The 72,089-nt window shown below is 41.8% G+C and overlaps 1 protein-coding gene across 1 annotated transcript; it reads right to left on the reverse strand.

Moving 5' to 3' along the window:
• Positions 1 to 2,683: 2,683 nt before the first annotated feature.
• Positions 2,684 to 41,138, reverse strand: LOC149276133 (paralemmin-1-like). The gene is made up of 7 exons (XM_089503870.1): positions 40,962 to 41,138; positions 36,101 to 36,181; positions 33,981 to 34,108; positions 8,812 to 8,926; positions 6,962 to 6,983; positions 5,257 to 5,355; positions 2,684 to 3,420 (listed from the first exon to the last, which is right to left on the reverse strand). The coding sequence occupies exons 1-7, from the start codon at positions 41,136 to 41,138 to the stop codon at positions 2,684 to 2,686; spliced, it is 1,359 nt and encodes a 452-aa protein (XP_089359996.1).
• Between the last annotated feature and the right edge of the window lie 30,951 nt (positions 41,139 to 72,089).

Below are 72,089 nucleotides of genomic sequence, written 5' to 3' on the forward strand. Positions count from 1 at the left end.
CCTGTCATGTTTGCCACCTATAGTCAAGCAGTGTTACCCAGAAACCCAGGTTTGTTTCCAAGACCTTTTTTCTAATGTTTGTTTTTTTGAGATTGCAACCCATGTTAACATCGTTTAGAGTGGGCTGAATTAGTTTACTGTTTATGATTTTTACATATTGTGTAACAATCCCAAATTGCACCAAGAGATACAATTTCCACTGGGAAAATGAATGGCATGTGTTCATGAGTTATGAATTATGTAACCAAATTCCCTGAAACTACAGATTTTACCTGATAATTTATATAAAAATGACATACAGAGAAAAAAGGGGAAAGGATATAACTCTTTAAACTATAGAAATATTAGGGATTATGGATATTTATACACAGACACCTGGTGTTATTTCTTTGGGGAAAAAAGTAAAAAAAAAAAGGAATTTTTCAATTGTTAGGATGAATGTATCATGTGGCTATTTTTAAATGTTTGCGATGTGAATAACACAGGACTACTGCTTCACGGGTGTTTGATAAAATAATCTTTTAGAAGAATAACAGCAAAAGAATTTCAGGAAAAAAGAACTTGGGGCTTATTTGTACATATTTTCATTAATGTGTACAAAAGTATTTTATGGGGTATAAATAGTGCTGCAAGGGTCTACAAAGCAAATAATAATCTCTGAAACTGCAGCATAACCTAATATAAATACTATTATTGCACTTTGCCAACATTTATTTGTTAGGTATAGAGTTAAGTAGCTAAGATTTAAGTGGTTCAGGAGGGAATCTGGCAATTTATTTAAATCATAGCCAAGTTTAGCCCTCAATAATTTCAATGTGGCTTGGGTGTTCACCTTATGTTTAAGAATTTGGGCGGTGCATTTTCCACTTATCCTTGTGGCTCGAATCTCGATGCAAGGACCACTCATAGAGTTACTGAGCAGTGCACAGGGCCAGTGGGTCAGGGCTATAATTGCCCATTGACATACGCAGTACCCCAAATTATCATGATCTTAAGTGTCTGATTTGCTAGGGTGGTAAATCCATCCCTGTAAACCCTCTCTATAGACTTTAATATGCTCTTGGGGAGCTGTTGGGTTCATAGAACAGAAGACATTTGTGCGTTGTGTCTTTCTGCACAGAACTCACAATAAAAAAGGCCTTGTTGGCACATGTAGATAGCTCATGACTTTGGGGGTACCGAAAAGACAGCCGTAATTAGGTCTCTTGGAGAATTATGTGCATAGGGCATTGCTGCCACGTGGCTCACGTGTACCCTTCAATTTCCAGTGCATTGGGCAGCTGCCCTTCTTGCTTCATTGAATTTACGGCCTTGTTTTATGATTCCTTACGCTGTTTTGCATTTGTTCAAACAAATAGGGTCATTTTGAAAAACACATAATAGTGGCCAGAATGTGGTAATTTTTATTTTAAACTACCCTTTAAGAACCATGCAGGTCCTCCCAACACTGAACCACTCATCAAAAAATTGATGTGGCTTCATTGTACAATGCAAACCATGCACACGTTTCCTATTGTAGACTAGAAATACAAATAGTGTTCCAAAGATTTTTAGGGACAATAAACACAAAAATTGTGAAAAACTGAAAAGACCATGAAAAAATATAGATTTACTAAACCTACTATTTCATCCCTGCAGTAAAAATAAATAATAATTTAGGATGAAACTGAAATGAAAATGAAATGATGATGTAAAAATGTAATACAGTACTTGCTAAAATGGCACTAAAAAGATCCAGTGAACTCTTCATTTTCTATAGAAGTGTTTAGTCAAATCATCAATACACAGGTAGGCTAAAACATATTAAAGATGTAAGATGATGTCCCGCAGTGGGAGTGCAAGAAATACATCAAATTAATTATGTGGATCGACAATTGATGTTCTTGATCTTGGGGACTTTTGCCCAAGTTAGGTTCACATGAATGAAAAAGTAAATGAGGTTCTCTGGACAACACTGTAAACTGGAATATTTAAGGCAAACACATTGTATTCACTCAGTCCTTACCAGGAACCTCAACCTTCCAAAAATGAGAATAAATGCCAAGAATCTTTTTAACCATGTCTATTTAACTTTCCTAAGAAAACTAAACCTTACTCCAGTCTATATTTTTGGTAGAAATGCAACCATTGTAAATAAGTACCCCTGCAGGTCTTACAGTTGCCGATTATAATAATTAAAACATCATTTAAATGGCCTTTAATATTTATTATGAACATTCAAAATTAATTATCTAGGTGAGGAATTCTCATAATTCACATGAAATTCTTAATAGAAATGTCATGGCATCATCTAGAAACAGTTTCAATGTACCTACACAATATCTAACTGAAAATCAGCACCTAAAGAAAATATAATAAATTATAGATATCATTATATATTTAGGTGGTGTAGAGTCAATAAATGGCATGCTGGTGTATCTTCATAAATAATTGTTAGAATGACCACCCAGCATTTACACCATTCAAACTCTTTAATATAATCCTAATAAATTTCCATGTAAACAATCTTAGCTAAGGAAATATGGAGTAAATATAACATCTAGTATAAAAAAATGTAACCAACTTCAAGGCGATACAGATATTAATTTTAGCTTCCAGTTCACAGTATTGTACAGTTTTCACCACAGCAAGTGATAACAAATTGGCAGTGTGTGCGCTGCTTTGATTAAAAGGAGAAACAAAATCACATGACAATACAGCAGTTACAGCGAGCTTTCTTTTCTGTACCTGTTATTGGTTCTGTGACAAGACTCTCTTCTTTACCCTCTGGAGAAGAGGGCTCTGTGGTCTCTGTGAGTAGTTTCCCAGAGACCAGTTCTGCTGCGTTCCCATCCACGGTAGACACATCAGTCACTGTCTTCTCTCTTAAGGACTTTTCATCATCTTCATCAATGAGAACAAGCTCAGCTTTGATGGTGTCATCGTAGCCCAACACTTTCTTAGTCTCTTCTTCATCATCGATATTCTGATATCCCATGAATATCATGGTTACTGGTTGGTCTAATGTGGCATCCCTCATTTCATTTCCACTACTTGCTTTCTCATTCACAGGGTTTGAAAGTGCTTTGTTTGGTCTGTGTACCAACTCTAGCTTTGCTTCCTTGAAGGTCATTTGTTCTTTCCCATGGATGGGGTTCCCTTCAAATATTACAGTTCTTTCTGGTAAAATGTCTTGCCCTCCTACATTTGATTGTGCAGTTTTCTGTATAAGATTATCTACATCCCTTGAACTTAATTTATGGACGCCATTTTCTACCACAGTACCCGCATGATGGACCTCATAAACTACCTTGTTACCATCATCATAGACTTTTACTCCTCTTTGATGGACCCCCTCTGGGTCAATTGGTGTTGTAGAGAGAATCTTGGTCTCTCCTGTCTTTCTGTCTTTCTCCACATTAATTTCCATCGCGTACAATGCTTGAATGGAAACAAGAGAGGAAGTGTATGTTACAACACATAAAGCAAGTGAATGGTTAATTGGCAAACGAACACAATAAAACATGCACTGGTCTAACAAGACAATTACAAAAAAGCATCATGTGTTAGAGTTTGCACAACTGGACCAAGGATTTGTTATAAGTGAACCGAGGAATATTATAAGTGAACCAACTTCAGACAGACATTGGCTGGTGTTGACACAAATCAAATAACAAACCTGGATGGTAAGCAGTGTGGTATTGCCACGTGATATGTAGTAAGGTGAACTATGTGATTTCATGTGACATGCATATCTGTAGGTCTAGTACAAGAACGTGAACACCGAAAAGACACACCTATGAACTGTACCTCATTATATCCCTCTTATACCAAAAAATATAGAGTACTTCAAAGAACAACCCACAAATTTTTATAAACTTTTTATAAAGAACTAGTAAGAAACAGACCCTTCTCTTTTTCTGAGCTGAAAATTCAATTTCATATGGATGACATTGTAACTTTAGATTGATATTAGAAGTTTCCCCTGTTCTTAATGTTCCGTATGTTTTATTCCAAATGGCTAACATGAGTTTAGCTGGATGAGGTGAGTGTAGTCACAGGAGACGGTACATATTGTCATGTGCGTGGCAATACATACATATTTCAACCTATATACACAAAAAAAGATGCAAATACAATCCCTTGTGTATTAAAAATATTTTCAGATTGTATAAACGATAACAATGTGAGGTAGCAATGTTTTTTTGTTCATACAAGCTTTTCATTCCATGGATTTTCACAGAGGCACTATCATGCCAATAAAAAGTACCTTTTGTGAAACAGGCAATGGTCCATATTGTGATGGTCATCAGAACTGTTTTGTGGAATTGTACATGGTAATTTTAAGTGATACTTAGATTGTCAATTGTGTGAGGAGTAGGCAATAGGTAACACTTTCTGGAGGAATAAAGCCTCCGGTTCTCAAGTAACACAGCACAAGGTGGAGAGCAGCTGATGGGCTGCCCATTGAAGTCAGTTTTGCCATCTATTTAGTACACTTAAAATCAATTAATTCCCAACCCCTATCCATTCATCTATCAGCCATCCACCCATCCTTGCTGAGTACTTCAGGCACCCTGTGAATACCGATTTCAGAACTCGATTTGCAGTGAAGATTTATTCAAATGGCATCTCAAGACATATTAATATGCTTAGCTGCATACTTGCTTTACAGTGTGGCAAATTGTAGTAAAACTCTAGTGGAAGCTTTGAAAGAGCTGAAAATATATTCAGAGTGAGATGCATGAAATGTTGACCTGATAATCAAAAATGGTTAAGGTAATATGCATCTAACATTTAATACTGAAGCAGCAATTTTCCATTCTGCCTCTTAAAATAGATACCCAGTATGTGTATCTGTATGCGCAATAGTCCTGACAAAACCCATTTTACATTACACCGTAAGTACCTTGTTTGTCCAAAAAATACAAATCCTTGAGTTTCTTCTATCAGGTTTGTGGCAGTCTCAAAGAGTTTAACCAGGTAATTCTACAATACTATACAATAAAATTAAATGTGATTTAAATTACTATACAAGTAGCAGAACATGTCAAAACTGAGTTTCAGCAATTAGAGCACAACGTAGTAAACTTATAGCAGAAATCAAAACAGTTTGACGTGGCCTAAAAAAAAGCGCAGAGATATTTCCTGTGAAAAGTACTGTTATTTATATTTACAATTCTAGCAAGCAATATATGCTCTCAATATGAAACGTTTGAATTATCTTATTAAATTTCAGATTTTTGTTTGATTGTGTCCTGTATGCGTTATACTTACTAGCTACCCTTGTTCTGTCACTAACAGGAGGCGTCTCTGGTTGATGGGAGTAGAAGTTTGTGAGGTCTGGGATCTGTGAGTAGATGTAGTTCACCGCATCTGGTTGAGAGGAAAGCAAGCAGAGTTAGGTTATGGGGATTGTACAGGCCACCAGTGCTTAGGCAGCACAGAGCTAACTTACCACCCAGCACAATGGGCAGCAGAGCTTTCAACTGAATCACTGGATCAAACTAAACAAAGTGCAGATTCGCAGCTTTGTGATTGGAGTTCAATAGACTAGCTGAGGTAGGAGGGAACAGGTCCAGATCACTCAAGCTACATAATAGATCTATCTATTTTGGGGAAATTCTGGATTTTATGAAGTGTATGACCTCAAACCAATCTAAAATATTGTTGGCTAATTAGTATTAAGAAAATACTTACATGATCTGGATATTATAAACCTGCATATTTCTAAACTTTTGCGATTCACAGAAATGTCAATTACAGAAATATAGACATTGCATTTGGTGAACGATATCATTTAAGTTATAGTAAGCACATTCATTTTAGAAAAACAAGGAAAAATAAAATGATGCTTTATTTTCCACTGATTTAGAGGCTTTATGTAATGTGCAGAGTAAGAAAGCAGCTCTTCATCTCTAGATTGTAAGCTCATTTGAGCAGGGCTCTCCAGACCTGTTGTCTCTGTAAGTCAATTTGTTATGTTACATACTACTTGTTATGTCCTGTCTACCCATTGTACAGCGCTACGGAATTTGATGGCGCTATATAAAACAATGAATAATAATAATAATATGGAGTCTCAGGGCAAAACCCAGACACTTCCCAGGTATTCTACATGGACAAACGTATTGGGACACCTGATAATTGCACCAACAGGGACTTTCATGACATTCCATTCTAAATATATAGACATGAATATGTAGTTGTTCCCCCTTTGCAGCCATCAAAGTTTTGACTCTTCTGTGAAGGCTTTCCACAAGCTCTTGGGAGTGTTTCTGTGGGAATGTTTGCCCATTCATGCTCAGAAGATCATTTGTTGGACGAGAAGGCCTGGCCCGCAATCTCCGTTCCAGTTCATCCCAAAGGTGTTCGACAGGGTTGAGGTCAGGGCTCTGAGCAGGCGAGTCAATTTCTTACACACCAAACTCATCCAACAATGTCTTTATAGACCTTCTGCACTGGGGTACAGTCATGATGGAATAGAAAAGGGCTTTCCCCAAACTGTCCCCACAAAGTCGGAAGCATAGCACTGTCTTAGTATGCTGAACCATTAAGATTTCCCTTCACTGGAAAAAAGGGGACCAAACACTGAAAAACACCCCCATACCATTATCCCTCATCCACCAAAATGTACAGTTGGCACAGTGAAGTCAGGCAGGTAACATTCTCCTGGCATTCGCCAAACCCATGTACTGTCTCATTATTTGTTTCTTGTGTTCATTTTTATTGACCAGTTTACTGCTAAACTGGTTTGGCCATGCAACTCTCAGACAACATTCCATTTCTTTATGGTCAATTACTTTGTGAGCTTGCATTTATTCCTGACATTATAATTAATGATGGTAGACCTAGTAAAGCCTGGGGTGTAAGGTTTTAGGACTCAAGCTTAAAAATTAAGTGGATCATAGATAATGACTGTTGTGGGCCATTACTGCACTTAAAGTTGTTTTCTGGAAAAATAAATATATCTGAAACTTACCCTTTTCCTGATTTGACAAACTCTGTGGAAAGAAAAAAAATATAATTTTCAAAACCATTCACCCTTGGTAAATAAATGTGTGCAAGTAAATAAATTAAGTGCAAGAATGTAAGTATGAATGCCAACTGTGCTTTTAGTACCTTTCACTTATATCTCATCCTTGGTGTTTTACCAAGCACAATGGTTTAATGGAAAACACTTGCCACCCTGCATACTGTATTGAGAAGTCCTCTTTTCATTTGTGTATTTTGCTGACCCATAGAAGTAGCCGGCTATGTTCCACTCCTGTATGAGATATATGCCATGGCCATACCTGGGGACATCCAGGCTGCAGCTACTGTACCTGGAGCCCTCACTCTTTGGAATGCGGGTGAGTGGGTCCAGTGATATCAGTGGACACAGCAGTTGCCGTCAATGGGCACCGCTTTACCCAGAGTCGCCAGATGAAACCGGGAGAGCTCTCAGGTATGGTTATGACCTTGCCATTCACTCACACACATTAAATCACTCTCTTCTGCTATATCGGCTGCAAATATAAATATCTATATACACAGGAGGACCCAGGAGGCAGGAGGACCCTGGGATTTTGTTTTACATGACAGTCTACATCAGACCTGGGCAAAGCACGGCCCGCGGGCCACATCCGGCCCGCTGAATAGCTCGGACCGGCCCGCAAAGAGTGTCCTGGTGACTCACCAATGAGTCCGGTGTCCCCCCCCGCCCCGGTCACTTACCTTAAACTCCTGTGTTGGAAGCGTTTGTCTCGGGTGCCGGCGCTTTACGCTGGGCGCCGGCATATGACGTCAGACGCCGGCGATCAGCAGTGAAGCGCCGGCACCCGAGACAAACGCCTCACGCTTCCAACACAGGAGTTTAAGGTAAGTGACCGGGGCGGGGGGGGAGATCCTGAGAAGGGGGGGTTAGGGAGTTAGAGGGGAGATACTGAGAAGGGGGGGTTAGGGAGTTAGAGGGGAGATACTGAGAAGGGGGGTTAGGGAGGGAGGTCTTACTGTGTGTGTGTGTCTTACTGTGTTTGTGTGTGTGTGTGTCTTACTGTGTTTGTGTGTGTCTTACTGTGTCTGTGTGTGTCTCACTGTGTCTGTGTGTGTCTTACTGTGTCTGTGTGTGTCTCACTGTGTCTGTGTGTGTCTTACTGTGTCTGTGTGTGTCTTACTGTGTCTGTGTGTGTCTTACTGTGTCTGTGTGTGTCTCACTGTGTCTGTGTGTGTCTTACTGTGTCTGTGTGTGTCTTACTGTGTCTGTGTGTGTCTCACTGTGTCTGTGTGTGTCTTACTGTGTCTGTGTGTGTCTTACTGCGTGTGTCTTACTGTGTTCATAGCTTATTCAGTTATTGTAATAAATATTTTAGCCCATTTTTTAGCTCAAAATATTTTTTCCTTTTTTTTCTCCTCTAAAATCTAGGTGCGTCTTATCAGCAGGTGCGTCTTATAGAGCGAAAAATACGGTATGCACTCCGAAGCCTTGTTCATTTTGTTCACTTCTGTGCTGTGCTAATAGTTATTCAGGCCTTACTTATTCAAGCACCTCTACCAATGACGTAGGCTTGAATAACTTTATTAAACAGCACATAAGTTAACAAAATGGACAAGGCTTCGGAGTTTGTAGTTTGTAGAGGTCTGGCCCTCTAAAACCATTCCAATTTCTCATGTGGCCCCATGGGAAAATTAATTGCCCACCCCTGGTCTACATTGACTGCAAACAGTGGAATAGCTTCTGGGTATGTTGAGTCTTCTTAACAAAGTTGTCTAGAACATTAAAATCTCGAATAGTATATGAATGTACAATGTTGTGACAACTTTACTTTGCCCAATATCTGTGTAATACCTCACCTTTTGCAAGTCTTCAAATGATATTTCAGTCTCCTTTAGTTTTTCTCTGAGGATTTGTTCTTTGGCAGAAATCAGTGACTCTTCACCCTCCAATTGCTCAATATCCTGTTCAAGTCTAAAAAAAAAAAGAATTGAAAGTTGCAAGATCATAAAGAATGTTTACATAGTTTGTAATATTGCTGTTTTTTAACATAGCGAAGCCCAGTAGTACCTACTCCAGACCATTCTTAACCACCGGTGCTGTAGTGAGATGGAAGTGGAGATTTATGCCGCTCCCATCACTTTTCATTAGACACTAAGAGAACCCTTATGGTAGAAAAATAATGTTCATAAAAAACATTTTAAACAGACAGGTGAATTCATATATTCACAAAACCCAAGTATATAATTACTTGCAATATAAATATACATTGAAAAAGTATTGCAGTGCAAAACTGATGTTATTCCAGTTTTATATTCCAAGATTGTAACTATGCATGCCAAAAAACGAGTGTATACATAATATAACAATTATTCTGCATTTCAATATAGTGCTAATAGTTTCAACGAATAAAGAAATACCTGTTTTTCATGCACATTTATACCTATCAACCACACGCACACATCACATATCACCGAAATTACACTTGCTTATAGTAACCAAAACTTTTTTTTTTTACAACTAATACATGTACTAAAGTTGATAGTATGTTAGCATGCAATGTAGTTCATTGACACTTATGATTATACGTTCTCATTATCATGTCCCTAGGACCGAAAACATGTTGTGTGAAACACAATATACCGTATTGGCTCGAATATAGGCCGCACTTTTTTCCTCCACTTTAAGTCTTTAAAGTGGGGGTGCGGCCTATATTCGGGGTCTAGTGCGGTGCAGGGGACCTGCATCCTACTCCCCGATATGCTTAGGCAGCCTCCCCTGCCAGCACTTTCCACGGGGGGGTGCCGGCACGGGAGGTTGTCTAAGCGCATCGTGCGGATGGTCACCGGCTGCAGAGGTTGTTTACCCGCATCGCCGCAGCCGGTGACCGTCCGCACAATGCGTTTTACCTCTGCCCCCAAGACTTACCAGAGGAGACTCCCAGGTGTCTTGCGGGGCCGGCAGGGGACATCTACGCAATACGCGTATACAACTTCCGTTGTGTACGCGTATTGCGTAGATGTCCCCCGCCGGCCCCGCAAGACACCCGGGAGTCTCCTCTGGTAAGTCGGGGGGGGCAGAGTGGCAGCATATCTCGGGGGGGGAGGACAGTGGCAGCATATCTCGGGGGGGGAGGAGGACAGTGGCAGCATATCTCGGGGGGGAGGACAGTGGCAGCATATCTCGGCGGGGAGGACAGTGGCAGCATATCTCGGGGGGGGGGAGACAGAGTGGCAGCATGTTTTTTGGTGCTTTTTTAAAGAAAAAAACGTTTTCTTTAAAAAAGCACCAAACTTTTAGGGTGCGGCCTATATACGGGGGCGGCCTATATCCGAGCCAATACGGTAGATATAAAATCAACTACAATATATTAAGTGGTAAGGTACTTCATGCCTTCCGCCGTCATTGAAATATGAATGTATAAAGTAAGGCACTCATTTTATTTTAGGTTATTTATTTACTTTAAGTACACACAGTTAATGGACCTGACTAATGCCACATGCTCTCTGTAAAATATACAACTGCTAAGTTTGAGCAGTTGTCAATATTTGTAAAGACCTATTCTAAGTACTACATGTGGAATATTCAATTGGTTTCCAGGATTACTGTTAAACTGTTGTCATCCCACAATTGTGCTTTGTAAATAAATACGGCCCAGTGTTTTGTCTAACATCATCTTCCCTATCCGTCATGGATATCAATGTTTTGTCTAAAAAAAGATATAATTAACAAGTTACATTGTTAACTATTGTTGACGTATCCAGTAGAGAGCTGTGATTCTTTCTGTACTAATATACTTAATATGACTTAATTTCCTGTTTAAGTAATGCACATACATCTGAGAGGGGTGCACTAGCCACTGACTTTCACTGATAACTGGGTGAATGCTTTTTCCTGCAGGATGTAATTGATGATGTCATTAAATACGACTTTGCCCTAATCTATCTTGGGAGTAACAGGGTGTATTAATTAAAAAGGAAACACAAAATACTTAATGGAAATTATTATGTAGGGAAAGGTCATCCTATCAAAGCAGGAAACACAAATAGTTTGCCTCAACTTCAGTCCAGAAGAAGAATGATGTAAAGCAGGTTCATATCGTTCCTAAGTACCACACTTATTACAAACAAAATAACCAGCATGGAGAAAAAGGTCTGCCATACTGCTACGTTGCTGTTCCTGGAATCCTGGTAGCCGGAGTCATTCACAGGTATGCTAAGACTGTATCTTATTTGGTTTCTGTTGCCGATTCCTTCTTTGCCTCCTGACTACTCTGGCTTAACAGAATGTGTTGCTGTAAACGTAAATAATTAAATTTAACCTCATCTAAGATGGGGGGTGAAGTAAGAGTAGGTTCTGGCAAATTATAACATACCATCACGTAAAATATTAATTAGTAGTTAAATGAACCAAGTGCAGTACATCTTGAGTGGAACACGGAGGTAAAAGATAGCTTTAATGTTTGGTCTCTGTTTGCTATCGTTGTCTGTTATTTCCTCATTTCATAGGAAAAAATTAATTTTTTGCAAGTGCATTCATATTTTATAGTTGACCATTAATACATAAAAATAATACAATGATCGCAGTTCCATAGTTTACATATCCTTTAAAAATATTATTTTTGCTCATAGTATTAAAACTAGAGGATGATACTAGAAACCAGAAAATATAGACAAGTAATATAAGTAAGTAACTATAATGTAAGTTTCAAAACCCTGATGACAAAGTGTGCCAGCGGTTTCGAATAAATGTTAACCCTTTCTCCCCTGTCTGACCACAGTACATAATCAGTCTGATCACCACAATGCAGTGATAATTTTTTACCTAGTCAATTTTGTAATTGTTAATTTTTTGGCAGATTTCATTAAATGTTTGTTATATATAATAGAATATTAACCCTTTCTTTTGGGCTATTATTGAAGGTTTTCCCTCTATAATTATTAGTCTGTGTGTCCTGCTGACAATTCCAGTTTTAATTCTAATTTCTGTCTAAACATTTAGCGCTGAGAATGCTATTCTGCACTGGACACACCAAGGCTGTTAACAATCAGGTACACAATGCTGATATACTGAGGGTTTTTTATTTAAAAAAAAAGACACATATGTACTCTGCTAACCAGTCTTATGACATTCTGGTGTCAACCTCAGATAGCGAAACACCATATTCCAAATCTGACATATCAAGTTTCACTTCAAATGACACTATTGTATCCTGTGCATGAAAGTTATACATTGGCACCTTCAAAATTGGCCAGCTAACCCCAACTCATTTTATGTAAGAGGCAATTTATGGCAACCTACTAACCTGCTTTTAAATAAAAAAAAACCTTTGCTGTCATGGCCCTCTTGCGCTTTCTACATTTTATCGACAATACAATAAGTCCCCCCAAAAACGACCCACTGTATAATTGTACAAGCTAAGACCCTTGTTGACATATCTGAGGTTTATGCCCCAGAAAAAAAAGTATCGACCAATCGCTAAAGAGATTCAAGGGAAGGCTGTTTTTCAAGTAGTACATGTCAAACAAAAAGCCATATCTTAATATATAATTAAGGTGGGCACAATAAATGTTGAATAGTGAAACCATGATTGAACATGTGGTTAAAATGACAAAAAGGCTCCTGTCCTCAGAGTGTTAAATACACTTCCCTGTCATGAAGGGGTTAATATGACAAAGCGTTAATCATGTTGGTAAAATAACATGGAAGGGAAGAATTGAGAATTTCACACACAGTGCTCCAAAAAAGGAACACAGCATATCTGTCAGTAAAATGCATATTACATGGACTCAAATGCCTTTTACTGCATGCAAATCAGTGTATGCATCCTGTTTATGAGTGTTCAAAAACAAGACTTTTACTAAAGCAGAAAGTACTTAAATACACCTCTCACAGATGGGCTACACCACTTCCATTGAGAGATGTGTGCCAATTAAACCTTGTTGTCTATGTACTTAGTTATTCTATTGCAGAGAATACTTTGCGTATTATATGTATGTTTTTTATGCAGCAAACCTGAAGCCAAAATATAATTACTGCAAATATAATATGCAATTATAAAAAATGTGTATATATTTTATAACAAAATCCTTGAATCACAAGAATACCAGATTTTATTTAGGAGGTCATTCTGTTACTATGTAATGTACTTTTTTTTTGCATTTGCCAAAATAACACAGTGATTTCATGAATTTCCGTTCAATATGTTATATTTGGAAGACGGCAAGTATAAAAATCAAACGTGAGGCCCTGAATTGACAATATAATTTCCAGTATATTTAACTCTGACAAAAGCTCAAACGTGGAAGAGTTAAAGACTTCAGTGATTAACTAGAGATTAATGGAGAGGGATGTGCCATTCCTATGGGACAGATTCAAGGGTAGCTGAAGTGTCTCTGGGAAAATCAAGCTAATCAGGAAGCTCCTTGCATTATGGGACATGTTTGGTTTATGGTTTCCACCCTCACATGTTTCCTGTTATTGTTTTATGTCCACTACTGTGTTGGTACATTCTCAAAAATTTGGCATTCTAATTACAGCCTTTTTGTTTTAGCTGCTAAGTGCTTCAGATTAATATATGACAAGTGAATCTAAAGGGTGTTGCAGTATACCGTAATTCAAGAGAGAGAAAAGAAAGCATTTGAAGAAATAATTGGATTAGTAAAAGGAATTTAGAAAAAGTGAAATTCGACGTGATAGTTGAACCATGCCTAGGTGCTCTCCAGCAAATACTTCTGTTGCCTCTATCATTTGTATACAATGAAACGCGCCCGCAAAATTCCAAGATCTCAGTCTGGTAGTCCCATGGAGAACTGAATGGATGGGCCCTGAATGGACCACAGACCCCTGTGGCCATTCCCCCCTTTAACGGCCTAGGCAGCCAACAAGGGTGCCAAAGTGGTAATCAGGTTCTGTGAGAAAGTAGAGAGAGGAGGTAAACAAAATATGATAGAGACATGAGATGACATAGGGAAAAAGAATTCATGAGACATGTGTCCCTGTGACATGAGAGAGAGACAGAAGAGAAAATGGCATTTATTGAGAACCATGAAGGGTGCATTACTATTCAAAATAAATGTCAGGTTGATAGCAAGGCCCTAGAAACTACTTCAAAAATGACCCTACCACCTCCAACATATATCACCACTTAAATAAAATTACATATCATAGGGTGTGTTGGTGGTCTTCGTCTTCCTACACGTTTTGATACCAGTATAAAACAACAATTATAGTAATTGAAATCGCAATGGCAAATTAAAGTTTTTGGGAGGATGGAGGGGGATGTACTGGTTATAAATCAGAATAAACATTCCAAACTCCTTCACAAGCAGCTGAAACTACTTTGACTCGATGTGGTTGGAATGCTAGAAGTGTTTGTGGAGACACATGCCTTTGTCTATTTCCAATTTCTCAGATGAACATTTGAAGCATGTGGACCACATTGTTGCAGGTGGTGGTGGCTACAGATGAAAAAGCACACTCATGTCTGTTCACATAAAAGGACATGGTGACAGACCCTTGTTTGTTTCATGGAAAATTGGAACAAGATAGTATTTTATGTGGGAACTTGCTGCAAATATCTCAGTTGTTTCTCATCAAGTGAAATTAATGTCGGAAGAGTCACTCTAGCACTTCCTGTTGTAGCTCTGGAATTTACTTTTGCCAAAGTTTTTGTGTTTTACCTACATCCTTCTGAAGTTATTAACTGTACAAAATAATCAATATTGATTAAGTTAAAAATTTACTATTTGCTTCGTGATCTAAACGCATACATATAAATATTAACTGTGTGCAAATATCTTGTTATATAACCCTATTTGTCACCAAGCAGATATATGCAGATATTAAATATAGTTACCAGGTAGAACACAGAAGCTAATTTTGAATGACATCAACCTGAAGGAGGTGAGAGAATTTTGCAAAAGTATTTTATCCTAAGACCTGTACAAATTGGTCAGCGAGCATATCGATCCATTTTAAAGATTATATGGCAACATTAAAAAAAAAGAAATCAACTGAAAACAGAAATTCTAAATTGTTGAGGAGACCTTTAATAATTGTAGGGACCCAAAATGTGCGACTCATTCTGGAAAATATGCAAAGCTGAAAGACCTTTTTGTTTAATATATACATGAGTTCTGCAGTACAGGAGACATATTTTTGTGTTGTAGGACACCTTGTGGCCACAAGCAGTATTTTTGATAATAATTTGAGCTCAAATACAGAAAATGCATGTTTTCTTTTAATTGGATTGTTGGTATCAGTCTGATTCTAGGTCACTGGGTTTTAGCTTCTAGCTTACTTTTAATTAGCTACTACCCAAATTTTCATGTGTGCCTTAATACATAGACTTAAACCTTCTTTAGAGCACATTTAAGAACCTAAACAAAGATCCATTACAAGTATAATATAAGGAACTTGCAGTTTTTTTTCTTTTCTATCATAGGAGCTTCAGAAGAGGTTAGGACCACACATGCATTACAGATGATCATATAACTTTGATATTAGGGCTTTCCTGATGTTTTCTAACACCTGGAATGGACATTTTACCTATTGCTATTAGTGGCTCATTTTTAAAAGGTCAACTTCTTCAACTCATAAAAGGTAAACACAAGTCACAATCATTAAAGCTTCCCAATATGAAACTTATGGCAGCTTAACCTGTTAATGGCATTAGGACACGCTATTAGTCTTCTTTTTGTGAAAGTTGACACTGCTGGAAACACTAATGAGAATCAGAGATACTGCAATAAGGAATGCAGAGGTACAGACAGGGCCGGCCCAAGACAAGAAGTTTAAAATGCCGCCCCCCCCCCCTGCCGACGCCAGGGGTCATTATCTACCCTTCCTCTCCCTCCCTATTATCTACCCTATGCCGCCCCCCCTCCCTTTGTACTTACCTTTCAGCAGTCCTGCGGCGAGTCTCCTTGCTCTGCCACGGTGCACGCTGCTTTACTGTTGAGCGCCGGAAATTACATCATATTCCGGCGCTGAGCATTACAAGCCGGCACCGAGACCGAGCTAGAGGGCTCGCAGAGGAGAGAGAGGGGCGCCCAGCGGGTACTGACAACTTGATAAGCGAAAACCACTTGGCACCCTCTCCTCCGCTTAAAAAAAACAAAAAAAAAACGTTTGGGGCGGCAAAGTGCCGCCTCTTCAAAAGTGCCGCCTGGGGCAATTGACCCACTCTGCTCCATGGTAGGGTCGGCCCTGGCTACAGAGCCCTGAGAATCACAAGGAGAAACAAAGTTCAAAAGCTAATCATAAAATAAATATATATAATTTTTTAATACAAAAAAATAATAAAAATACACTAACAGAAAATGTCACCATGACATCAAGGGAACTGTCAAACTAATAGAAGGGCTCAAACAAGATATCAAGTCAAATGCAGTTTAAAAAAGTAAAAAATCAAAAAAGTGGAAAAAGTGCAAAACCAACTGTATACGTTCTGTCATACCACCTTACTATTTTCAAAATATTAATCATACCCAATGATGAAGATAGCTCTAACAATGAATAGAGGAAGGTTAAAAAGCTGCCCACTCTAAATCTAGATAGAGGAAAGCTAATTATCTAAACAATTTATATACCGTATATATATCATAATTACCGTATTTTAAAAGAACCCGATATCTGTACATTTTGTATAAATTTCTAATTACCACATGGTTTTGCAACACTCATTTTATACAGTGGTTCTCAGCCAAAATGAGCATTTTAACGTCTTCTCCTGCATCCATTAATAAACCATTTACTGGATATGTCAATGCCCATACAAAGGTCACCAACCTCACATAGATAAGATTGTGTACATTATATCATTTCCCTAAAGGTTATAAGTAGAAGAACCACTAAAATATCTATTGTGGCCTAAAATGATTGCCTTTTAGCTCACAATACAATGTGATCGTATTGTTGTCTACCCATTCTTTGCTGCTGGAGTAGCCTAGGTGGACTGATCTATGCTCTATGGGACAGGGACCTCCATTCCTAATGTATTCCTGTCTATTGTACCTAAATCGAGATGTGTGTAGCCTACTGTACTTATTATATGACTGCAACCCCATCGCTCCCATCCATTTCATTATAATATAAACAGATTATTGGTACATGGCTACATCAAAAAGTTCATGTAGGCTCATTAGCATTGCAGGCTAATGTTTGAACATTATGTATAACATATAACCATCTCCAATACTAGATGTACATGGGCTATTAAAAAGGCACTGGAGCAGTAGCGTACCAAAAGGGGGGTGGTTCGCCATGGGTGCTACTCATCAAGGGGATGCCACGACAGCTGCCTAATGCAGGCCCGCAGCTTACCGCCGTGGCGCTCCCCACACTGTGCGAGCAAACGCTTTTCTCGCCCAGGTTCCTGCTCCCCCTGGGCGGGAAAAGAGTTTCCTCACACAGTGCACAGGCGCCAAAGCAGTAAGCTGCGAGCCCGCTTTAGGTTAGGCCTCCGGACCTGTGAAAACTGTAAGAGAGGTAAGGAGGTGCGGGAGAGTGAATGGGTGAATGAATGAAGTGAGTGAGTGTTTAGGGACAGAAATGGGACAGGCAGGATGCTTAGGGGGCAGAGGTGGCACAAGCAGGTTTCTTAAGGGGCAGAGTTGGCACATACAGTGTCACGCTACCAACACCGGAGCACTCACAGCAGAATATCTTCGCCCCGTAAAGCTGCAGCAAGAGGTAGATACCCAAAGGCATAAAACCGGGGCCCCAACAGTGAGGAGGCCCCGGAGAAGGTTAATATAGATAGTAGTCCTAGAGGGGTTTCCCACGAACAGCAAAAAATACCAAACCAATCACCGGATACGTAGAGGATATACATGAGCAGGAAAGTAGACAAGCCGGGTTCATACACAGAGCTGGCAGTCAGACAAGCCGGGTTTATACACGGTACCGGATTCGAGGTACAGATTCGTCACACAAAGGAAGGTCAAAAACTAGCCGAAATCAATATACAGCAAAGTAGCTCCAAACAGGATACACAATAACATAGACCACACCAGGGTATCAGTGGAAAGGACTTCCGGGCTTTTTAATCCAGCGCCTAATTGAGACAGCCCTCCCCTGCCAATCATGTAATGGGAACACACACTCTGGCTGTGTCTGCTGCCTGAAGCCAGAGCCGCGCTGAGAGCGCCTACCTGGCAGCCGGGTCTCAGAAGAAGGATCCTCTGCATGCTGGGCAGAGGTAAGGGATGGATGTCTGAGGGTGCCCAGGACCTGAGGGGCACATGTTACAGGAAGGCTGTTTCAGGGGCAGAGTTGGCACAGGCAGGCTGTTTCAGGGGCAGAGGTGGCACAGGCAGGCTGCTTGAGGGGCAGAGATAGCACAAGCAGGCTGCATGAGGGGCAGAGATAGCACAAGCAGGCTGCTTTAGGGGCAGAAGTGGCACAGGCAGGTTGCTATAGAGGAAGAGTTGGCACAGGCAGGTTGTTTCAGGGGCAGAGTTTGCACAGGCAGGATGTTTCAGGGGCAGAGTTTGCACAGGCAGGCTGTTTCAGGGGCAGAGTTTGCACAGGCAGGCTGCTTGTGGGGCAGAGATAGCACAAGCAGGCTGCTTTAGGGGCTGAGGTTGCACAGGCAGGCTATGTCAGGGGCAGAGTTGGCACAGGCAGGCTGTTTCAGCGGCAGAGGTGGCATAGGCAGGCTGCTTGAGGGGCAGACATAGCACAAGCAGGCTGCATGAGGGGCAGAGGTGGGGCAGGCAGGTTGCTATAGGGGAAGAGTTGGCACAGGCAGGCTGTTTCAGAGGCATAGTTAACACAGACAGGCTGTTTGGGGCAACAATGACACAAGTACGCTGTTTATGGAGAAAATATCGCACAGACATGCTGTTTTGGGGACAAATGTCCTATGCACCCACTTTGGGTGCTGGGCAGGGCTTGTAGATGCAATCCGGGTCCTGGGGCAAAGTCATATGTGCGCAATCTTGGTGCCAGGGCTGGCGTTTTTGGGTGTGTGACCTGTGATCTATGCCTGCAATTTAGGGTTTCCATGCATTATTCATTTGAGCTATACCTTCAGTGCTGAGTTTGCTTCCATGTTTTTTTTTTATTAGTACCTGCAAATACAGGGTTTGCATGTCTTATTCGGATGCTCTTTATCTGAAATGGTATGTTTTATGTGTTATTTATTTAATCTATAACCGCAAATAAAGGGTTTGTATGTCTTATTTAGTTGAGCTATACCTGCAATGCTGTGTTTCCATGTGTTGTTTCTTTGATCTATACCTGAACTGCATGAGGGAGGAAAAAATAGGTATGGTACAGTGAAGAAGGGGACAAAGTGACTCTGGGGGTGATGACAGGGAATGAGTGATGAGAGAGGAGGGCGCACCACAGGGCCCACACAGGGTGCCTGAACACATAAAGCCAGCCCTGATCATGACTTGCACATGTCTTTCAGGGCACTCACCTGGCCGGCACCATTAATTTGCTTTGCGATCGGCATAGTATTGTCACCCTAGGGTCAGAAAAAGGAGACGCTGACTGTCTCCTAATCTCCAGATAGTCAAGTACTTTTTTGTTGTTGGAGTGGGTATGATTGCATGCTAAGGAACGTATGCAGGAGGGCAAGAAAATTGCCCAGGGTCCAATCAATATTAAAGACGGCCCTGGTAATAACAAAAAATGGGGTGCCTTGACATGGCAGCTGAGCTCATGTGCTTTAGCTAAAATACAATACTAACGCCATTTTTATTGAAAGTATGAATTTGGAGGTTTTAATCTGGGGGGTGTGGGGGGGTTTCCCTCTGTTTTCAAATTTGGCCATTTTTAGGTCTTGCTGCCACCCTTAAAATTGGAAATAAGTGCAGACATATTATATCCCTAATGAGTCACACTGGGGGGTTTGGGGGTTTTCCCTCTGTTTTCAAATTTGGCCATTTTTAGGTCTTGCTGCCGCCCTCTAAATTGGAAATAAGTGCAGACATATTATATCCCTAATGAGTCACAAACCTACGGAGAACCAAAACTTGAAATTTGAAGAATGGAATAATGATGGAACTTTTGAAGAAAATAGATAAAAAAAAGGCTCAAAAATATAATAGTAGATGCTGTGCGACTTATGGTGCGGAATCTGCTGCCACGCTGCGGGAGGGTTACTATGGAGACTGTACCTGAGGATAAGGCTTATAAAAAGAAACAATAAAAGGAAAATACTAAATGATAGAGCTGTTTTCTGCAAAATATGCTTAATTAATGAGTTGGTGTTTTTCAATTAATTTTATTTAAGGACTTAATAAATTTAACAATGGTCAAAGAAGCTACATTTATAACTAACTGCAAAAAGATTTTTTTTTACTATGAATACAATACTGTAGACCCTTAGTCATATGAACTAAGAAAAATCTTTGTGTCAGTATAAGCTGAAAGCCTATTTGTAAATAGACTGTGGGCTAATTTTAGTTAGTAATTTTGAGTTAATTAATGTCTTCAAAATGAAGTGAATGTCACGGGCTCATGGCATAACGCTTTGCCGTCTGCATAGCGTTTCCATACCGGAAGTTAATAACTTGGTCCTCTTTAGATTAGTGGCATGTAACATGTAAATGGCTTTGTCCTTTAAAAAAAATCAAACAAATTATTCTTAATAAGAATGTCTGACTCAATAACACAAAATATATGTGACCTACAACAAACATTTGGTTGCGAGCCATTAGGTTTCATTTAAGCAGTCGCTGGCTGACAAACAGTGAGTTGTGCTTTGACATTCGCATTGAATTAACACAAGAAGGCTGCTCTTTATTTTCACTTCGAAAGAGGGGCTGGTATACATTACTGGCATACATCCCTAGAAAAATTAGGAATGAACATGAAAATGATGTAATTGCCTCACAATTAATTCCACCACTCCTTTATACTATAGATGGCCAGCTATGGATTTTCCTATGTTTCCATTGCACGCAAAACAAATTGGTGGCAGCAGTATCGGGAAATTTTTTTCCTCAGAAACAAGACAAATCTATGGCCTAACCATTCAGATCCAAAGCAGTGTCTTTTCGGTCACAACCATATTCCATAGACTGTAATCATATTTATTAAGTGCTTCCCAGGATTGTGTGGTACTTTTGAAACTGCAAATTGAGCCAACTCCCAATTTAACTCACTTAGCTGTTCAATTAGTATATGCTAGGAGGCCAATGTTTCCATGGTAACTGTGAATTCCGCTATAGAAAAAATATTATACTGTAATAAGAGGCCATTAATATAAACACTATACAGGTCAATTATAGGAGAGGAATTATCATAGTAACATGACCTTTCGGGGCTAATGTAGTATTAACTCCACTATAAGCTTGAAATAATTAAATATTTTCACCCCCGAATCATACTTAACAGTCTAAATATGAAAGCCACAGTTAATGGTGGAACATTTGAATGAATGCATCTCTTATAATGGAGGATGTGTTCAATGGATAAATAAATCATTAGGCTGTACCAATGCCATGTAAAAACAAAATGACCTTCAATATCCCAACTTACTTAAGGCTCGACTTGGCTCCCACATAATTATTGCATGCATTATTTAAAATAGTTATTTAATAATCATTTGCAAAAGGACAATTTATGTTGTGGTATTGTGCAACCAAGTATAAAAAATGGAGATAAGTTAGTGATGCCCTGTAAGGGTCCCGGGGCTCGGCACCTACCGGGATGCCCGCCCGTCCAGTCCGGCAGGTCCCGCGCTGTTCGCGGCGCCTCCTCCTCGTCCATTCGCGGCACGCCAGCTACTAGACGCGCGCGCGCTTCACAACAAAACTTTATGCGTTCCCTGCCGCGGACGGCGGGGAACGCGCCTGAGGGACGTCACGCACGTAGGCGTGGCGTTCACGAGCGGGCAATTCAAAAACTGAGCACTGAGACTCATTCAGTGCTCAGTTATTGTGCTGTGCAGTTCGTTAGTTTCTCGCCCTTTGTTCCTGAGTTTGACCCTTTGTGTACCAGACCCGGCTTGTATGAGATTGACCCTTTGTGTACTAGACCCGGCTTGTATGAGATTGACCCTTTGTGTACCAGACCCGGCTCGTTCAAGATTAACCCCTCGTATACCAGACCCGGCTCCTGTTCCTCAGCCTGCTTCCTGCTTTCCGGTCTCCACCTGTATTTTTTTAGGAACTCCTCTAGAGTTCCCTACATGCCCATACCTGGGAACTTCTTCACTCCGGCTACCCGGAGCCTTCCCTTGCGGGACGGAGAACCGATGCTTTACTCGGAAATCTCCGGGTCAAACCTGGAGAGTTCCCAGGTATGGGGATGCCCATATGTGGTATGGGGGGCAAGTCAAGAGTCCTTTAAACTTATACCCCAACTATTCCTTGTAAAATAAAGTGAAAGTGTTTTTATCTGTACCTGACGGTTGAATGAGCTGTTATGTACAGCATAACCTCCATGGTTTACCTCCTTTTTACTCAGAAGTGTAGATGTTAACAGAGCAAGGGCAAAGACCTTACATTAAACCAAAGCATTTTTATTAAATTATGATGATGTTGCAATGGAAAAGCTGTCCCTCCCCCATTTTGACTGATAATATGTGAGCTGAACTCCTCCAAAATCCTGAGGACAATCTGATTAAAAACATTTTGTCTAGTTTAATTTGAAAAGAAAATATTTAGAAAACCGATAAACGTCTACGTATCAAAACAAACACAGCCTACTGTTCTTGATTGTATTGTTTTTTGTTTCTTATTCCTTTTCCTAGTCTGCCTGTTTTTCCTGATGTAGAGATTCAGACTTTAATCTGTACTTTGATTGAAGATAGCTTTATGCCTAACCCATGTTTGGATTACGTCACTGTATTTAGCCTTTAGATTAGATCGACTAGATTGTAAACTCCCTGGAGCAGGGCCCTCTTCTCCTTTTGTACCAGTTTGTTATCGTGTGCAATTTTAATGTATTCCTCTGATTGTTACAGCACTACAGAATCTGTTGGCGCTATATAAATAAATGTAATGTAGCCTCTACCACTGTTAGGATATGAAAAAGGAAACAAGTTTGTTCTCTGAAATGATTTAGATTTTTGGAAGTTATTATTCCATAAAAATGAATCTCGAATTACAGGCTGTAACCATCTAGGTATTCCATTCTAACAATATTTCAAATAAGAGTGACTTTGAGAAGAGGAAGATCAATTGATGTGACATCTCAAGATAAAGATCAAATCACCAAGAAAATGTGTGAGGTAATACTTAATAAATGTTGTGTCATTAAGCTTACCAGTAAGACATAATTAGAGTTGTTCCATAAATAAAATTAAAAGTGTGAAATTGTGAAGAATGCATAATAATAGAGACAATTACCTTCGGGGCTTACCAACATGTAATAAGAGGTATTAGACCGGATTCAACACTGAACACAATACACGTCAATGGAAGTAAGTTTGTCTGAATATTTATGTTGGAGTTATGTTTAGACAAAGCAAGTCTAAACTATTTCAAATTCGCCTCTAAGTTGACCCATATGGATGTCAACTAAAGCAGCTCTGGAGCAGTAACTGGTTTCTGTCATTCAAGGTTCTTTCACCACAACAGTTCTGGATCCAATCTGCCTAATGGTACAAGCTTGTGATTCTTCCAAAACTCTGCAGCATAAACCCTGCTTAATGTGCATATATTATAGACTGTTAATCTCATCTACAGTTTGGAATTCCAGGTCAATCTAAATGTATAGCCTGCATGAGTCAAAAGAATCTGTATAACCAACTGCTTCAGGGCTGGCTAGTGTTTTTAAATTAAAATTGTTAAATCTGCTTTTTAACAATAGGTCTTAAGACATATATACCATTATTCATGCATTTTCTAGTTTTTTATCCAGATTCTAGACTGCATGTGATGAGTAGTTATTTATTTTAAATGAACAAAAGTGAGGAGAAAGCACCAAAAAATAAATATTTGGATGGCGGGCCAGATACCTTCCAACGTTTCAAATGGCTAAAGAGGGACACTTTTGTTATGGTTATATGCATACCTAGGGACTCTCTGGGTTTGGCCCGTAGAATTCCGGGTGAAGCACCTGTTCTCCCAGTCACTACCTGAATCCTCCGGGTTGCAGGAGCGTGGTCTTGACATGCCCCGCTCCCCGCCCAGTTAAGTGGGAGTGTTTCACGTGATGTCAGTGGACATGCCCCTGACGTCATCGGGAACGCGCCTGACATCACCGGGACAGCCCACCGATGTCAGTGGCACTGGCTACTGAGGGCAGTCCTGGCCGCATCCCGCAAGGGAAGGATCCGGGTAGCTAAGGTGTAGCTAGGGCTAGGGCCTTACTTTATTATGACATATTGAAAGCGGTTTATGTAACTGAATCCAGTATTTAAAATAAGAACAACATATCGTATTTAAATAGTTTCATTTTTAAATTATTTTGTTGTATACACATTATTCTGACCATTAGTCCTATGGAGCACTGTAATGCAATCATACCCAACAAACATCCTGAGCTCCTAGAAAGGTGAGTCATTAGGTGGGGAAAAGAAAAGAGGGAAATACATAAACTAGTAGAAGGCAAAAATAAAAAGTGGTGATGGAAAAGGCTAAGGAAAATAAAGCAGTACTTAACACTTGTTGATGCTGTCGTTAACCTGCACCCAAAGCTGCACACTCCATTCTAAGCTAAATGATATTAGGTACATTTTACAGCAACAGTAAAACATTCTGACTAAAATTGAATTTGAAGTTCTAATTTGTAATTGTAGTTCTTATTTCCAGGTTTTTAACGCTTGTCAGTAATTTTAGAAACCTAGAAGTCGACCTGTATAAGGAAATTAGAGAACACGTCAAATATCAGAAACAGGGCAAGTTATGAGTTCGGTCAGACTGGGCTCCAAGGTTAGAATGTGGCTCCCCTAACCACTGGCAAATGGTATACTATTAAATAAACAGTGCCATTCCTCTTCTTCTAATCTAATTTGACTGACAAGTATAATCGGCATATGTCCGTAATCACTAACATCCTAAACGGTTCTTTTGGAGATTTTCCAATATTACTGAGTTTTTGTATTTTTTTTGTACTTTTGTATTTCCCACATGGGGTTTCTGTTTATTTCTAGGCATTGTAAGCTCGTTTGAGCAGGGCCCTCCTCACCTGTTGTCTCTGTAAGTCAAATTGTTATGTTGCATACTACTTGTTATGTCCTGTCCACCCATTGTACAGAGATACGGAATTTGATGGTGCTATATAAAACTATAGATAATAATAATCTATCAAGCAGACTTAGAAAAAGTTTTTTGGGGTTTATTGAATATGTTGTGAAGTTATGTCATCCATATCACAAATGCAGAATTTTTTTTAAGTAATAAACAAAATAAATATATATTATAGATTTCATTTAGTCTATTCAAAATAGTTAACAAAATACCAAGTAGTAATGAACACCAGTAATTAGTAACATTCAAGCCTAACCAAGCATGTCCTGGTATTTTTGGTATAGTCTCGATCCTCACATATATAGCCATCTTCTACTTACAACTTTATATATGTTTGATTCTAGTAATTAGACTTATCTGACAATAATATTCCGTGCCTAGCTAGGCCACGTATGTTTGGAAGGAGAGTATTGAAAAATGATGATGGCATTTGTGAAGGGCTTGTCAAATTATAATGTGATAAATACAAAATAAGTTGCATGGATAAAGAACAGTTTAATCAATATCCTTACTGACCAACTACTGCACATACCATCCACTTGGTATACTTTGTTTATATAAGTGTCAGTTTCCCGACTTTTGGTTGTCACTCAGCGCTTATTATAAGTTCTTATAATTATGAGTTTGTCATAAAAGCTTAAATAACACTTAGTGTCACTGTTCATTTACCAAAAATGTAACATTTATGTAATTTCTCAAAAAAACTTTTTTCTAAAGTTACGCAACAAATGCGATCATAAGTGATTTAATTTTACTATGATTTTTTACCTTGGATAATATTTAATATGGATGATGCATGGAGAGTCTTAGCTGTGATTTAAAGCAATTACAGTTTAAAAACATACTTTGGCTCCTTTGAAAGAAGCCAACGGTATTTTAAAATATGCTGCACGAACTTTCAGAAATGTAAGAGCAAGTGAAACAAGTTACCAACTCCTACTTCAGTGGTTGGGTTATATTAAATAGTGATCTAGCTCTATATAAGTCCAGGAGCAGTGAGTGACTTCTGGTGACCAGATCACTGCAAGCAGTCTGCCAGGAGCACAGAGAAAGACCAGCCCCGGAGCAAGAAATAGGTGTAGGGGCACCATGACCGGGGAAGGAACGAGGAGCACCCCATGACCTAACAAGGGGTTAAAATATTGGTTAGATACATACATCCTCTGTGACTGCTTGGCCCCTGTGTGAACTTTTGCCCCCACACTCTGAATGTTCAGGAACAGGAAGAAGGGGAGGGCACTGGGTGTCATCAACTTAATAAATTTGGGAACCTGCTCACAGATGAGCTTGTAGGTTTTTTAAGTAGGCGAAATTCTTGTTGGTCCACGTAAATATTTCTGCTGTGATCGTGGAAGAATTGTTGCGGGAGCTTCGTTCCAGGCTTACATCCGAAGGGACGGGTTTGCTGCGTGATCGAGTGGCTGAGCTGTTGTCCGAGTCTCAACAACCTGATGTGCCGGTGTCACCCGAACCGGCTAGGGCCCTACGCTCCAAGAGGACCCGGGTGACTCGCCCCCCGTCGCGCCTTAGTCCCGAGGCGTCTGGGCGCTCACGACCCGCTTCGGTTGAGGCCAGGCGTGCTGGCCGTTCGTCCGCTAAACGGAGCAGGGCATCAGCGAGGACCGGACGTTCCAGGGAGCCGCGATTACCGAGACGGTCAAGCCCTGACATTCCACCTACCTGCGGTTCTCCTAGCAGCGCTTCCGAAGACGAGATGGCGGGCGTTTCGGATGTTCCGGTGCGGCAGGATCCGGCTGCGTCGTCTGGCTCAGCTGATGGGGTACGTCCTGACGATGCTTCTCATTCCTCACGCTCCGGGGCTCTCGCCCGGAGGCAGCAGGTGCCTGAAGGTGGTTCCAGCGGTGGGCAGGATTCGCGTCGTCGCGGCAGAGTGGGCGGTTCTCGCGGGAGCAGGGCTGTTGATGGACGTCTGGATGACCTCGTTCCTGCCAGCACAGTCGAGGACCCCGGTACGCCTGAGCTGTTCACGCCGGTGCCTGGTACTTTGCCAACTCGGGAGGCTATGCCCTCTACATCTTCCCCTGCAGCTGGCCTGGCGAGGGGTGAGCATACTGCTGATCATTCTTTTCCTAATTTTTCTTCCCATGCTGCTAATATCCCCAGTAGTTTTTTAGGTTATGCTGGGTCACGGGGTCAAGTGGGGTCACAGGATCTTAGGGGTTCAGTGGTTGCTAGTGCAGGTTTGCCTGGAGCTTTAAGTGTTTTTTCTGCGCCTCATGTGTCTTCGGCGGCTGTGGATACCGCAGCTGGACATGTTTTACCTATGCGGCAGGGTGCTATCCCTTCTGGGCAGCAGTTGTTAGCTCAGGGTGCTAATTTGAATCCACACAGTGCCGTTTTACCTGCTTTGTCTCAATTTGTTGATGGTTTTAGAGATTTATTAGTACGTTGTGGTTTGCAGGGTGCTGGAACCCCGGCGCAGGCTTGGGGGTCTTATGGCGTTGCGGGCAGTCAGGCGGTGTCAGTGCCCCCTGTGGCGACAGTGGCGGGGGTAGGATCTCCGGTAGCTAGTCCATTGCAAGGTCCTACCGGACCTGTGGCGCCTGCAGTGCCTGCTCCTTCTGGATCGAGCGGTTCGGGTCCTGTTGTGGGGGACAAACAGGGTGATCAGGCTGCCGTTCGTTTGGCGGATGCAGCCAGGGGTGAGGTTTATGTGTGCTTTGAGGCGCCCTTGGGTGCCCATCTGAAAGACGAGGTCCGGGAAAAGATTTGGAAAGGGGAGTACGTCGAGATTTTTTCTTTGCTTCCTTTGGGTAAATTTAATTTGGACAGGGTGAAGAAAGGTGAAGAGGTTAAGAAGGAGGAGGAGGAAAAAAGGCGTTATCGTTTAATTCCAAGAACCTTTTCAAATTGGCTTCAGGCTTTTGCCATTTTAGCCAGTGTAATCGGGCAGAAGAATCCTGAGCACTGTAGCGGTCTATTTGGTTACATGGATAGTATTGGGGAAGCTTACCGGGTTTATGGGGGTCAGTCGTGGCTCCGCTATGATGAGCAATTTCGACAAAGTATGGCTTTTCAGAAGGGTTTGCGATGGGATCATAAGGATATTTCTTTGTGGCTTAGGGTTATGACACCTGGCCGCAGTCAATCCCAGCCCTTTCCAGCAGCGGCCGGTGACAATTCCAGTTCTGGCTCATCGGCCGGCATGCAAAAGGGCTATTGCTGGAAATATAATGAGGGGTTGTGTAAATGGGGGTCCTTGTGCAGATTCAAGCACGAGTGCTCGGGATGCAATGGGTCCCACCCCTTCTCCAAGTGCTTTAAGAAGCAAAAGAAGGTTAAAGGGGCGGCTGGAGCAAAAGGGGGTGACTCCGGTACTGGTAGAGAGGATGGTACCGTGGCTGACTAACTATCCTGATCAAGAGGCGGCTGCTTTGTTACTTTGTGGGTTCAGGGACGGTTTTCGGATTCCTTCTAAGGAATGCGCAGTTACTACTGTTGTTCGGAATTTACGCTCCGCCTTGTCCTTTCCTAATGTTGTGTCCGATAAATTGAGTAAGGAAGTGGCTTTGGGGAGGATGGAAGGCCCTTTCCTGTCTTGTCCTTTGCCTAATTTACGTTTATCCCCTTTGGGGGTTGTTCCCAAGAAGGAGCCGGGTAAATTCCGGCTCATCCACCATCTGTCTTACCCGAAAGGGCAATCGGTCAATGATGGAATTGACCCAGATTTGAGTACGGTGTCGTATACTTCCTTTGACCGGGCTGTAGAGTGGGTGCGTTCTTTTGGACGAGGGGCATTGATGGCCAAGACTGATGTGGAGGCGGCTTTCCGGTTGTTGCCGGTACATCCGGAGTGTTTCCATTTGCTGGGGTGCAAATGGGACGGGCAATATTTTGTGGATAAATGCCTCCCGATGGGTTGCTCGATCTCTTGTAAATATTTCGAGGTTTTTAGTTCATTTGTCGAATGGGTTGTGCGGGAGGTGTCGGGTTTACCGTCCGTCATTCATTATCTCGACGATTTTCTATGTATTGGCCCTCCTTCTGCGTCTCATTGTAGTGTTTTATTGGCTACGGTGATTCAGGTTTCTCGGGATTTCAGAATACCTTTGGCACCGGACAAGACGGTGTCCCCTTGTACATGTTTGAGTTTTCTGGGTATCGAGTTGGATTCAGAGGAGATGGTTTGTCGGTTGCCGTTGGATAAGGTGCATGATATGCGTTTCATGGTTGCAAGTTTTCTGCAGGTTTCTAAGGTTACCTTGAAGCAATTACAGTCATTGATTGGCAAACTTAATTTCGCGTGCCGGATCATGCCCATGGGGAGGGTTTTCTTACGACGGCTGTCCTTGGCTACAGCCTGGGTTAAGGCCCCCCATCATTTTATTAGGCTTACCGTGGCTTTGAAGGAGGATCTGAAAGTTTGGGATACTTTTCTTTGCGAATATAACGGTTGTTCATTGTGGCTTGCGCCTCCGGTTTCCAGTTCGGAATTGGAACTGTGGACCGATGCCTCGGGTTCCTTGGGTTTTGGCGCTTATTTTAAGGGTTCTTGGTGTGCTCGGCATTGGCCTACGGGTTGGGAATCTAGAGGTTTGACTAGGAACCTGACGTTTTTAGAACTCTTTCCGATCTTGGTGTCCTTGGAGCTGTGGGGGGACCACTTGGCCAACAAACATGTTAGGTTTTGGTGCGATAATTTATCCGTTGTTCATGCTGTGAATAATATCTCCTCTTCTTCTTTGCCGGTTTTGAAGCTATTGCGTTGGTTAGTGTTACGTTGCCTTCAGCTGAATATATGTTTTCGGGCTATTCACGTGCCGGGGGTTGATAACGGTGTAGCTGATTCCTTGTCTCGTTCACAGTGGGACAGGTTTTTCCGGCTGGCGCCTCAGGCTGCCCGCGAAGGCTGTCGGTTTCCAGATTGGATGTGGACGCTGGCAGAGTGATGGCTGAACAGCTTCGATCGCGGTCGCTGGTTCCTTCCACGCGGGCCTTTTATGACAGAACATGGCAGGAGTGGGAGTGCTTTGAGCGGATCGCAAAGGAAGCTGACGGGGAGGTGGACAGGGCTGAGGTATTATCGTGGTTTATTGGGTACTTGTTTAGCAAAAAAGTATCCGTGTCAGGTTTGGATCGCCGTATGGCGGCCCTGGCTTTTGTCTTTAAGGAGAAAGGTGTTCCTGATGTGACTAAAGTTTTTTCGGTGCGACTGGCGGTTAAAGGGTTTAAAAAGGGCCCCAAGGTGGAGGATTCCAGGCGTCCCGTGTCGTATGGGATGTTGGTGGGTCTCGTGGGCAAGCTGCAAGGTGTTTGTTCATCGTCGTTTGAAGTTTTGCTCTTTCGTTGTGCATTTTCATTGGCCTTTTTCGGTGCATTTCGGATTGGGGAATTAGTGAGCCCCTCAAAGTCCGTTCAGGGTGGGATTCAGGCTGCGGATGTGGTTTGCCGTGGCAATACGGTTAGTATTCTGATTAGGCGTTCCAAGACTGATCAGGGTGGTAAGGGGCTGTATGTGGAGCTCGTGGAGTGTCCAGGCAGCCCGGTTTGTCCGGTTGCCGGTTTGCGTGCCTATGGGGCTGTGAGGCCGGATGGCCCGTCTTCTTTTTTGGTACATGCGGACGGTTCCGCGCTGTCCCGTTTCCAATTTCATTCGGTTTTTAAGCATGTTTTGCGTACGTTGGGTCTGGCTGAGGCTGAATTTGGCACGCACTCCTTTCGCATAGGTGCGGCCACCGAGGCTTCGAGGTGGGGGTTGAGTAGGGACTTAATTAAGAGAATAGGCCGGTGGGAATCCACTAGGTTTAGGTCCTACATTCGCCCTCATTTGCTTTTATAATTGTTTCTGTCGGTTTTGCGGCGGTTTGTTTGTGCTGTGCTATGTTGTTTGTTTTTCTCTTTTACAGACTCCGTCCGCCGGGAAGTGTGGATTTTGGGGCACTCGTATGTGTATTGGGCGGCCAGACGGGCGTCGGTTCGGCCTTCTGGGCGGCAGCTGGGTTTCGATAGAGATACGGTTGCTATCAGATGGCTCGGATTCAGAGGTATGCGCTGGGATAGGGTTTCCCGGGAATTGTCTCGGCACGTTCAAGTGCATGGTGTGCCCCATATCGTAGTTTTGCATGTTGGGGGAAATGATCTGTGTTATGTGCCGCTGCGTGAATTGGTGTGTAATATTAAGGCCGATCTTCGGCAATTTTGGGCCGCCTACCCGCGTACGATTTTTGTGTGGTCTCACATTGTCACGAGGAAGGTTTGGAGGGGTGCCAATTCCCGGGAGGGAATCGAGAGGGCCAGGCGGCAAGTTAATAAGACTATCTCACGTTTTGTTGTTTTTCAAGGGGGTCTCGTGGTGAGGCATGTTGATTTGGAGGGCGATTTGTCGGGTCTCTTTCGTTGTGATGGCGTCCACTTATCGGAGGTGGGTTTAGATTTATGGAATCTGGCTATTCAGTCAGGGATAGAGCGGGCCTTGGAGGTTTTGGGGGGCCAGTAACGGTGCAAGGGGTCGCACGTTACAGGCTGTGGCGGTTGGTGTTTACATTTTGGTCATTGTTAATATGTGGTTGGCTGGTTCGGTGCTTGAGACAACTATCTAAGGTATGGTTGTACTCGTGGTGCACATGCCTCAGGGCGGAAGTGCAGAACACTCCCTGGGCGCCTTGCTCAGGTGATACGTTGGGTGACGTGTGGTTGCTGGGCTTTGGACGCCGGCAGCCTCTACAGGTGACGTGGTTTGTTACGCCCTTACCAGCCCTATAGATATACGGTGTTATATGGTTGGCTTGTAGCCAAGAATTTGTGGTTTATAACGTTTAAGAAATATGATAATGAGTGTCACGGTTGGGGATAATACCGGGATTTTTGACCGTGGCCAAATTTATCCAAAATCGAACAATAAAGCAATTTTAATTACATACATTGTCTATGTGTCTTATTTGGGGAATGGGGCCGAAGTTGACGATACTAAGGTCAAGCAATTGGAGCTTCTACAGTGCAAGCTGCTGTCTCACAATTACAAACATTTTGGAAAAACTATTAAAAAAAATCCTAAAATATCGTGTAAAATATAGGAATAAAAAGAAGGAGAAGAAGAAACAGAATTCAGTATTTATTATTTATAAAAATAAATTTAGATAATTTCTTAAAATATTCTTGCAATTAAGAGCTTTAACCTCTTGAATACTAGTAGTCTAAAAAACTAAAAGGAAATGAAAAAAATAAATGTTTGTATGCTGTACATCCAGTAACCAACATGCTGGCATGTACACAATTGTCACGCCAGTAAATCACCAATTGGAAGGTTTAGATATCACTAAGTGAAGACTTTGGAGTGAAAGACTTTTATTTTAATCAATTAATACTTCCCGGATCTTGAAATTATTAAACTGGTCTACACGAGTGTAACAAGATTCTTAAAGATGACAATAATTTCATAATTTAAGGCGCATTTCTATAGTGTTATCTGGGGGGGGGCCTGGTTCACCTTAATTACGCACATAAATGTACAGAGCTACGGAATTTGATGGCGCTATATAAAACAATAAATAATAGTAATAATAATAATAAATGGGAGGTAAGTCTGAAGAAAAATAGCAATACTGTGTGAATGTTTAGGATGCTGGGGCAGGGACGATAATTTTGCATTTCTTTTTATTTCTGTGGTTATTAATATTGTTTAGTTAGTAAAAAGATCATTCACCAATAAGTAGTTTCAGTACTAATAAAAATGGCTATAATTATCTGTAAAGAAGAAAAAAAATCTGGCTACCTTCAAATGTCAGCATGAGCGAGTTTACTAAATGTTGCTTTAATTACCTTTATTGCAATGATTACATCAGAACTTTCGGGTGTGTTTTTTTTAGGTCTTATGACTTCTTTCCATTAGCGACACTCATATAATTAGATTACAGTTTAATGGGCTTTAAGAGTGAAGGTGGTGAGAGAAAGCTGGCTGCGAGACTCAGATTATAGCAGACCACGCTTGGTTTGCTTGCTGGCGTGGGCAGTGAAAAGTAGGAAGGCTGCTACATTTACAGATCAGACAGTCATACGCTGAACACAAGCATCAGATGGCAGTAATTAATTACAGCATTGGTTTTATCCGCGTGTGTGGGTTTTGTTTTACATCTTGCAAGTGGAAATTCAAATTCAGCGCATACATTATGTAGTAAAATTTGTATTTTATTTCTATACCAAATTATTATGCCAGTATATAGGAGTTTGTGTTAACACTTTGAGGGAGTCATCCCTAGTATTATACTGGTATTCTGATAAAGCCAGGTTCAGCAATATCCTTTTTTAGGAATTATATGTGACCGAGTGGTCCTTTTATTCATAATAAAAATATTATGAAAGACTCAGACATGTCTGTTGCTAATAATATATGCTCTTGAAAAGTTAGGAAGGAAAATGCATGTGAAGGTTTACTGGGTTAAAGGTTAGAGAAGACCATTTTTGGTTGAAATCGATGAAACTTAAATTACTTTTGCCCTGGTACTCCGGTAATTTGGGAACTGTGTATGCTGGAAAATGGGGTCTCATTACAAAGTTGGTAATTATCAATAATAATTCTAAAAAAAAACCAGGAGACTGACCTAAATTTCCAAAAAGTACCATTACTGTACTGTGGAGCCGATGGGGGATATTATATTTTGTTTTTTGCTAAGATAAAGAAAATCACCAAACATCATACACAATAGCAGCAAAGACATATAGCATGTTTGATGTCTGTTTTCAGAATCCCCAGAACAACAGATTTGTAAATAGCATTACAGAAGTGCATTCTTTTTATCATATTATGAAGCACACATACTGTATATAGACAGCCATCTATCAGTTAGCAATTTGCAGAAACATTGACCAACACTGGTTATAAGGAACATAGTAGTGGAAATATCCATTCTTACCTTTGGACACTCTCTTCTAGAACTTTTAGTTTTTTCTCATCCTCCTCACATTGCTTTCTTAATTCTTCCTCCTCTGCTGATCCAGTTGGGACTCCTTGAAGCAGCCATTTCTCTCTGAGTGATTTAGACTGAAAATAAATATGAATACTTTTGTAATTATCCTAATACTCCATTATATATAGTTAAAATATGATTATTCACAATATAACATACATGTGGGCTAGTGGCAGGGGTGTAACACAGGCCCCCGAGGTAGTGAAGGCCCTGAAGACTTCTTGGTACAAAAGTTGATCCTTTGTAACTCCTCCTGTTCTGCTGTTAGTTATGTCTGTAATATTTTATGTTATAGGATATACATGGTGTTTCTTAACATACCACTGACTCACATTATTAGAAAAATAAGTTGGCTCTTATTTTACACCTTTACATTTTCCAAGACACAGCCATTTAGTGGGCAGGATACCTATGTGCAGAGGGGTTGAAATGGGGTTGGGACTTAACGGGAAGATTAATGACTAGGAGATCTGGTCTTAGAGACACTTTTATGTGACTTTGTGATCTTTGGAGGCACAGGTCACTTTCCATCTGTGCCAATAATTAAGAGTTTACCATGGGAGTTTACCAAGAAGTTCAACAAGTACCCTAACAATGAAGAAGAAAGGGGAACTTGGAAGCACCCATTCAGTCAAAACTTCTCTGATCTGTCATCAATTGCTGGCATACTGGTTTATTTCACTACCATTTCACTACCATCACCATTATTCTCAAAATACCACATCCACAGTCATCTTGTTGCTATTCTCTATTTTATTAATAGAAGTCTTATCTCTTTCTAGTCCCCACTACTACCACACTATATCTGTATATCTCCCTCGTTACCTTCTTCTCCCCGTCTCTCATCCCAGGCACTTTTCACCTTCATTCTGTTTCTGACTTCCTACACTGTAAATACATGCTACATTCCTACTACTCTCCTCTTACCCTTGTTAAGGAAACCTACTTCACTTCCCTTATCTCCTCCCTGTCTCACAAGCCTAAACACCTCTTCAAGCTCATCGTTACCTTTGGTTTTCAATACCACCTGCACAACGATAACACCCAAATCTATCCTCTCCCTATCTCTCGCCCTCTGTCTTAGATCATGTAACTAACTGCCTTGCCTTTGTCTCTAACTGGATATCTGCACATTTCCTTGCATTATACACCCTAACTCCCTCTAGATTGTAAGCTCATTTGAGCAGGGCCCTTCTCACCATGTGCTGTTTACCCATTATACAGTGCTGTGGACCATGATGGCACTATATAAAACAATAAATAACTATTCATTTATCAAGAAATTGCAAGAATATTTTAACGGTGTTAACGTTGCAGGAGTATAATTAATTTGTGTTATCTACAATCTGGAAAGAATGTTCTCGTTATATGTGCTTACATAGTGCAAAGATTGTTTTTCAAAATAAATTAGTACTTAAGCCTTGAGCATTTTTCAGTTTGGTATGTTCCCTAGGTTTCGTTAACCCATATAAGTAAGGTTTACTTAAATTCAGGTAATAAGCCAGACACAGCTAGAAATGACTCCAAATTCTATCTATATAAACATTTTACATTTTAAATTGGCTAAACCCTGGGAAAATATTGGGGTGAAAACTGATTCCTCATGTCCTCATCCCAACTGCAACCACATCAGTCAAGACATTTCTGACATTACACTGTAGTTATCACGATCAGTCTAAATTTAGCAGCCTCATCCTATAATAAACAAAAATGTCCATCATATTGTTATATTGTTCTACACGGGCAACTGCACCTTGCTTTAACAAGGTACGCCTCACGTCTGCATCACCACACCATTCCATTCTGTTTGCATTTACACATGTTTGCATATATTGTAACATGCTTTCTTGCTCACATTGATTAAACCACAGGATGGCTATATAGCACTGAACTATGTTAGCAGGAAAGCATACAGTGATTGCTCCTTCTTGACTGCATTCTGGAGAAAAAAAGATCACCCTTATCAAACTCAAGATGTAATAAAATATAGATGCAAAAGTTAACCACATGGTTAACAGAGATGATTTCTTTAAGCCCCACTCCCCAGTGCTGATCATGGCTCTTACCTTCAGATGCTGCAGCTGGAGAATTTGGTCGTCGAGCTGCTGCCTTTTGTCCTCAATTGCAGCCTGTCGTTTTCTTTTTTCCTTAACAAGAGGAGAGAAAAAAATGAAAAAATGCACGTATACTGTTTTTCCGTTCACTAACTGAGATACAACATGCACTAGCTGTACTGTTAATTAAAAAGCAAAGAGAGGTGTGATAACATGGTATCGTCAGGACTGGCTGCTGTCATCGGCAATGTAGAGATCCACCCGCTCATGGGTTTAGAAACAGCTGCTACAGTCACAATTTCTCAGTTTAAAGGGCCATTGATATTATTAGTTTTGCAAGCTAATTCAGCATCTTTTCAAATAATTGTTTTCCTAAACATTTTAATAATATTTACATTCCACTGCGCGTATGCAGTTTTCAGATATCATTGATGGCTTTGGCTAATTTTTCTCTTGCCCCAAAGGATAAGGCCAGGGAGGTTGCACTCAGGTATGAAGGGAGGCTGAAGTCAAAATGGGTTACAGGTTGCATAAAATGGGTACCATAGTAAAACACCTAGTGCCGCTGGGAGCTTCAGGGTTGCCAGATTACCACATTTGAGCATGTTGAAGACATAATATGATGCCACAAAACTAGTTCATCATTATAGACCAAACTTGGGTCCATGAACTCAAACACAGACCTCACTCATCACCATTGTTGTGTACTGCTGGATGGTGAGTAGTGTAAAGGAGAGAGGACAAAGACCTCACACCTCTGCCAATTACACAATTAAGAGGTTGAGACCTAAGGTGGCCCTGTAATGGTACCTTGTCTACAGTTCCACTGAGTCTCTGTTCAGCTTTTGGTAGAAGGTAGTACTTCAATCTCCAGGCCAGTTTGTGCACACTTTCACAAACATTTTATTTGTTCAGAGGATATACAGCATGTACAAACCCTTTCCCACAAGTACTGTGATTGCTACATTATTTTGCTCCATAGGCACCATGGATTTACCCCCCAACATGGAAACTACTTCATTATTCACTTGTGACTCTACTTTATAGAATTAGGGCACTGAAGTCTCCCGAGAAGGGCCATACTGGCTAACAGAGGAGGTCATGTGGAGGGAGTGGCCTCCAATATAGTGTTTCAAGTGGACTACTAAACTCTGTTTACTTTCAATAGAGCAGAAGTAGGGCTTATTGCTGATCAAAAAATGTTAAGTTCCCACAAGGGCTAAAAAAATTGTTTAGTATTTATTATTGACACAACCCGAACATTTTTGAGATTCTAATGTTTCCTTGTAGTGTAGGAACTGAAGTCCCAGTAGATACGGTCATTACTGGGTTTCTTTAAAAAGCTTTGGTTTGTGTTCTATTACATATAAAATGTTTTGTTACCTATGTGCTTGGAGAAAGAATAAAAATATTAGGTTTAGGTAGTTGGCAACAATCTATATTTGAGGGCAGACTTTCTATTCCTGCTTGAGCAGTATTTTAGCATTTAGTTAGAAAGCCTCTAATGTAAAACAGTACTGTTTTACTCATGTTTCTATATTTCTACATGATGCAAGAAGTGGCATAATTTGATCTTCTAAACCACCAGGAATTGTAAATGCACAAAATGTGGCACTTACTTAGGAAGGGGACAAAATACCATTAATTCCTTCACAATCAGACATGCCAGTGTACCCTCACCAACAAAGAATGTATATTAAAGTACTTTGTAAGTACCTTAATATGCATTCTGCAACCTGTTAAATACATAAATAAATGCCCTCTACATGGTCCCATTTATGCTTGAAACAGCCAATCATTGAAACTAATGGGAGGGCTTCCTGTGTAGAAGAATAAGGGGGATCTCGTAAAACCCTCCTTTTTATTAATATTTTGTGTATCTTCATCAAGGATAATTAAACACAATTCAATTTTATATTACAAGTAAATTCTGGAAGAAGAATAATGAATAAATTTACATTCAGCCATGCCACATGCATTCCAAGCTAAATTCTTGGATAAATATGTTTATTTTACAGGCCATCAGTAGATCTGGCCTGTTGCACTGGAGCTCATACCTCTGAATATGTACCCAAAAGGTCTGCATGTAATTAAAGTTTCCATTTAAATGAACACATAAGGCAGCTACACATGACAGCAGGACAGCAGGACAGTGTACAGAGGATGGACTATTCTCAGACAGTCTTTTAGTAGAAGTGGAGTGGAATGGAAATATATGGAAAGTAAACATGGCCAAATAATAGCCAACAGCTAATTTAAAACCTTTTAGATTTTACGCTTTGAATACCTCATAACGCGCCATGGGAGTTTTATTCAAACAATATAACTATATATGGATGGGTATACCTCCCTGCCACATGACATGCTCACTAGATGAATCAAGACATCATTCAGCATCAGAGATTTATTACTTTGAATACCCATAAACAAAACACCCAGCAAGACGAGCTAAAAAAATCCCTTTCGGCAACAGCAAAGGACTATGAAACAACAGATCTTTATCATCCCTGCACATCAATGATGGAATCGTGACTTGACCTGACAATATAAGCTGCAAGAAATGGATTTCGTAAATAAATGTATATTGTGAATGGCAGATTAAGGCTGTGAATAGTAATGATCTAAATCCAAATCATTTAAAGTGCCATGTCTGCAAAAAAACTGTACTCCATTGTCACATTAACCATAAATCAATAGTACCAAAGACAAAATCCTTAATCAGTCACATTTATGTAAACAATGCTATATTTATATATAATGGTAATATATCAGCATCAAACTTATCAATCATCTCATAATGTAACAAGTTCAAGAAGGATTCTAAAGGTGCAGATTTATACACCTATATAGAAAGTAGCATGTGGACTTCAATACTTTTCTTGTATTTGATATGTGACAAATGCCATGATGTCATTATCATATGGACCTAAGTAGGCTGAACAACAAAGTAACTGTGGGATATCTTCTTAGTGATTTTGTCTGATCTCAGTGGATTAAATTATTTACACATGACTATATTTTGATTTATGTTCATTTATGCTGTGTAAAAGATATGCAATATGCAACATACAACAACACAGTCGGGGTAAAAATAAAATGGATCTTCAGTACTAGTAGCACTTATTACAATCAGAGACAGGCACCCAGACACTAACAACAATTAACAATCATTGATATAATTATCATTACTTTCTGCTGTCATTGCAAAGAATAATTTCATTTGTCTCCTGCATGGACTCCACAAGACCTCTGAAGGTGTGCTGTGGTATCTGGCACCAAGACGTTACCAGAAGATACTTGAAGTCCTGTAAGTTGCAAGGTGGGGCTTCCATGGATGCATCCTGGTGCCATATGTTCTCTAGGTAAGCGACGCACACGCACCCGGCCATCCACGTGATGTAAAAAGAAATTGTGATTCATCAGACCAGGCCACCTACTTTCATTGCTCCGTGGACCAGTTCTTACGCTCACAGGCCCATTGTAGGCACTTTCGGCAGTGGACAGGGGTTACCATGTGCACCCTGACTGGTCTGTGGCTACGCAACCCCATACACAACAAACTGCGATGCACCTTGTGTTCTGACACCTTTCTATTAGAACCATCAGCAATTTGAGCTAGAGTAGCTCTGTTGGATTTGACCACACGGGGCATTCTTCGTCCCCCACGTGTATCAGTAAGCCTTGGCCACCCATGACCCTGTGGTTGGTTCACCACTTTTCCTTTCTTGGACCACTGCAGACCGGGAACACCCCACAAGAGCTGCAGTTTTGTAGATGCTCTGACCCAGTCGTCTAGCCATCACAATTTGGCCCTTGTCAAAGTCGCTCAGATCTTTAAGCTAGCCCATTTCCCTGCTTCTAACACAATAACTTTGATGATGAAATGTTCACTTGCTGCCTAATATATCCCACACGGTGTCAGTAGTCATAATGATATGGCTGATTGCTGTATACTTTAAAGTAAATAATCTTGCAAACTTATTGTTATCTTTATTATCAGTAAGATAACTGTGACATATGTATATACATCAGATTCCAACTTTAGCAAGGGTTTTAGAATCTAAATTAAACTTATTTGGATCTAGTTGTGGTCATTGAGGAGGAGCATTGTCCTTTCCATCTTCTTTACCGATATGTCTTAATGGATGCCAATGTTGTTGTCAAAATCTTAAATGGTAACTTGTTTCCCAAACAATCCTTTCTTTTTATACAATTTTTAATTTCTCTATTACTATAAGCAAAAATATCATGCAAGCTTATTTTTTCCCCTCTTCTGTATTGTTTTACATTTGCCAGAGGAAATGCTGTTATCAAAGAGGCTAGCATGCCTTTGAGAAGAACAACCGTCCTATACAGACAGACTGCAATTTCAGTAAAATGAGGTCTAGTAGTGGTGTAGACAAAGGGGCCCTGTTCCTCTCCTTAAATTAAACACATCTGGATTTCAGCTGTGCTAAATTCTTCTAAATCAGCACCCCAGACAGAAAGAAATCCAATAGTGCTCTTGAATTCACTCTTATGATGCGTAGGAATGCTTAGCAAGCCCGTGGATTTTCTAGAGAAACTGGTCAAAATAATTCAGTTTAAAGTGCCAGCACTCATATTATTACTTTAATAATGGTATTTTTACTTATACATTCCGAAAGATTTTGTCCTCTAGCAGTTGGATTGTTATTATTGGTTATAAATTATTTTTGTTGACCTGTATAGGTTTTATTTCATTTCATAGCTTACTAATCAACATGGGTGTCATATGTGCCGCCACTTAAAAAAAAAACCACATACATATAATCACATGCAGGGGAAGGCGAAGCGGGGGGGGGCAACTGAATCTAAATTAAGCGGCCAGGGCCGTCTATAATGCGGTGCACACCGAGATGCGATTGCGGTCGATGCGGTTGTGAGTTTTAAAATCATTAAGTGGCCAGCGTGCCTGCACCGTGCGGCCCAGTGCCTCAGTGAGGCTCTTTGTCCCACCCCTTTGTAGAGGCGATGTGCCGCTCAAGGGGGCGGGCTCACACGGAACAGCTCCTCGTGACGAGAAGAACATGTCGGAGGAGAGCAGTCTGCAGGGAAGGAAGCCGGCAAAAAAATAAGTATTAAAAAAATTGTTGGGGTGATAGGTGTAAGGGGGGTGTGCCTTGGGACAACAATTAAATACAAAAAGGGGGTGGCTGGGGGGTATAAGTACACAACAGGGTGGTTGGGGCATCACATAAATCAATACACAAAGGGGGGTGGGTGGCTGGGGGCAATACACATGGGTACATTAACCAGTAAAAAGGGAGCATCAATACACAAGGGAGGGGGACTGGCTAGGGACATCTCTTAAATCAATACACAAGGGTGGTTGGGAAATGCACAAAGGGAGGTGGCTGGGGGCACAAATGCACATGGGGCACAACACACGGATGTTGGGGGGATACATTAAAACCAGAGGGGGACCTGGCTGGGGCATCAATACACAAGGGGGAAACACACAAAAAACAAACCAGTGTGGAAAGCATTTTTTATGCTTTGTGTAGATTAACCCATACTGATGTGGGTGTTGGTGTGGCAGAGCCTGTCCTGGTGTGTGTGTGTTTGGATGTCGGAATGGCAGAGCCTGTCCTGGTGTGTGTGTGTGTGTGTGTGTGTGTTTGGTGTGTCGGTGTGATAGAGCCTGTCCTGGTGTGTGTGTGTTTGGTGTGTCTGTGTGGCAGAGCCTGTCCTGGTGTGCCGGTGTGGCAGAGCCTGTCCTGGTGTGTGTGTGTGTTTGGTATGCCGGTGTGGCAGAGCCTGTCCTGGTGTGTGTGTTTGGTGTATCGGTGTGGCAGAGCCTGTCCTGGTGTGTGTTTGGTGTGTCGGTGTTGCAGAGCCTGTCCTGGTATGTGTGTTTGGGTGTCAGTGTGGCATATCCTGTCCTGGTGTGTGTGGGTGTGGGTGTCGGTGTGTCAGAGCGTGGTCTGGTGTGTGTGTGTGTGTATGTTTGGGTGTTGGTGTGGCAGAGCCTGTCCTGGTGTGTGTTTGTTTGGGTGTCGTTGTGGCAGAGCCTGGACTAGTGTGTGTGTTTGGGTGTCAGTGTGGCAGAGCCTGTCCTGGTGTGTGTGTCTGGTGTGCCCGTGTGGCAGAGCCTGTCCTGGTGTGTACTTGGCCCTCTGTTTCCTGGCACTTTACTTTCTGTAGGAATAAATTGAACTATTAAATGTTTAGGTATCCAGAGATAAAATGCCCTACTGAATTTGTAGTCACTTCAGTGGACAAAACTTTCTAGGCCCAGAAACCAGTGGGAGGAAAAGTAAAGGTTTTCTGTTATTTACTCTTTTTAAATTTGCGTATTTTATTAAAAAGAATTAGTGGCACTAAATTGTGGCTTCAGACGTCCCGTGTATGATGATTTTTTTTTTTAAGCATACTAATTACTCCCAATCCCATCACATTACATCAATATGCGTTAGAAAATCAGGAAAAGATGGGCATGGATGGTGGGCTGATTCGGCGGTGCAACGGGCCACTTGACTAGACTTGCCCCCAGGCCTTAGGCTGCCAGCCCTCCCCTGGAAAACGCCAACCATCCGTTATATGGAAGCCAGACAATGCAGGGGAAAAAAGTGTCTACGGATAAAGTAAACTTAGTGTCACTGCCAGTTTCCATGGTAATGTGTTAATGAAACGTGCCTTCACATAGACAGCTGATCTATAGCTAGATTAGTTTGCCGGCACAGAAGAAAAATCAATCTACACACAGTCCAACTGTAAAAATAAATACATGTACATGCACATAAATTTATATAAATACTTATGTCTATAAACCTATCACTTCAACAATGACACCAACAAAAAAACAATATTGGGGCTGATTAGACATTCAACCAGCAACATATAATATCACAAAGTACAGTAATCAAATCTGTGACCCACAAAAGCATGGTCATGCAGGACAAAAAAAGTCACTGTATTTCTAGATTGTGTTACTTTAGTACTGTAGTTTGGGGTAGCCGTATTAGTCCAGTGTATAAGAATGCAAAAAAACTGAATCAAAACTTCTTATAACCTGTGTTTTTTTTTGTGTTTTTTTTTCTCTTCTCTCTCCTACACGCTTACCCCTGCTCCCCCCCTAGCCTTATCTGTGCAGTATATGCCACTATTTACTATTTACGACCCTCTTAGTTTTTTGTCTGCAAATTCTCTACCGTGTTGTTTTAACCCCTGTTTTAACCCTGTATCAGAACATGTACTGGTCAGTTTTAAACTGTGTTTTTCACTTGCTTGGTCAGAAATGCTTTTGACTTGATAAAGGGAGGACTCCCGAAAGCTTGTCTATTATTTTAAATACTGTTAGTCCAATAAAAAAGGTATTACAAGATTCTGCAACATTCAGTTTTGTTACTTTAGTATAATTTTATTTCAAGACACGGAGGCTCATATTGTGCATTTAACCCTTTCTTTACTCCAACAGCAGCAAAGAAAAACTATACAACATTGGTAGAAAAAAGTAAATAACCATAAGATACACAATAACTCCTCCCACATCGTCATCATGGCCATATAAAGGGAAGCACTGTCCACACTCCTCCTCTTTCTTTGCTGCTCCAAAAGCAGATAAGTATATTTCAGTGTTTCTATATCTACTTCATTTACTGTGTCAGTTATTGGTGCTTTATATTGTACTTAATCGGCTCTTGCTGATCATTTTATTGTTTTACGATTGTTTCCCTGCTCCTCTCGCGGGTCTATTCCCTCCCACGTTATTCTTTCCTTTCGTCTTCCCCTGTCCCTTACGTTTTTTCCTGGCTCATTCCCCGCGCGGTTCTGCTTACGCGTGGTTCGCCAGCTGGTTTACCTTGCCTCCGCCCCGGCTGTCGCGGCGCTTCTCCCTCGCGTGCCGGCGGTGGAGTCAGCTGTTGCGGCGGCAGCGAGCACTTGCTCGCTTCTCCGCTCGCTCGTTTCTGGTGCCGCGGCTGGTTTCTCTATTAGCCGCGGCCATCTTAATTCATTCGTCCGTTTTTCGCCGCGTCACGCCTATTCGCGGGGCGTTGCGGCTGACGGCTTCGCGCGCTTCTGCCCCAGGCTCCTCCCCTCATTATCGCGGGTGCCATTTTTGTCTGTACCCGCGGGTGATAGGAGCCTTGGGAGAGAAGCGGTTGGTCTTTTTCGGCTATTTTCTACGTTTGAGAGTTAGAATACTCTTCTTTCTCTCCTTTCTGGCTTGGTTTTACAGTTACACGTTTCTGTTTCTTTGGGATTTCTTCTGTTGTTGTTTGCAGCCTATTTCTGTTGCTCTTCCTTCAGGGGCATATCCCTATATCTATTCATATTATGGCTGGTAATGGTTCTCCCTCTGGGGATCTCTCTGATCAGGATGCTCCTGTGAGAGAAGGTTTGAACTCTGGTTTTGACCCATTAAGAGATTTAAATAATTCGGTTTCTCGGGCTATTGCCTCAGCAATGAATTCAATGACCTCGGCATTATCTTCATCCCTGGCCCAGGCTTTTCATAAGTCTTTTGCTGGTTCGGCCCTGGCCCCAGAACAATCTTTTGGTTCGGCCCCTATAGCTCATGAGGGCAAGAAAGCGGCATGTAAGTCACGTCATACGCGTGCGTCAGCCTCCAGAACATCTATGACTGATGGTACTAGACCCATCCTGGAAGGCGCTATCTCAAAGCGCAAGAGAGCCCTTACTCGCCGGGCAGAACGGGCGAGGAAATGGAGGTGTGCTAGGGCACAATCCTCAAGCGCGTCCGACTCTGATGCAGGGTCACCTGAGGAGGCTTGGTATGGGTCTGACTCTGACTCTGATTCATCGGTGACAGGTCAGACCGCGGACGACACGGCTCTCCCTTCTGAAACCCCTGCTCCTGCAGAGGGTCCCCAGACTGCCCCTTCCTCTAAGACCTCGGAACCCTTGGTTCTGGATCAGTTTGGGGAGCCGTTCTTTGACCCCGAGGGTTTACATCACCCCCGCTCTGCCGAGTGGGTACCCTCTGACCATGTGGCCCGTTATTTGCAGGCCAGAGTCCGCAAGCTGAGTAAAAATTCGCGAAATAAATTACGCGCCGAGTGTCCCAGGCCTATTGTCCCGGGTAAGGTTTGTGAGACGCCCGTCGTGGACCCTAAAATGGTCCAGTTTTTATCTAAATCTGGATGGAACCCCCGTAAAGGTCTAGAGTCTGCCTTGAGGGCCACCCAGGACAAACACCTTGACATTTTTAGTCCTCTGACCAAAATGTTCCAGCTCATTGAGGACTGGCTGGAATCAGGTACCCCTCCGGACCCTATGGTCCTCAGAGGCTGGATGCAGAGGGCCATATGTATTGCGGGAAATACTATCTCTTCTCTCTCCATCGAACGTCGTAAGGCCATCTTGTTTAAGATAGAGCCCAAGTTGTCCAACCTTGCCCTTACTGAGATGGGGAGTGAAGCTCAAGGAATGCTTTTCGGAGACTCATTTATTAAAGACCTGGGTCGTTTTGTGGGAGCTTTTACTGCTTTAGACAAGGCGCAAACATCCATGCGCAAGGTTTTCCATCAACGGGTCTCTCCCAGGGCCGGCAGATTCAGGGGTCGTCTGTCCGGCCGTTCCTCCCAAGGCTCAGCTCACACGGGCCGAGGCTCCTATTCGTACTACTCGTCCCAGCGAGCTCCCTTCCAGACCTTTTCCGGTGGCAGGTCTCCCTTCTTCCCGCAGCGAGGTCGCCCTTGGAGGGCTAGAGGACAACGCGGTGCGCAGTTCACCCGCAGACCCACTGGTAAGCCTTCCTTTCATTACCCATTCTTCCCGGTATCCTGTGGGGGGCAGACTCACCCATTTTTTACAGGTCTGGCAGTCGATAACCTCCGATTCGTGGGTGATTCATACCGTGCGCGGCTACGTGATCGATTTGGTAAGCCTTCCACCTCTGCAGCTCTTTCCCATGCCTTTCCATTTTTCCCGACAGGACTCCAAGCTTGTAGACCTAGAGATATCCTCCCTGGCGGAGAAACGAGCGATAGAGCGTGCTCCTCCAGACGCTCCGGGCTTCACCAGCAAAATTTTTCTGGTTCGCAAAAAGGGAGGTGGTCTTAGACCGGTAATCAACCTCCGCCGTCTAAATTTTCACGTTCGTTACAGGCACTTCAAGATGGAGGGGATTCATCTCCTCAGAGACCTGCTGCTGACGGACGATTGGATGGCCAAGATCGACCTCAAAGACGCCTACCTCACGGTTCCGATAGCGAAGGAATCCAGGAATCTTCTGCGTTTCCGTTGGCGCAATGTGTCCTGGCGGTTCACCTGCCTACCATTCGGGCTGTCTTCTGCTCCTTGGTGCTTCACCAAGCTGCTCAAGCCGGTGGTGGCTCTGCTGCGCTCCCGGGGCGTCCGCCTTATCATCTATCTGGACGACATGCTCCTTTTGGCGCAGGACAAGAGCGTGCTGCGCTTACACACCCGATGGACGCTGGCCCTGATCCAAAGCCTTGGGTTTCTCATCAACTGGGAGAAATCCCGTCTCATCCCGTCCCAACGTCTGGAGTTTCTCGGCTTTGTCATTCCATCAAGAAGGAACTCCGCAGGGTCCTTCGTCTTCGCACGATTTCCATACGTCACCTGGCCAGGATAATTGGCCTGTTGTCCACCTCCATCCAAGCAATCTTCCCTGCTCCGCTTCACTACAGGGCAATGCAGCGCCTGAAGATCAACCATCTGCGCCTGGGAGCGTCCTACGCGGATTCAGTCACTCTGGACCCGCCGACGGTGGGCGAATTGCGTTGGTGGTTGGCCAACATCTCGGCCTGGAATGGCAAGGCGATTTTCGGAATCCTACCAGAGATGTCCATCGAGTCCGACGCCAGTTTACACGGTTGGGGTGCGAGATGTGGGGCGACGTCCACAGGAGGTCCGTGGTCTCAGCTGGAGGTTGGTCTACACATCAACTGTCTGGAACTCCTGGCGGGCTCGTTTGCTATCAGGAGTTTTTCCAAGTCCTGTATCAACACCTGCATCAGATTGCGCATGGACAACGTGTCTGCGGTTCGGTACATCAACTGCCTAGGGGGGACTCGATCGCCCATTTTGGCAGAGTTGGCCAAGGACCTTTGGTCTTTTTGCTTGGACCGGAATATCATGGTCCAGGCGGAGTACATCCCTGGTCTTTCCAATACGGTGGCGGATTGGAATTCGCGTTATCTTTCGGATGCCAGCGATTGGACTCTAGAGGGCCAGGTTTTTTCATCTCTTATGGCCTTGTGGGGTCCGCTCCACATCGATTTATTTGCCTCTCGACTGAACTCTCGTCTCCCGCTTTTTTACAGCTGGCGTCCAGACCCAGACGCCCTGGCCGTCGACGCCTTCCTTCAGGATTGGTCCGCGGGACGCCTCTACGCTTTCCCACCATTTGCGATGATTTCCAGGACGCTTCTCCAGATTCGGCGTCAGCAGGCGTCAGTGGTTCTCGTGGTTCCCTTCTGGCCATCCCAGCCATGGTTCCCCAGTCTTTTGGACCTGGTGGTTGCGGTTCCTCGAGTGTTGCACTCCCAGTCTCAGCTTCTTCGGGATCCTTTCGGGTCCCCGCACCCCCTGATTCTGGACGGCAGTCTGTCTCTCCTGGCGTGTTTGGTTTCCGGGGTTCCTGGTTGCTCCCAGGCCTTTCGGACTCAGCTCGGCAGCTCCTGGCAGGAGCTTGGTCGCCAGGCACTCACAGATCTTACCGTGCAGCCTGGAAGGCTTGGGCTTCTTAGTGCATGGGACGGGATCTGGATCCCTTTTCAGCTCCTTTAACCGCTGTTGTTCAATTTCTCACCTCTCTTTTTGATTCAGGTCGCGCCTATAGGACCATCAATTTATATCGCTCGGCCATTTCTGCTGCTCATTTCGGGTTTGACAGTGTTCCGGTGGGTAAGCATGCCGTGATCTGTCACCTGCTTAAGGGGATTCGGCTTTCTAGACCTCCTCTGCCGAAGTACTCGTCCACCTGGGATGTTAACTTGGTTCTTAACCTCTTTCTCGCTTGGCCCTCTAACCCTGCCCTCTCCTTAAGGCAGTTATCGGCTAAATTGGCCATGCTTTTGTGCCTTATCTCTTGCAAACGTGTTTCGGATGTGCGTGCTTTAGATTGGAACGCTAGGTCCTATGTCCCTGAAGGTGTTCGTTTCGACATTTCACGTCGTACCAAGACGGCGATTAAGACGGTCACTTACCCGGCTTTCCCGTCCAACCCTTCGTTATGCCCGGTTTCTTGCCTTCAGGAGTATGAACGGCGCACCTCTCCCTTCCGGACGTCGGATTCCCCTCAGCTTTTCCTGTCTTTCCGCCATCCTCATCTTCCTATCTCCTCGGCCTCCCTTTCTCGCTGGATTAAGTGGGTGATGGCTCTAGCGGGCCTGAATCTCTCCAGGTTTGGGGCGCATTCCACTAGAAGTGCTGCTGCCTCCAAAGTTTTAGAGTTGGGGGGCCGTTTGGAGGACATTCTCCGTTCGGCGGACTGGTCTAGGGAGTCTACCTTCAAGGAGTTCTATTTCAAGCCTATTGAGCATGTGTTTTCTTCGGTGGTTTCTCAGCTTTAAACTTGCACAATATGAGCCTCCGTGTCTTGAAATAAAATTATAAGATTTTACTAAAACATGACGTAAAGTCATGATTTTATGAAAGACACGGAGGCGATTATTGTCCCTCCCTTGGGTTTGTTTCTGTTTATTTTGCATCTTTTTATTTTCCCTCCCGTCTAGGTGGTGCTGTTGGTGGGTATTCCGGTCTTTCCGGTTTGCTTTGGTTACTGTTTCCTGGTGTCATTCTTTATTTTCTCACCTGTCTTTATTGCGTTAATATTGCCCTTTGCATTTTTACATTCCTGTGGCTTTGTGTCTGGTCTCATGCGCCTGTTCTTTGTACTATGGTCATTGTGACTTGGTTGGTTCTAATGCGCTCCACATTCTCTGTTCCTATTTTTCAGGCTGATTCCTGAACCCTTTTTTGGGTCCCTACAGTTCTGGTGCTCGGTCCTTCTCTACGTGCCGGTGCTTGATGTTCTCCGTTGATTTGGTGGTTTCCACGTTGGACTCACCGCGGTTTTTCGCTGGTTTTGGGAGACTGGTCCTCGTCGCAGCCAAGAAAGAGGAGGAGTGTGGACAGTGCTTCCCTTTATATGGCCATGATGACGATGTGGGAGGAGTTATTGTGTATCTTATGGTTATTTACTTTTTTCTACCAATGTTGTATAGTTTTTCTTTGCTGCTGTTGGAGTAAAGAAAGGGTTAAATGCACAATAATCGCCTCCGTGTCTTTCATAAAATCATGACTTTACGTCATGTTTTAGTAAAATCTTATAATTATATGGCATAAATATAACCACCATCTTATGTCTGCCTACCCTGCGACATGATCGGTACGGTCACTTACACAGCCTTTGTCTCCAATTTTTATGCATATGCCATCACATCTGTTGGATACATTTCCTAGGATATTTATGAATAGCTTAATTTGTCCTGAAAAAACCCCACATAGGCTTCAGTATTATAACTAAGGTAAACCCACAAAAATTGTCTTGGCCTGCAGGGCCCACCAAACCAAAAATGATCCCAGAAGTCAAAGGGCTAAATCTCCTTTCTCCAGCATGGAGCTTCATACAGTCAAACCGGGTCCTATGCTGGGTGCCTTTGCACCACATCATATGCCAGGAATCAAGAAGTCAGGGACATCAACACTTAGGTCACAGGCGTATGCCATTGGGGGAGTATGAGCCTACTAAAGTTATACTAGATAGTGAAGTGCTAAGATTTGATAAAAGTCCCATGGCTATTTAGATAAATTCTAATGTGCTTTAAATATTTCTCCATTTCGTAGTCATTTGGCTCCTAAATCAATATTGTATTCTTGCTTTGGGCTGTAGCCCAGGATCTTTTAAAAAACAAGATTTCCATGTTCTGAGCTGCTGAAAAAGAGCAACATACTGTAATTACAAGAAAGAACACCATAGGGATATGGGTACCCAAGAGGGAATCTCCCTCTTAAAGAGGGACACTCTATTCAGGGCCGGACTGGGACTGAAAAGCAGCCCTGGAAAAATTTGGAGACCACCCCATATAGTTTATCTCACGGTGAAGCTCTTATACCCACACGCACCCCTTATAAATACCCGCGTCACACTATGTGCAATTCTTTTTATCTCATTATTTGTATTAAAATGCCAGAAAGCAAAAGTGTTAAAAGGCCCTAATAAATTAAATACATTACACATAATAGGATCAAAACATTTACTACTGCGAACATTGTTAGATGAAAGAGTTCCATTTTATTTAGTGGAACAAAACACTGATCACATTATTCTTCACGATATTCTGGTAAGAAACTTTTATTTCTTTATTAATTCATGTAGACTATTTTTTTCCATATTTAATAAAAGCTATGATTGAGACATATTTGGTTTTTATTTCCTTTCATTTGACAACCTACCCCCGAGTTATGCACCTCTGCCCCCAGGCTTGCCACTCTGCCCCCCTGATATGCCTTCTAACCCCCTATATGCCACTCTGCCTCCAGAAATGCCTTATACCCCCTATATGCCACTCTGCCTCCCTGATATGCTTTATACCCTCTCTTTATACCCTCACTCTGCATCCAGAAATGCCTTATACCCCTATATGCCACTCTGTCCCATGATATGCCTTCTAACCCCCTATATGCCACTCTGCCACATAGGGGGTTAAAAGGCATATCATGGGACAGAGTGGCATATAGGGGGGTATAAGGCATTTCTGGAGGCAGAGTGGCATAAAGGGGGTTAAAAGGCATATCATGGGGCACTCTGCCTACAGAAAAGCCTTATGCCCCCTATATGCCACTCTGCCTCCCCAATATGCTTTATACCCTCCTATATGCCCCTCTGCCCCATGACATCCCTTTTAACTCCCTTTATGCCACTCTGCCTCCAGATATGCCGTTGACCCCCTATATGTCACTCTGCATCCAAAAATGCCTTATACCCCTATATGCCACTCTGGCATATAGGGGGTTAAAAGGCATATCATGGGACAGAGTGGCATATAGGGGGGTATAAGGCATTTCTGGAGGCAGAGTTGCATAAAGGGGGTTAAAAGGCATATCATGGGGCACTCTGCCTCCAGAAAAGCCTTATACCCCCCTATATGCCACTCTGCCTCCCTGATATGCCTCAACCCTCCTATATGCCACTCTGTCCCATGATATGCCTTCTAACCCCCTATATGCCACTCTGCCATATAGGAGGTTAAAAGGCATATCATGGGACATTTTTGTTTACTTTATATGGCAAGCCGATCCAGCTTGCCATATTAAATAAAAAATAATATATGCCACTCTGTCCCATGATATGCCTTCTAACCCCCTATATGCCACTCTGCCATATAGGGGGTTAAAAGGCATATCATGGGACAGAGTGGCATATAGGGGGTATAAGGCCTTTCTGGAGGCAGAGTGGCATGAAGGGGGTTAAAAGGCATATCATGGGGCACTCTGCCTCCAGAAAAGCCTTATGCCCCCTATATGCCACTCTGCCTCCCCGATATGCTTTATACCCTCCTATATGCTCCTCTGCCCCATGATATACCTTTAAACCCCCTTTATCCCACTCTGCCTCCAGATATGCCTTTTGACCCCCTATATGTCACTCTGCATCCAGAAATGCCTTATACCCCTATATGCAACTCTGGCATATAGGGGGTTAAAAGGCATATCATGGGACAGAGTGGCATATAGGGGGGTATAAGGCATTTCCGGAGGCAGAGTGGCATATAGGGGGACACACTTACATACACACACATGCCGATTTTTTTTGTTTTTAACAAATACAAAAAACATTATACAGTACAAAAAATACATTATTTTACTCACCTTCTACTTGTCTTGACTTCCTGGTAGCTGCACACTGTTCTCCTCTATGCTGACAGGACGCCACTGACCTGACATCCGGTGCTGCAGCAGTCTGAGTGCGAGGGGGCGGAGCTTCCACCCCTCACGCTGCTCCCATCACTATGCGGCCATCAGACTGCTGGGAATGTAATCTAAACGGCCGGTGCGTGCTGATGCCGCCGGCCGGAGCTACCTTAACACTTTTTTTTTTATTTATATGGTAAGCTGGATCGGCTTGCCATATAAAGTAAAAAAAAAGTATTAAAGCAGAGCCGGCCGGCGGCATCAGCACGCACCGGCCGTTCAGATTACATTCCCAGCAATCTGATGGCCGCATAGTGATGGGAGCAGCGTGAGGGGTGAAAGGTCAGTGCGAGGGGGCGGAGCTTTCACCCCTCACACTGCTCCCATCACTAGACGGCCATCGCACACGGCTGCTGGGTGCTGATGCCGGCCGGCCGCATCAGCACCCAGCGGCCGCTTTGGTTAGATTTCGGGAAGCCTGGGGGGCAATTGCCCCCCTGCCCAGCCCGCCCCTGGCACCGAGGGAGGCGTTCATTGCCATTTGCAGCCGCTCAGCGGCTGTCTTCATGGTAAGTCTGCCGGCCGCCCAGCCCACGGACCTTCCGGCCCACCGGGAAATTTCCCGGTATCCCGGTGGGCCAGTCCGGCCCTGACTCTATTTAAGGTCCACCTGTATTGTATCCTGGGTCCTATAATAGTAACCTGAATATTTTGTTTTGGAATGTTCTTGGCTGGCTTTCAATGAATAATTATGAAATTGAACAAGTTCAATTTATTATTATTATCTTTTATTTATATAGCGCCAACAGTTTACGCAGCGCTTAATACAATACATATATTCAAGGGGTGTGACAAGACGAGAACTGACAGACTAAGACAAAACGATACATTAGGTGGAGAGAGCCCTGCTCGCAAGCTTACAATCTTGAGATTCAAGTACCATCAAAATCCCAGGATATTACTGCTGTCTGTGTGCTTAGCTATGTATCAGTTTCTGGTATTCTAACGACCATAATTTGAACACTGCAGAGAATGCGATATGCGAAAGGTACTTCAGAGGCTTTAGGTATCTAAAACAGCCACCCATATATGTATATATATGACTGAATATACTTTTATAGTAACATGACATATGTAATAGCTAGATAATTTGTGTTGAAAAATAACAGTTTGGTAAATCTTCATGGCCTAAGGTACGTACAAAAATGCATGCTATTTTCAGTTACTGATTGAGCAGGGACGTGACAGCCCATAACATGCACATTAGGGCATGCTATACAATTCCGATAAATACACATCATGATTTTAGAATCATTTCTTGTAGTTTGGGATGGTATGAGTCAATTTATTGGCACAGTGCCGACAGCAAGTAGGGTATTTTTCAGTTTAATTTACATGAATGTATTTCTCTGGAGCCCCTGGTGTGATATATTGCTTAGAATTCTTATCTGCTGAGTATACCAAAAAAATTAGAAAGCTATCAGAATACTTATTAAAGTGCTGTCATAAATGTTATCTGCTAGAGACAGAAAGGGACATAGCACTTCAAAACTTGTTGCAGTCATACTCCTCAACAGTCCCTGTTTTCCCAAGACTGTACTAATTTTCAGGCACTCCATTGCAGCCCCCATTTTACCTCATCACAACAGTATGGCTATTTGGAATAGGTGGAATTACCACCCCATCTCTCCATCTACAGGCCCAATGCCCACTTTCGGGCCACCCCTCTTGCCATAATCCTCACACAGGTGCCCTGATTTATCTATACGTCCCTATGCAGTACTGGTTTTTCCCCTAGTTCATTTTAGAGACTGGAATAGATGAGAACCATACCTAGGAACTTTCTGGCTACCTTGCAGGATGTTGGTAGGATGTACCGCTAATGTCATTGGGCGGCCCTCCTGGTGTTGCAGGAGGTCACATGCTATTTTTAATGGCGGAAGTAGGCCGGGAGTGAGGTGTGCTGCAACACAGCTACCACAACCTGAAGACCTGGCGTTTCACCTGAAGTCTCCAGTCAAAAACTGGAGAGTTCCCAGGTATGCTGACAACTGAAGGACATCAATGCAACCCAGTTTGAGTTTCTCATGTCTTATTGTATCTTCAACATCAGCTATCAAGCATGGAACCTAGGTCTGTGCCATTATTAATAATGACTCACAACAGGCTGACCTGTTATCTCTTGTTTTATAAAATCACCCGTCAGTATTGTTGAGACACACTGACTCATTACCACATGCTGGATTGACGTACTGTCACTGTGTTGTCATGGTGAGTTCCGCTGATCTCTGTTGATTATGGCTCTAGTTCTTATTAATGTTCCTGCAGGGTTTTGCTAGCATTAAATACCAGGTTATTTTCGTGTAGTCAATTGTTTAAGGATTGACAATACCACATCTCAATGGGTTCATGCATTTCTTTAAAGATTTAGAGAAGTGCAATTCAAGTGGACTAAAATAAAAAATAAGTACTGCTGAAAAATATTAATATAAGAGAGGAGTGATTAACCAATTAAGAGTTATGGAAATCTAAACCAAATATTGATAAGCTGTTGATGAGAACTGTTGGGCTGAGATCATTGGTGGCTCTAAGTACTCTAAAGACTTAGGGGTCTATCTCTAAAACACGTGAGACTTTAATTATACACACTAAGGGTTGCGCATTATAGTGATGAAACAACATGATAAATTATACATCATCAAACATAGCTAGCTGTGAACAGTCCAAAATACTTCAAAAATTGGTCTTATATTCTGGCTGACAGTTGCTGCCACAAGTGCCCTAAAATGCATGTAAAAATAGATGCATCATTTTGTGAGCCGAATACTCAGTGTCAACATACCCCGCCTATATAATATAGGAAGGATAACATACAACATCACCACTAACACAGCACTGATGGCATCTCCAGTGTCTCGGCAGGGGACTCTGGGAAGATAGCACACATATATATATATATATATGTCCCTCACTGCAGGTAACTATTGGGGTCCTAAAAGCTGCTTTATCCGCTTGAATTGTAATATTCCTAAATCCGAGTGAAAGAGAGTGTGAGGAACATAGGTTCAAGGATAACTGAAGAAAGAAGACCTGTTAGATCTCTAGAGCAATTTGAAGAAGGCAATAACTGCAGTTGATAATCTCCGCAATTATATTTACATTTCTTTATATAAAAATAGGCTTCCCTCCTAAAGGAGTAGGAATTCCATTATTTTTCATGTACTAAAGTAACTAATTTCCCACATTTTCTTGTGTGCGTCAGGTTTCGTATTGCCACATCATATTCATATATCTTTACTGCATCTATCATTGGCACAGTAATTTACAAAAATAATAATTGTAGCAGACAATGAGGATCAAATCTAATGACCTTTGTTCAAAGATTGTTCCCATTTAGTACAACCATGAAAAGTACCCCAGAGGTTACGTGTACCACCTGTATAAACATTTATTTAGTAAAGAAAGTGGATATGGTTGCACTGGTCCAACAGAATATGGAGGGTTATACGTTCTGTAGGAAGAAAGGATGTCTGAGAGAAGTTCTTCTCTGATAAGGTTGACACCATATATTTGCCATCACTACCATAACAGCTTTATTTCTTAGCCAAGGGGGAATGAAATGGTTAAGATTTTCTAAACCTGCCTGTTTTTATATCAGTATTTTTATGTTTTGTGTGTGTGGGCATGTAGTACTTTTATTCATTTGTGCTATAGGCAAAGTAATAATATATTAACTACATCACTGGTGCTTATCTTATCTTAGAAGGATATATGTACATAGATTCACGGAATGGGAGTAATATACAATGGTATAATCAGGTTTCTGTTTTTTAATTACTATTTTTGAGTTACAATATTTATGAACTACGTTACAAAATGAATCGCCGGTCTGTGCACTTCAGGATTCTGTCTGCCAGACATATGATAATCACAGATAACCCACTCTGTATAAATAGCTTCTAATCTACAGGCAGTGCTTGTTGGAAACATGTCATGCATTTTTTCTTTCATGTCTTTTAAAATGCATATGAATTCCATGTTCTAATTTTGTTGGTGCCAGTGTGGAAAAGAAAGAAATCCAATTTATGTACCAAAACATCCCACGAGTAGAGTAACACCCCACATACTTTTTTATGTTTTGGATGACTGAAGCCCTCCCTTAAACACTTTAATTATTTTTGCAATAATTTGGGGCTGGTGGTCAGCCAAGTTTTTATTTTTTTATTTTTCAACTGTAAAGTGTACAATTTTTTTATGACTTTTTTAAATTTGGATTTCCTGTAATTGTTCTGGTAATTACAGCGCCACCCCTAAATATGTCATGTTGGGGTTATTTCTTACTGTCCCTGGAGCCTACGTCCTCCATGATTTGATAATTATTACCACTGGTTGGCTAGCGGTAAGTATTTTATGTGCCAAGGAGATGTGTTCAGCTGAACGCATCTCCTGCACGGCATACTGATGAGGGATAAATGCATATGGGAGCATTCTGTAGAATCCCTAATGCATTTCCACAGGGGTCACCATGACAATTTAAAGGGGTCATGCAGTTATTGTATGGATTTAAGTACATATGATGGGTGGAGTGTTCCTTGAGTTGTTGTTTTTTTTTGTTTATTTGTATTACCGGTTTATCATTTATTTACATGTTAGATTACCTGAATAAGAAAAAACTCTGTTTCATCAAAACATGCTCAGATCTCCCTGTATGATCATTGTGCAGTGATCAGAAAGCAGGGCTCTACAACAATGCTTTCTTGATCACATATGTTTTATCACGGACAGTAGGGTTATCAGTGACGTAACCTTATTCACCATGCTTCCTACAGTGGCACAGCTAACCGAGTTAACTTGGAGCCGGCAATGCTTGACAGCAGATCTCCCTGTTGAACTGAATAGGTCACATACTATGGCTATCCTTGTGGACATTCTTACCACTTTTTCAGGATGTACACTGGCGTTATTATCATTGTCTTATATAGCACCATCATATTCCACAGCGCTGTACAAAGAGTAGACAAGGAGCGCTGCTCCTCCGGTTCTCCGGGTCAAGACCCGAATCCTCCGGGTCGCGGGGTCTTGACACGCCCCGCTCCCCGCCCATTTTCCCCTTTAAATGGGGGTGTTTTCCGATATCATTCGGGCTGCCCACCAACATCAGCGGGGCCGCCCAGCAACGTCAGCGGGACCGCCCGCTGATGTCAGTGTGCAGTCCTGGCTGCGTCCCGCAAGGGAAGGCTCCGGGTAGCCGGGGCCGAGAAGTTCCCAGGTATGGTAGTATATAACATAACGATTTGACATACAGAAACAACAGGTAAGCAAGCCCCTGCTCGAACAAGCTTACAATCTAGAGATCAACTACCATGCATGTGACAGGCTTCCAGCACTCCCGTGGACTTTATTGGAAGTGCTATAAAGAAATGTGCAGGTAGTGTACATATGAATATACACCATCACTGCTCCATGAAAAATGTTAGGATTAAAACTGCTTCGGGATTTATAATGTACTTGCTGCAGATGCCTGCACACTCTCACTTAGTTACTGTATAGTATATATACACACCAGTGACTAAGCACATATTAAGCGTTGCCATGCAAACATGAACAGTAAACACGTACAAAAACCTTACCACTAATCAAAGACAACAATTTAATATAGAATATGATGCCTACACCAGAGGACGCTTAATCTGTTGAGAAATAGTAAAGGTTATGTATATTAAAAAAAATGATCGTAGTGCAAAGTTTAGGACATTACCTTATTGCCATAGCAACCAACAGAATGACCCAATCCACAGCAATATTCCATTGGTTGCTGTGGTGATAAGATGACTTTCCAAACTTTGCATTCTAGATACGTAACCCTCATTAAACTGGTTTACTGATAACTGTTATTAGTTTGGCAATATGTGAGTTATGTATAGTGATAATAATCAGAACCCAAAGGTGGGTCGAGGCCCAAAGCAGATATCTAAAAGCATGACTTGTCTAATGACAAAGATTTTTGTGCTCCACAATGAAGACATGGGTATTCTACTAAATTTGCCAGATTTATCACTAAACAGCTATGAATTGCCCTGCAGTATGCATAACTCATAGTTGTCCAGTAAAAAAATGTGTCAACTGTGGTCATTGTTGACATCAGTTTCCTCTTACTAATCAATATATGTTCTATTTTTCGGTGTAATTATTGTATGTTGTCATGTGATCGTTAGAGAGCTATTTCCCTTCTCGGTGTAGAGCAGTCGGCATCATTGTGATTCCGAGGAGGTTTTAATTAGGGGAACATTCTTGCACAGTTTGTGGGCGTAAAATGCAAGCCAGCGTTGCCTTAAGCTGAGACATTTATTTTCTATGGAGTGCAAAGCTGGCAAATATGAATTGCTCTTTTGTTCTAGAAACGTCAGTGGATTGCTATGCATAGACAAACACTGTATAGTAAAGGTATAATTGCTCTAGCATGTACCCATACAATTAAAATGCAATTGTATTGTATTTATCTCTGCCATATGTTTACTATAAAGAAAGGACTCCACATTTTTTCATATTTATTGTGATTTAAAAGGAGATTCACCCCCACCCCTATGTGAGGCTAGCCCTTCTTCTTCATCTCAACATGCGCCCCTATATTTCAGGTATCCAAAGTGGCACACGTCGATTGGGGGTATGGTTATAAGTTGGGCCAGACCAAGATCATCCACCTACCTATTGTGTCCATTCCCCCTCTCAATGTATTGAGGCAGAAAGCTGGGATATGACATCATATTGCAACATTCAACATCAATATATTACAAGGTAGCCACAAGGGATGTGGAACATATGTTGTTCACCCTACAATGTAATGGAGGTGAAGAACTCTAGGGGGTCACCTCTGAGAAGTTCTCAAGTATGAAGGAACATTCAGAAGAAGCCTCAAAAAGTTTCTGTGAATGACTATAAGGCCAATCAATTTGCCATGTACAGTACCTGTGGTCATGAATATTTGAGGTATGTCTTATTTCTGGTACTGCAGCTTCTACATACATTTAGATGAATAACAAGGATCTATTGTCCATTTTTGCATACAGCCTAACCAGGGCCGGCCCGACAATGGAGCCAAGTGGGGCAACTGCTCCAGGCGGCACTTTTGAAGGGGCGGCACTTTGCCGCCCCAAGCTAGAGGGCTCGCAGAGGAGAGAGAGAGGGGCGCAGAGTGGTTTTCGCTTACCAAGTTGTCAGTACCCGCTTGGCACCCCTCTCTCTCTCCTCTGCGAGCCCTCTAGCTCGGTCTCAGTGCCGGCTTGTAATGCTGAACGCCGAAAGATGACGTCATTTCCGGCTCTCAGCATTACAAGCCGGCAAGGAGACCAAGCAGGGAGACTCGCCGAAGGACTGCTGAAAGGTAAGTACAAGGGGGAAGAGGAAGGGTAGATAATGGGGGGGGGCGGCATTTTAAACTTCGCCCCAGGCGGCATTTTGTCTTGGGCCGGCCCTGAGCCTAACACAAAGTGTTACAGAGTTAAACACAACAGAGTAATTGTTAATTGTAATCGATATTATGGTAATTATTCAGATGCTTCTAAAGTTATTAATAACTTAACTTAAGTCCGGCCCTGCTCGCAATAAGAATATAATTCCCGTATGGTAAGTTATGTACAGAAAGCATAATGAGACCTCGTCCAAACTAATTATAACTGATGGCATACAGTGAGCCCAGCTGACAGCTCTACACACTACACACTACACACATGAAACATGAGAGCTTCTATGGATCCCGAGCAGCTCTCACTTGATGTGTTCCTTATTTGCACCCAGACTGGTATTGTTTGGGAATGGGCAGCTGCATCTATTTTTAGAGCTTGGTAGGCTAGTCTGTAACCCCCACTCAGTGTTCTATCTGCATCACGATAAACAAATGTAGAGGGGCTCGAATTAATGGCATCTGTGTAAACACATCAGATCGCTAGCTATTCAAAGCACCCTCAGGCATCACATACCAGAAGCCAGCTAGCAAGTGATCAGCAGGATTCCCTGGCGTTCTAAACATCTCACAGAGGTCCGGCTACTTTACAAAGAGAAAATGTGCTTAAAGGGACAGTCTTACATCCCAGACAGCCTCCGCAACAAAGAAATCATTTTATATACTTGTGAATTAAATGTTTATTAAAAATAAAACTTTTGGGAGAAGCTGCAGCTTTATGCTCCCCTTTTCGTGGGTTAATCTGAGTGCTTTCTGCACATGCACATGGGGAGTCTCATCAGCCCCCCAAACCTCTTGCCAAGCCTTAATGAGACCACTCTTAAAAGAGTTTATGATGGCTGAAGTGTCCCTTTAAAAAGAAATGCAGACTGGCCAAAAGTTTCACATTTATATAGAAGCCTAATGACCCATATTCTTCTATCCACAAAATTACATATAGCGAAGAACTGGAAAAGTAAAAAAATGCCGAAATGGGAGGAGATAAAATTAACTACAATACACCACTGTAAAATGGAATTGGGTGCGACTAGGCTAAATGGGTATAGTTTAACCTAAATTAGAAAGTGGGAAAAAATCATACAGCTCCTTGAAGCTTAAGTACGATCATCCTCCTTTTATCGCATCTCCAATCTTTCTTACCTATATTTATTTACTTATGTATATATATATATATTTTATTTTTTTTTTCTTTTTGTGTCCATGTGTATGTCTATATTTCTATTTTTGTATGGTACAGACTAATGCCATATACTGTTTTTGGAAAAAAAAAATCATAAATATTGAAATATTAAAAAAAAGAAAAAGAAATGCAGTGCAGATCTAATTGAAAGCGTGTACTGTTTCTACCACCAATTATTTCTGGCATATTTAAATGCAATTTTCTACATGGATTACCATTTATTGATTTATAAAGTGCCAACGTATTCTGCAGAACTGATGAGAGTGAAGAGAGAACATAACAAGTTCTACATCACATAACAATTTGGACTGTGGAACAGACGAGGAGGGCCCTTATCGAAATAACTGAAATAAAGTTACGAGGGGATACCATGTTGCTCTCCTTGACAACCTCACAAGAAGCATCTTGTGCAATGAAAGTTAAAACTAAAAGCAATTCAATGTGTATTAAATAAACACAATTGATGAACTAATATACTTATATGTGAACAGCTTAAGTGCTACTTGTCACATTTTTTCGCTTAACTGGAAGCTCATAATTGTGGTTCAGTTGTAGCAGATGTTCAACAGAATTTCAGCTGGTGATGGTTGGTTGGCCCCATCATATCAAAGTGCATAGACATTCTCTAAATGCAACATTTTAGTCTTAAACTGAAGGATTCCTTGTGGTTAACCCCATTGCGAATGGACTGTTTTATTTTTTCTTCAAATTGTGTACCCGTCATGATAATGGCTGTTTTAACTTTTCTGTGGTGTTTGTTTTAGCTGTAACTTTCTTCTTTCTTTTTCCCTGTACCCACGCAAATTAGGTACGGTTTTTTTCAGGACAGGAGATTTCTTTAGATTTCATTATTTTGATCATATTAAATGTATTATTAAAAAAAAATTATATGGTGAGAAATAAAAAAACGCTTTTCCAACCTTTATGTGAAAAATATTTCACTCATCACAAAAGCTGATAAAAAAACTGCTGAATAGAGATGCTAATATTTGTCCTGAGTTTAGAAATACCCATTTTTTTTATGTTTTTTTTGTACAATAAGTAGTATATTGTCATTTCATAAGAGTTTAAAATGCCCCCTTACATTCTACACTATTTTTGTGTTTAGGCATTTTTGACATTTACTTGGATCTGGTTCCCCCTTTTGATGTCATGGTGACATTACTGGATATCTTTATTGTTTTTATATTTTATATTCCATGTTTACAGGGCTCCATTGCAGTACCTATGATTAGCCTGAAGGTCTCAGGAGGTCTTTTACAACCTTTTTACTCTCATTGGTTCCAGGGCATCACCATCTTGGGAAAGGCATGCTGCACTCCAATATGGCACTTGAGATCAAAAGGAAGCAGTTGTTGATACCTAACATTCAGGGGGAAAATGCGTCAAGAGCTCCTGGGGAAGAGACCTACGTAAATTGGGAAGTGGGTCCTACGTAAATTGGGAAGTGTAAAAGCTACAATAGAAATGATGGTTTTTCAAGAGGTCTGATGCAAAGACCTTTGGTGATCTGACCGGGTATTTTGTTTCAGTGTTAATTTTCCACATCATGAGTGCTGCAGGCACAAGAAACATTTTGCACCTCTTCAGACTTTATCACTGAGTCACAGTGGTGGTAATCCAAACTAGAGCTGTTAATCCATCCAAATGGCCTCAGCAAGGTGGCTAGCGGCACATGAAGAATGTGTCCTAAATTAAAATGTCTTGCAGTATACTGGACATACCCATCACAAGAGGAGATATTAAGAATTTTTCTTAGTCCTGTTCCACTGATACATAAATTGAACTCAGCTCTATGCTTTTTGTTAACATCAGTCCAAAATTATAATGATGCGATAAATGTGTAACAAGTGTCTAACTTGCGGTTTCTGTTTTGATTATTTGTTAATCCCAATAGTTGAGTCTTTTGGAGCTATACTTTTAAGATCTGTGTTGATATTTGAGCTTTTAAATTGACAAAGGAGAACATATTTCCATTTTTTAGGTGCCTTCACTGGTTTAAGCAGACTCCTGTTTCAAGCTATAAAAACAGTAGCTAACTCAACTTTTTATTTGTTTTAACCCCTTGATGACAATTGCCGGTCCGGGCACGTCACGGAAATTCAAGTCGATAACGACAAATGACGTGCCAGGACCGGCACGTCTTTAAACGGGTGCAGAAAGCGATCTATTTTCGCTTTCTGCACCGAAACGGCGTTGCTGTAATGCCTCGACCTCGAGGCATTCAGCAACACCATTATCGGCACAAAGGGGCCATCTCTAGCCCCTCCCCGGGGCGTCAACATCCGCCATACTTTGTATGGCGGCGGACGCCCGTTTTAAAAGTGTTTAGGAGGCGATCAACGATCGCCTCCTAAACTTAAATGGTGTCGCTGGAATGCATTCAACCATGCAAGTCAATGGAGCTCAGCTTTCTAATCACAGTATGATTAGAAAAAATAAATTAAAAATAAAATAAAATTAATAATAATTAGAAAAAAAATAGTAAAAAACCAGTAAAATGTAAAAATAATTTCCCACTGATGTCACTATCAGGGGAACCTTTAAGTTGAAAAAAAAATTTAAATTTTTTTTAAAAAAGGCAAAAAAAAAAAATATATATATATAAAAAATATATTTTTGTGAGCAAGTCCTAAAATTAGCATATTAGCTTAAAACAATTCTCGCATGGAAAGAGTTAAAATACTGGCATATTAAATGCCCATGGGGTGTCTACTTTTAAAAAATTTATGATTTGATGGGGTAAATTGAATTGGCCGGGTTGAACAAGGTCCCAATTAACACGGGGGGAAGGATGGCCACACATCTAATTTCCAATTAGAAAAATGCACACGTACCAAATGTGGCCTTTTAGTTCCCCCCCAAAATGACAAACCCATGCATGTGGGGTATCACTGTACTCAGGAGATGTTGCTGAACACATATTGGGGTGTCGTGTGACAGCGGCATATACCAGGAGCTGTAAATTCATACATAAAGTAGGTGTGTGTGGGAAAAATACACACACAAAAATACTACTGCAAACTTTGAAAAAATGCTGGTGGTAAAATGTGTGCATGCAAAGAGTTAAAATACCAGCATTTAAAATACCCTGAGGTGTCTAGTTTTCAAAAATATATGGTTTTGTTGGGCACACTGAAATGGCCCGGCTCAAAGATGTACCAAATAGGGGATGGGCAGTGGATCCCCAAATGCCAAAGTTCAACATTGAAAAATGTGCATGCCCCAAATGTGGCCCTTTTGCCCCCGAACAGCCAGGCAAAATCATTCATGTGGGGTATCACTGCGCTCAGGAGATGTTGCTGAACACATATTGGGGTGTTTTGTGATAGTGACATATACCTAAAGTAAAATGTGTGTGACAAAACAAATGCAAAAAAATGACTACCATAAAGTTTGACAAAGGCTGATGGTAGAATAAGTGCTTGGAAAGGGTTAAAATACCAGCATTTGGAATACCCTGGGCTGTCTAGTTTTCAAAAATATATGATTTGATGGGGTAAATTGCATTGGCCGGGTTCAAAGATACCAAAAATGGCACATGGGGGGAAGAATTACCAGATTTGGAAAAAATGGCTTTGAAATAGCAAAACGCTACCTGTACTTATTGCTCCATAACGTGCAGAAAAAAGCAAAAAAACATAAAAACATTGGGTATTTCTAAACTCAGGACAAATATTAGAATCTATTTAGCAGGTTTTTTTATTACCTTTTATAGATGAGTAAAAGATTTTTCAACTAAAAGTTAGAAACAGTCATTTTTTTCTAAATTTTTCACCATATTTTATACTTTTTTTAGTAGTAAATAATATGATACAATCAAAACAATGTCATCTAAAGAAAGCCCTTCTTGTCCTGAAAAAAACAATATCTAATGTGTGTGGGTTTATTAAACGGGAAAGAAGAAAATTACAGCTAAACACGAGCAGCGCAGAAATGTTAAAACGGCCATTGTCACGAAGGGTACAAAAAGTAAAATCAGCCTTTGTCACGAAGGGGTTAAACATAACAGAGAAATGAACATTGCCTAACCTGAATCAAAATGTAGGAGTATGTATGTATGTAGGAGTATGTATCTATGTAGGAGTATGTATGTATATAGGAGTATGACACCACAAAGTGTTTTATACATACATATTCCAAACTTATACTTAAAAAAAAAGGAAAAAGACTAGAACATCTGCTGGAACTATATAAATAAATGTAATGTGAAGTAGCACTGAATGTTAGGTTGACCACTTTTTTGTGGTTTAAACTGCTCATACGTACAGTTGCTTTTACTATTACAATGTTAAATAGTGCTGACTGATGTTGCATAAAGTAAACAGATGATAAACGTTCTTTGGTGAAGATGGAGAAATACCAGATGAAAGGTTTGTTAGCGGAAGCTCTTCTAGAATAGATAAAGGTGGCAACAACTGTATAAAGCAGAGGATAAGGTGTAGCCTTCAATCTAGATCTAGATCAGTTTCTTGATGATGCCATTTAATTTGGATTTGTTAAGCATGCACGAATGTCGTAAAATTTAAGACCTAACTTCATATTTAGCTTATTTCAAGTTAAAACAAATATTCTTGTGTGGTGCTGACTGGCAGATCTGTGCCTTAGTCCACAGTTGAGGTGGCTATCCCACAAGGCCAGTCCGACCCGGCCTGCAAGTCATCGGCAGCGGGAACCCAGCAGCAGTAAAAACCAGCAGCGGTAAACCAGAAGCTGTACACTGGCAGCAGTAAACCAGCGGTTTCCCCTTCCCCCTAAGAAATGGGGAGAAGCCTGGAGTTCCCAGGTATACTTATTACATATACCTGAGATAGGTATTTAGCTGTTGATTTGAGGTTTATATTTAAAAATATGGATATCGTAGTTACTAGTATTGTGATGCCTACATGACTTTTGGCTTTGAAACTGCCTTCTTTGTTTTTTTCTGGTTTTCTTATATATATATATATATACTATTTCTTATATATATACCGTATTTGCTCGATTATAAGACGAGGTTTTTTTCAGAGCAAATGCTCTGAAAAATACCCCTCGTCTTATAATCGGGGTCGTCTTATATTCAGACCTCAAATAGGTCTGACTATGAGACGACTAAGATCCAGATCCCCCGCAGCTGCAGGGGACCTGGATCCTCCTGTCTCTCCCCCGCCCGACTTACCGGTACTTCTGAGTCCCCGGTGTGTAGCTAGGGCAGCGTGTATTTGTCTACGCGATTCGCGTAGACAACTTCCGCTGCAGCAGGAAGGAGGTGTGGCTAGCAGCGGGGGTTGTCTGCGTCCATCGCGCAGACCTTCCCCAGCTGTCAGAGATCAGTGCCGCACCGGTGCGGGGAACTCTGATCTCTGACAGTCGGACTACACGCTGCCCCGGCTAACAGGGAAGTCAGAAGCACCGGTAAGTTTGGGGGGGGGTGTTAAATGGGGGGCATAAGGCATTTCTGGAGGCAGAGTGCTCTGTGAAATGCCTTTTAACCCCCTTAATGCCACTCTGCCTCCAGAAATGCCTTTTTAACCCTCTATACGCCACTCTGCCTCCTGAATGCCTTAAACCTCCCTATATGCCACTCTTCCCCATAATATACCTTTTAACCCTCTAAATGTGGCATATAGGGGTATAAGGCATTTCTGGAGGCAGAGTGGCACATAGGGGGTCAAAAGGCATATCATGGGGCACAGTGGCATATAGGTTTAAAAGGCATATCATGGGGCACAGTGGCATTTAGAGGGTTAAAAGGCATATCATGGGGCACAGTGGCATATAGGGGGTATAAGGCATTTCTGGGGCAGATGTGCATAACTGGGGGCAGGGCCGGCCTTTGGGGTGTGCGACCGCACAGGGCGCCGCACTCCAGGGGGCGCCGCCGCGGGGTCCTCCGACGCCACCGTAGTGTACCGCTGCCGCCAGCAGCGTACCTAGCGGGGGGGGGCGGTCCGCACCGGGTGCCGCTCATCAGGGGGGCACCCGGCACCCCTCCAGAGACGGACAGTAATGTCCGCCGCTGGAGGAGCAGGCTCACAAGAGAGCAGTATTGGAGGTCTTTAACAGACCTCCGGCTCCCTTGAGTGATTTTAAGCCGGTTCAAGGATCTCCCACAACACTGAAGCCGCGCCCATCGCTGTCCGTGCCCTCTGACCCGGAAGAAGACAGAAGAACTGAAGAAGAGGAGCGAAGAGAAGGAAAAGGAGCTGTAAGGAGAAAAGAGGAAAGGTAGGAAAGCATTCAGTGAGAGTGAGAGTGGATTGGTATATGTGTGGATTGGTGTATGTGTGGATTAGTGTATGTGTGGATTGGTATATGTGTGGATTAGTATGTGTGGATTAGTATGTGTGGATTGGTATATGTGTGTGGATTGGTATATGTGTGGATTGGTATATGTGTGGATTAGTATGTGTGGATTGGTATGTGTGTGGATTGGTAAATGTGGATTGGTATATATGTGTGGATTAGTGTATATGTGTGGATTGGTAAATGTGGATTGGTATATATGTGTGGATTAGTGTATATGTGTGGATTGGTATATGTGTGGATTGGTATAAGTGTGGATTGGTATACGTGTGGATTGGTATACGTGTGGATTGGTATACGTGTGGATTGGTATACGTGTGGATTGGTATATGTGTGGATTAGTATATGTGTGGATTGGTAAGTGTGTGAGAGTGATGGGTGTTATGCTGTACCATTTCCATTGTCTTTTTCATGATCTAATTATGCTCTAAAAGTACATCATAACTCCCATCAGTCTATACTGTTCCATACAGTGGCAGAGTTGGGAGGCAGAGGCCTTGCACCCCCACCGCAGGACTCCTGAAAGGTAAGTGAACTTCAAAGAGGGAAAGGGTAGATAGTTAGGAGGGCGTATATAGGGAGAAGGGAGTGAGACAGGGGAAAGGGGGTAGATAGGGAGAAGGGAGTGAGAAGGGGTAGATACGGCAGAAGAGAGTGAGAAGGGGTAGATAGGACAATCACTCCTATCATGCCAAGTCTGCGAGTACATCCTGGAATCTGGATATGCCTGGGCATGATAGGAATGTGATTGCTGTTAATCATATATATATATATATATATATGTTATTTAATTGTTTTGTCCTATTTTGGTGTGTTACTTACTTTAAATAAAAGTGTTAGATTTTTTTATGGTGTGTGGGGGGGTCATATTCGGTTTTGGCCAGGTAAATGCTGCACTTTCCGTTTCAGTCCAGAATTCGTTTCGGTGCATCCCTACTACTAAGCCAGACAATGAAGTGGTAGGCCTACACCACATCAATGTTTGGCGTAGCATATAGTGATTGGGGTTTTGTTACAAGTTTTTATTCCTTTCTTTTTTGGGATGGGGGGGGCGCCAGAGGAGTAGTCCGCACAGGGCGCCAGAACACCTAAGGCCGGCTCTGACTGGGGGGCAGGTTGGAAAATAGAAGGAAATAAAACCAATATTTTTCTCAATCATAGCTTTTATTAAAAAAAAATAGTTTACATGAATTAACATTTACTGTTAAAACTTTTTTTCTATAGGGTCTTCTTATATTCAGGCTTTTTCTTTTTTTCCTAAATTAATATTCAGATTTGGGGGGTCGTCTTATAATCAGGGTCGTCTTATAATCGAGCAAATACGGTGTGTGTGTGTGTATATATATATATATATATATATATATATATATATATCTCATTCCAGTGGCTATATTTCCTTTAGGTACTAAATGATTATTCGGTGTGTCTCAAGCAGCAAACGAATCTGGTGATGTGTAATCTGTAGTTACGTACATGATTGTTGTCATACACATGATCAGTCTATCCAAGTGGTTTTGTCTTCTTTCTCTGGAGGTTTATATATAGACCGGTTACATTGTGTTACAAGAATATATGAAACAACAAACCTCTTCCAAAGTTTCCTAACCACAAAGTTGACAAAGTATACTAGTAAAATTCCTGGGATTTATTCTGGGAAGCTGTTGGCACTTTTTGTATTTATATAAATAAAAAAGTGCAGAGTATTGGAAAATATCAACACCGCAGTAAACCATCCACAAACAAAGTGCCACTTCTGGTTTTCTTCAACTGACACAAACAATAACCCATGATCTGAAAGGTTTAAAGCAATCATTTGGTAAAAAATGTCTACCTTATCGTTAACAGAATTTTCTACTATGTACATTTTTTTCTCCTCTGATAGTTAGAAACCCCCACCTTCATCACCTACGATATAATAAACAATGGTCAATTTTCTGTCTCTCTATATATGGATTGAAGATTTGCCATTAAGATATTAATGCCCTAACGGCATAAAGGCTCCCGTTTTCAATGCCATTGATTGGTTGCTTAAAGTTAAATCCGGCAATCAGTGGCAGGAATTCACAATTGAGATCCATTGGAGTGTTTTCTGTACATGTGCACCGGGATTTCATCTCCCCAACTGAGCCAGACCTGGCTGACAGAGTATACCATGTAGTCCAAGCAGTGGGAGATGTGTTTGGCCTAATGCATCTCCTACAAGACAAGGAGCCGGGGACAGGGGCAAATGCATATTTGAGGGATTCTGCATTTCATGTGCAATGGGGACCACACAAAAATTTAAGGGGACCACACACGATAACAGTCTCCCTTTAATCATTTTCTTGAGAGTTATACAAAAAAACCCTTTACTGTCTCTTTTTATGTATAAGCTCCCATTGGCCAAAGAGCTATATAGGCCACAAGCACAAGTGTGTCTCCCACTTTCCTTTTATCTTTAACTGTTACACATCCAAGAAACTATATACTATGCAGCTGCAAAAATATAAATTCAGAAACATCCTTTTAAAATAGTATTTTTCTTACATCTACCAAAGAAACAAACTGCAAGCTTGTCCCTAAATATTTTTTTTTTATTTAAACACCATTTTTTAACGGTTTGGCAGTGCCTTAGTATGGAACTGCCTATTAAACCATGTAGCCAAGAATGTGGCATGATTGCCTTGGCGAGTAACTATTTTCCCGCCAGAAGAAAAGAATACAAAAACATTTAAAACAAAGTACGGTAGATGTGAAAAATATCTGCACAGTATATTGAATCCAAAAGTATAAACTAAAGCGCTTATGTATCCGATAGCAACCTTGCAAACACGCACTTTCAAGAATAGACATCTACCCGTCTTAACCACATTTTCCAAAGACTGTGGGCATATTTTCCTACTTAGGATAAACAGTATGATCCATTTCCTTTACCACTACATTATATCAAGTAACTCCTGTTCTAATAATATCCACTCACTTGGCACTTATTCCTAAATGCTTTTGTATTTAAAGCCAGCCCAACGCAGACGGTTGGGGTTATTTATAAACAGCAATTCTGGCGAAGTTTAAAAATGCCCTTACTACCATGTTCCTGGACCATTCCATTGGTTGCTATGGTGATAGGACCACTTTTAAAACTTTGCAACACAATTGCTCATAGTTTTCTTTTCTATGATTAAATGTCTCCACACTTACCATTATGTATGGTGAATGTCTGTTCTGTTCAAATATCCTTTTTTGTGTATTGTATCTCACGTCGTATTCAGTATATATATCCACCAGTCACCATTACTGTTTGTTTTCATCATCGTTGTTTCATCATGGATTGTTTGGTGCATGTGGTTGTATGGTGCAATGTTATAACCAACATCAAATAAATAAATGACAACTGAAACCAAAATTGGATGAAAAGGCCGTGGTCTTTTATTTAGCTTATAAACCATTATAACCATTTAAACCAATTGTAACCACACGTAACAAACAAACAGAAAAGCTCTTGGCCTAAACCACAGAGCTACCAAATACTTTAAACAAGGCCAACTGCCCCAAAGCCTGTTAGCCCAACACTTTCAAAAACACCCCAATTGTTCACTCCCTTTGCAGAGAGCAACTTAACCCCAATAAAAGCCACGACAAAGTAAAACAAAATTATTAATTATTATTATATATATATTTTTATTTTTTTTATTTTTTTTTTATTATTTTTTTTTTTTATACATATACATATACATATAAACCATAACAAAATTTGGGAGGGAGGGCGGGCGACAATTCAGCAGCTCTTCCATGCTGCTCCCCGTGGCTCTTGCTGAAAACCGCCGCTCACCAGACTCTACGGTCAGTGCAGTCGGTTAACGCAGCCAGGGTAAGTGAAAATAAACACCTCAGGAGCCTTCCTTTTATAGGTGCAAATCCCGCCCAAAACCCAGTGCGAGCTGTCCTCGAGCGCAAGGTAAGTGCAAAGGCGCATGCGGACTAAGCGGCGCGAGCTAGTCGCGAGCGCATTCCACATAAAAAGGCGGTAAAACTAAGCGGCGCGAGCGCAACAAATGCTTACATAAGGTGTCCTTTATATGACCCCTTCAAGTTAACCCTTACAGCCTAACTATCTCCCCAACAACCACATGTAACCCTGTGCTATTTTCACAGGGTTTTTTCAAAAAATGGGGGATATTGCGTAAAGTTGACGCAGACGTGATTACATCCCACCAAACATTTGCGAACCAAAATCAAGGTTCTTATCAGGAAAATAAAGTATAAAGTTATATACAATACTTATAATAGACTCCAAGTGTTGCCTAGTACACGTTGGTGATGCTTTGCCATGTACCATCTCTGATAGAAACAAGCATTAACCTTACAAACAATAGTCCATTCAGTCTGCATTTTATGACGTATTATTTTTCAACAAGCATCTAATTGTGTTTTTCGCACATCACAGATGCTGTTTTTTGATTTGAAAGTTACAACACAGAGTAACAAGCGCTTGCATAAACGTAAAATAGTAATAAGCCCCCCCCCCCAGTTACATGTCTGTACCAGTGTCTTCGATTATATGACAAAAAAATGTAATGGAGTCATAAACTATAAACTAATGCCATTCAGAGGGCTGCAATCATACAACCTGTAACTTTAAAATGCAAACCTGGCACAATAAAGACAAAAGAATGAAAATTTCCATAGAGAATAAGGGCGCAGCCTTAGCTTTGGTACTTGGACCTAAATTGTTTGATGTGGCCCAGACAGGGTCCGCCACGTTGCCTGGTCCACCAAAAGGAGTAGTCTATACGTTAATACAATAGGATGCCCAACAGGACCTATATTACTGGACTAATTATATCATGCCACGGTAATCCATAGTAAGATCCTGGAAATATTTTGTAGAACCTCTCCAGAAAGAGATCCAAAAATCAGCATTCTGCTTCTGAATGCCACACCCCGCACACACATAATGGCACCGTCTGTTAAGTGGCATATCATACAAGCCCAATTCATTCGTACCCCAGCATTCCATAAAACTTGCCCTTTGCCACCCATGATCTCCTAGTCTATCGCTTGTCTCCTGCATGAGTAAAGCAGCACTGCACAGGTAGAAAGTGCAGTAACGCACAGCAAAGGACTCATGCGAAGCACGCTGCCTCCATTCAGCAACTGTTACTATGCAGGAATGCTTTACCCTCCTCTGGGGAAAGCTCACACCAGCCTGCCCGTGCTTCCAGACAAAAGAG

Source organism: Sceloporus occidentalis, unplaced genomic scaffold, assembly GCF_023333645.1.
Source record: "Sceloporus occidentalis isolate IW3139 unplaced genomic scaffold, rSceOcc1.0.p SCAF_246, whole genome shotgun sequence".
Classification (NCBI taxonomy): Eukaryota; Metazoa; Chordata; class Lepidosauria; order Squamata; family Phrynosomatidae; genus Sceloporus; species Sceloporus occidentalis.

Bases quoted from the DNA above. Each gene is read 5' to 3' on its own strand.
- LOC149276133 (XM_089503870.1), bottom strand. From the start codon at position 41,138: ATGTTCTTCTCGTCACGAGGAGCTGTTCCGTGTGAGCCCGCCCCCTTG. The intron at 6,984-8,811 runs GTGAGGTATTAC...TTCTTTCCACAG, and splicing joins CATTTGAAGACTTGCAAAAG to AGTTTGTCAAATCAGGAAAA. The intron at 5,356-6,961 runs GTAAGTTTCAGA...CCTCTCAACCAG, and splicing joins TTTGTCAAATCAGGAAAAGG to ATGCGGTGAACTACATCTAC.